A 72,089-nucleotide genomic window follows, 5' to 3' on the forward strand; every position below is an offset into this window, starting at 1 on the left:
CAAAGGATACATCCGACCTAGCGTATCGCCTTGGGGTGCACCAGTGCTTTTTGTGAGGAAGAAAGACGGTTCTGTGCGACTTTGCATCGACTACCGCCAGTTGAATCAAGCGACGGTCAAGAACAAGTATCCTCTACCAAGAATCGACGATCTTTTTGATCAACTGCAAGGTTCTTCGGTGTATTCGAAGATAGATCTGCGATCAGGGTATCATCAGCTGAGAGTTCGCGACGAGGATGTGCCGAAGACAGCTTTCAGAACCAGATATGGGCATTTTGAATTCATAGTCATTCCTTTTGGTTTGACCAATGCTCCAGCAGTTTTTATGGACCTGATGAATCGCATCTTTCAGCGGTATCTAGATGAGTTCGTCATCATCTTCATCGACGACATTCTGATCTAATCTAAGAACCGTTCTGATCATGCCGAGCATTTGAGGATTGTGTTGCAGACTTTGCGAGCCGAACAGTTGTATGCTAAGCTATCGAAGTGCGAGTTTTGGTTGAACCGAGTGGTTTTCCTAGGTCACATTGTATCAGAAGATGGAATATGTGTGGACCCCAGTAAGATCGAAGCAGTTATGAATTGGCAGAGACCAACATCAGTGCCAGAAATCCGAAGCTTCATGGGTTTAGCGGGGTATTATCGCCGATTTATCGAGGGATTCTCTTCCATTGCAAAGCCGATTACTCAGTTGACCCAGAAGAATGCACCATTTGTTTGGTCCGAACAGTGTGAGGCTAGTTTCATTGAGCTGAAGAAGAGATTGACCAGCGCTCCGATCTTGTCTATTCCATCAGGTACTGGAGGTTTCTCTGTGTACTGCGATGCTTCTCACCGTGGTCTTGGATGCATTCTCATGCAGAGGAAGCACGTCATAGCTTATGCTTCGAGGCAGCTGAAGCCTCACGAGACTCGTTATCCGATCCATGATCTCGAGCTAGCTGCAATCGTGTTTGCTTTGAAGACTTGGCGCCATTAATTGTATGGCGAGTCGTTTGAGATATTTTCTAACCACAAGAGCCTGAAATACTTGTTTTCCCAGTCCGAGCTGAATATGAGACAGAGGAGATGGATGGATTTGCTTAAGGACTTTGACTGCGAAATCAAGTATTATCCTGGAAAGTCGAATGCAGCTGCAGACGCTCTTAGTCGGAAGTTTTGTTCTTTGTCTCTTTCTACGATTGATGTCTCTCGATTGATTGAAGATTGTTGTACTTCTGGTTTGGAGTTTGAGACCGATAGGAGATCCATCAGAGTTTTTGCGATTCAAGCCGAGCCAGAGTTGTTTCAGTCGATTAGAGAGGCTCAGAGATCAGATCCAAGTATTCAGAGTTCGATAGAGAGAGTCCGATCAGGTCACCAGTCAGAATTTCAGGTCAGGGATGAAATTTTGTTTGTGAATAGCCCTATTGTTGTGCCCGATGTTTCTAAGTTGAGACAGCGCATTCTTCGAAAGGCGCATTGCAGTCGGTTCAGTGTTCATCCAGGAGGCCGAAAGATGTATAATGACTTGAAGACTTAGTTCTGGTGGAAACAGTTGAAAGGAGACGTCACGAGGTTTGTATCTCATTGCCTGAATTGTCAACAGGTGAAAGCTGAGAGGAAGAAGCCCGGAGGATTATTGCACAGTTTGCCTGTCCCGGAATGGAAATGGGATCATATCTCAATGGATTTTGTCACGAAGCTACCGCGTTCAGTCAGAGGTTGTGATGCGATTTGGTTGTGATTGACCGGTTGACGAAATATGCTTGCTTCATTCCTTACCGTATGACATACCGTCACGATCAGATGGCCGAGTTGTATGTCAGAGAGGTTGTGAGATTGCATGGCGTTCCGAAGTCGATAGTATCAGACAGAGATCGGAGATTCACTTCTCACTTTTGGCACAGTCTTCAGGAGGCTTTGGGTACTCGTTTGCACTTGAGCACAGCGTATCACCCTCAGACCGACGGTCAGTCCGAGCGTACGATCCAGACTTTGGAGGATATGCTTTGAGCTGTAGTGCTGGATTTTGGATCAGGTTGGCAGGAGTCCTTGCCTCTAGTGGAGTTTTCGTACAATAACAGCTTTCAGACGAGCATTGGAATGGCACCTTTTGAAGCTTTGTACGGAAAAAAGTGCAGATCTCCATTATTTTGGATGAGATTTCAGAATCACCTGAGTTAGGTCCAGATATGATTCGTGATATGGCAGAGCAGGTGAAGTTGATCCGAGTTAGAATGAAGACAGCCCAAGATCGACAGGCCAAGTATGCGAATGTCAGACGCAGACCACTGTGTTTCGAGCAGGGAGACCGTGTGTTTCTGAAGATTTCTCCTTTCCGAGGCACTGTCAGATTTGGGAAGAGAGGAAAATTGTCTCCGAGGTTCATTGGTCTGTATGAAATTCTGGAGAAGATAGGCGATCTTGCCTATAGGATTGCTCTTCCTCCGTCTCTTTCAGGCATCCACGATGTGTTTCACGTTTCGATGCTTCGTAAGTACCATCCGGATCCGTCTCACGTTCTTCAGCCGGATGAGGCCGAACTTGATGAGACTCTGAGTTACTTCAAGCGACCGATTCAGATTCTTGACAGAAAAGAGAAGCAGCTCAGAAACAAGTCGATTCCATTGGTGAAGATTCAGTGGAGTCGTCACGGAGTTGAAGAAGCGACTTGGGAGACCGAATCCGATATGAGGCAGCGATTTCCAAAGTTGTTTGATTGAGGTGAGTTCGTCTTCAGTTTGTTTCGTTCTTGTTGAGTCTGTGATCTGTCAGATTTCGAGGACGAAATCGAATCTTAGAGGAGGAGAATTGTAATGCCCCGATTTTATTATAATTGAGTTTAATCGAGATAATCAGGGTTTTCAGTGATTGAGGATTGTTTTGTTATTTAGCAGGGGGTTACTTTGCAAGATTTGAGAAATAAAGGACTGAAATTCAAAATTTGGATTTTTATATATATTAAGGAGCAATTTGACCAATCATTGGTCATCTCCTTCCTCCCCTACTCCCTCTCTCGATTTCTCTCTCCCCGGAAGCCATGAGAGGCGATTTCCAAGCCTTTCTTTCCGTTCGATTCGCTCGATCCGACCGTTAGATTTCATTTTCGAGTTGAGATTCACGATCACCACAACGAGGGCTTTGTTTAGACGTAATTTTTGCTTCGATCTCTTGAACTTCGATTTTGTTGAGTTGTCAGAATTTGATAATATTGGAGTATGTCGTTCTTGAGCTAGTATAGATCGTGTATTCGAAGTCGGTTTGGAAAAAGAACGAAGTTTGGATTTTATATGATTTTAGTGGCATATTTTCGAAAATAGTGATTTTGATTGAGGTTGGATTTGAGTTGTTTTGATGGATTGTGATGATGATTGACTTATTGTGATGTTGTTGGATGTTTTGTATTTTACGGATAGTTAGTTTATAGCCGTTATGCCGTCGAAATTGAGTTTGAGTTATCGGTTTTGGTTCGGTTTGATTTGTATATCGAACTTGATTGAGTTTGAACTCCGAGTTGATATCGAATCCGTGTCTCGATCTTTTGACAGTTGATTAGAGATTGGAATTGGAGGACTTGGAGATCGGTTACCAATCGAAGAGTTGGAAGACGGTATAGATTGTTTGATTTATCGACTTTGAGTTTCAAATTGTTTAGAGTTTGAATCGAGTTGTCTCTTGTTTGACAGGATTGATTGAAGCTTCGAGAAAAAGGTAAAAGTCGACATTGAAATGAATGGGAAAGAATACTCGAGATTGACTTATTCTCGAGTTTCCAAAAATCACATACCGCTTGTTTATTTGCTTGCGTGAACTTGATTTAGTTATTAATGCACTTGCATTCATATTGAGCCGACTTTCGATTCGTTTTGAAATGAGACGTTTTAGAGAGCTATATTGAAGCGGCTTTTTGGATTTCGAGTTTTTTCAATTGCCAGAATACTTATTATAGTTGCTTTGAAGTCTAGGGGATCGAGTTGATCGACTTCCACCCCGAAAGGGTGCGTCGGTGAGTTGTCGTGAAGACTTGACCCTGGGATCCCAACCGAGTACTGATCGATTTTATGATTATCTGACTTGATAATCTTGACTTTTAAATTCATGCATTCATTCAATATCATTTCGATGTTATGATTTATGTTGACACATTTCGATTGAGGTGTTTATTTGATATTGGGTGCATGTCTCTTTTACTTAGAAATTATATTTCTAACCGGATTATTCCGGCTGTTGTCTTTGTTTTGTATGTGTAACTTGGCAACAGGAGGATCAGGAGCTGGACCGAGTCATCCTGGTTAGCTTGGGGGTGAGATTGATAGAAGTGAGACTCTAGGTCGTAGGGTCGAGTCTATTTGGAATTGTATTAGTTTTGTTGAGTCGGTGGAACTCATTTATGAAACTCGAATGGTTATTGTATTTTGGGCAGAACCTAGATTTGGTATGTTCTAAATATTGATTTGTATTATGTTTGAACTTGGAATGTTTAGAATTGCCTTGTTGGTTGTTCGCAAGCTCCTCGACCCCTCTGCCCATTTTGCCTGCGCGCGGGCGAGGCAACACCTCGCGCGCGCGCAAGGAGTTTGAGAGGCTCGGGAGATTTTGCCCGCGCGCTCGCGAGCTCCCTTCTCGCACGGGCGCGAGTATCTCTGCGAGTCTCTGTTCGCGTAGCCTGCGCGCGCGCGAGGTGATTACCTCGCGCGGGCGCGAGGCTTCTTTAAAAAAAAAAAACTTTTTGATTCGTTTTCCGCGGCTTATTGTGTTCGATTATGATTAATTATTCGAGTTTAGAAGATTAGAAACGGGGTCTCACAAACATACCCTTGTATACTTCAAAAATAGCCTAAACATCATGCAAATTCGAAATTTAAATGGCATGAACTTCTGGATTTTTGAAAATTTACAATTGCAACCAAGACTCTTCATGCTTTCAATCATACATCATCATGCAACCCCCTTTAAATTTTAAAGAAACTCAAATTTTCGAAAATCACACATGAACCCTACTGAAATTCATGAAAAATTCGAACCCTAGATACACATAATAACAAGCATTTCAAAAATTAACAAGTCCATAACACAAGAACATAAATAAATTTCTTGAGAGCCCAAGGAAATGTCTTGTGGGGACCCGGGTTGCTAATCTTATCTTAGGGCAATATATTAAAATTAAGAATAAATCAAGTACACAAAGAAAATAAAGAACCAAGAGCTAAATTTTTTTTTTTTTTAAATTACATAGTCTCGCTCGATCGGCAAAAGTTGCCCGATCGAGCGAGCTCAAACTTGAAGCTCTCGGTCCAGGACAAATTTGGCCTCGCTAGATCGGTGAATTTCTACCGATCAAGCAGGCACAAAATTGATTTCTCTGCCGTGCAAAATAAGGGCCTCGCTCGATCGGTGAGTTTCTACCGATCGAGCGGGCTACATTTTCCAGAAAATGCAGGGAAGATTTTTGCTGTCCAAACTTGAAACATACAAACACATACTCTGATACAAGCTTCAAAATAATAAACATGCAATCTAATAACATCTAATAAGCTTTCCTACACAAGTTACACATGTAGTTAACAACTTATACAACATTCTTGTATTCTTTTCTAACATGTTTATCCACTCAAAGTACATGTCTTGCTGCTACAACCCGTATCCTCAGATGCTACAACTCTATCTCGAGCTATCCCTGTCTTTTCTGACCAGCTCCTGCCCCACCTATTGTCATGCACACATACAAAACAAAGAAATAGCCGGATACCTCCGGTGAGAATAAAATCCCAGTATAAACAACATAAAGTGCGAGATAATAAACGTGAATGCAATGCATATGGCAAAAGAGGCTATCAAGCTGATATCAATCGAATATATGTTCTTTGGGATCCCGAGGAAATAAAATCTTTAACGAACACCAACTCACCAATCGAGTTGAAGTTAAATACTTTATTTTCTCTGACTTTGGTGAAACTATAGTGAGTCTTCTGGCTCTGGAAATAAGTCTACAATCCGTGCCACTCAACTACAGCCCTCCAAACGTCATATGCACACTAGACCTTTCAACCATCTGTGCTTTTCAGGCTGGAGTTCAAGATGAATGCAACATGTTCTGTATGCATTAAATGCTATAAAACATCTTGAACAACTAATCACATAAGAATGTAAAGAAATCAAAGCATCTAATCACATAAAATACATAATCAACCACGTATGTGATTAACAAGGGAATACTCGAAACGATAGCTATTTCGAGTGTTCTATCCCATCTGGATTCGCTTTCATTTATACCTTTCGATGTAGATTCTGAAAGTACTTCAAATCTGAAAACATACATGACGAATATATATCAAAATCTTCTCGAATTCGTTGCAAGGAAATCAATCAAATGACTTCAAACCTTCTACAATTCCTTCTCGGTTCGAAATGGAGATCTCGAGTTCGGCAACTTCGATATAAGGCTGATAAATGACATATCGAATACTAACATGATCAGATGCAACTCAAACCATGCTTTGTTCAATCAACAATATCAAAATCTTGCCATTGTTCACACCGACGGCATAACGGCTAAAAATTGGCAACCGAATCAATATCACAAGCCATATATCAAGCTATTCTCATCCTCATATTCATCATATTAACATGTATATACACGTCCAACAAGCAATTAATAATTGGAAGTGTTCGAATTTTCTGCAATAAATCATATCAAATTCAAACGACAGTCTTTTTCCGAACCGTCTGCGAATACGTAATCGGTAACAGCTCAATCACATATATAACCAAAAAGAATATCAACCCATCTTCAACATAAAAATAAAGTATGAGAAAGATGAATGAAACTTGTACCAAAACGAAGGTCTCGGAGCGGTGATCGCAGATATGTATTTATCTGGAATTTCTGACAACCGGATCGCGAGTTATCGAAGCTTTTTAGGATAAAAAATGGAGTTTGGAGGGTTTCAGCCGTTCTTCCCTTTTTCTTCTGATGCTTCACGTGTAATTAAGAATACTTCAAGTGGAGAATTAGATATATATAGCATATTTGCACTTTAATCCCTGAACTTTTTGCTATTTGCAATTCAATCCCCGGAAAAGCGATTTAATTCAATTTCAACCCTTTTCAATTTAAGAATATTAGAATTTAATTCTAAACTCTAAATATTCCCAAATTAAATATTCTCGGATTAAAATTAAATAATCCCGGGCCTTACATTTCTCCCCCACTAAGACATGAGTTCGTCCTCGAAATCATAAGCAAGCTGTATAGACAATCTGTATACACATAAGATAAGGACATAACATAAAGCAGAATAAGAACTCACATCAATGAAACAACTCTGGAAATCTCTGTCTCATGTCTGACTCAGTCTCCCAAGTCGCTTCTTCAGTGCCATGTAGACTCCACTGAACTTTGACTAGTTGAATTGTCTTGTTTCTGAGCTGTTTGTCTTTGCGATCAAGAATCTGAATCGGTTGCTCAAAATAACTGAGAGTCTCGTCAAGTTCAGCTTCATCAGGCTGAAGAGTATGGGAAGGATCAGGCTGATACTTCCGCAGCATAGAGATATGGAATACGTCATGAATACCAGACAAATATGGAGGAAGAGCGAGTCGATAAGCAAGATCGCCTATCTTCTCAATAATCTCATACGGACCAATAAAACGCGGAGATAATTTTTCTCTCTTTCCAAATCTGACTGTACCTCTAAACGAAGAAATCTTCAAAAAAACTCTGTCTCCCTGATCAAAAGATAGAGTTCGTCGTCTGATATTTGCATACTTTGCTTGTCTATCTTGAGCTGTTTTCCTTCTTTTCTGTATAAGCTTCACTTTTTCTGTCATTTCTCGGATCATATCTGGCCCAACATCAGGAACTTCTGAGATATCATCCCAATACAACGGTGATCTGCATTTCTTTCCGTACAGTGCTTCAAAAGGAGTCATCTCAATGCTTGTCTGATAGCTATTATTATAAGAGAATTCTGCAAGTGGTAATGAATCTTGCCAACTAGTACCAAAATCTAGTACTATAGCTCTCAACATATCCTCAAGTGTCTGGATAGTCCCCTCTGACTGTCCATCTGTTTGAGGATGATAAGCTGTACTCAGATGCAATTGAGTACCAAGAGCTTGTTGCAAACTATGCCAAAAGTGTTATGTAAATCTAGGGTATCGGTCTGAAACAATAGATTTAGGCACACCATGTAATCTTACCACTTCTCTGACGTAGATTTCTGCCATCTGATCATGCATGTACGTCATTCTGCACAGAATAAAACATGCTAATTTTGTCAAACGATCAATAATCACCCAAATGGCATCGCACCCTCTGGATGAACGTGGTAGCTGTGTAACGAAATCCATGGAAATGTGATCCCATTTCCATTCTGGAACTGATAGACTCTACAATAGACCACCTGGTTTCTTTCTTTCTGCTTTTACCTGTTGGCAATTCAAGCATTTAGACACAAAATCTGTGACATTTGCTTTCATCTATTTCCACCAATACTGTGTCTTCAGATCATTATACATTTTTCTGCCACCAGGATGAATACTGAATCGACTGTGTGAGCCTCTTTCAATATCTGCTGTTTCAAGTCTGAAACATCTGGAACAACAATTCTGTTATTCACATATAAAACATCATCAGCACTGACCTGATATTCAGATTGATGACCAGATCTGACCATAGCAATAGAATTCTGAATATTCTGATCCTCTTTCTGTGCTTCTTTGATTTTTATTAACAGTTCTGGCTCAGCTCTTATAGCACAAACACAAATAGGTCGCATATCTGTTTCAAATATTAATCCAGAAATACAACAATCTTCCACCAATTGAGATACACCTATCGTAGACAAGGATAAAGAACATACCTTTATACTTAAGGCGTCTGCAGCTGCATTAGATTTTCCTGGATAATATTTAATCTCGCAATCGAAATCTTTCAATAAATCAAGCCATCTACGTTGTCTCATATTCAATTCTGATTGCGAAAACAGATATTTCAAACTTTTGTGATTCGAAAAGATGTCAAACTTCTCACCATAAAGATAATGTCGCCATATCTTCAATGCAAAGACAATAGCGGCAAGCTCCAAATCATGAATAGGATATCGAGTCTCGTGTGGCTTTAACTGTCTCGAAGCATAAGCGATAACATGACCTCTCTGCATAAGCACACAACCCAGACCCTTGTGAGAAACATCACAATATACTACAAAATCACCCGTACCTGATGGAATTGTCAAGACAGATGCACTGGTAAGCCTCTTCTTCAACTCCAAGAAACTAGTTTCACACGCTTCAGTCCAGACATACGGCTTATTTTTCTGAGTCAATTGCGTAATAGGTTTCGCAATGCTGGAAAAATCTCTGATAAAACGTCTATAATAACCTGCCAAGCCCATAAAACTCCGTATTTCTGGCACTGATGTAGGTCTAGGCCAATTCAATACAGCCTCGACCTTGCTTGGATCCACTGAAATCCCATCACCTGAAATAATATGCCCAAGAAACACAACTTTCTGCAACCAAAATTCACATTTCGATAACTTGGCATATAATTTCTCATTTCTCAAAGTCTGTAAAATGATTCTGAGATGTTCAGCATGCTCATGTACATTCTTGGAATAGATCAAGATATCATCGATAAAAATAATGACAAAGTCATCCAAGTATTTTTGAAATACCCTATTCATCAATCCCATAAATACTGCAGGAGCATTGGTTAAACCAAAAGGCATGACGATGAATTCATAATGTCCATACCTTGTTCTGAAAGCAGTTTTTGGAATATCTTCATCTTGTACTCTCAGCTGATGATATCCAGATCGCAAATCAATCTTAGAATAGATAAATGAACCTTGTAGCTGGTCAAACAAATCATTTATTCTAGGCAGTGGATATTTATTCTTGATTGTTACCTTGTTCAATTGACGATAATCGATGCATAATCGCATTGAACCATCTTTCTTTCGTACAAACAGTACCGGAGCACCTCAAGGTGAAACGCTTGGCCTAATGTACCCCTTAGCCAACAAATCTTCCAGTTGATCCTTCAACTCCTTCAATTCAATAGGTGACATTCTGTAAGGAGCTTTGGATATTGGTTGCATACCTGGCATTAAATCGATACTGAAATCTATCTCTCGGGCTGGAGGTAAACCAGGAATTTCATCAGGAAATACATCAGCAAATTCATGCACAACTGGAATATCTGTTACTGCTGGACTGGATTTCAATACATCGACTACATAAATAAGAAATCCTTCCGCCCCTCTCTATAATAAATGGGTCATAGATAACACAGATATCAAAGGGATCTTGGCTCGAGAACCATTACCGTAGAATTTCCATTCAGATGCCATTTCTGGTCTAAATCGAACCACTTTCTGGAAACAATCTACAGTCGCCCTGTACTTGATTAACATGTCTATACCAATAATACAATCGAAATCTGATAACCCAAGTACTATACAATCTATATCAATCACATTCCTGTCATATTGCAAAGAACAATTTCGAATCATTCAAACAGAGATAATACCTTCACCCAAAGGTGAAGAAATAGAAACAACAGCAGGCAATGGCTCAGACGATAAAGAATGCATCATAACAAATTGTTCAGAGATAAATGTATGTGATGCACCTGTATCTATCAAAACATAGGCAGGATAACCATAAATAGAGCAGTTACCTGCTGTGACATCATCAGGTGCTGCCTGAGCCTGTTCCTCAGTAAGTGCAAAGACTCGAGCCTGTTGTCTAGGAGGTTGAGTCACAGTCTGGCTTCCTCCTACTCTGGGCTGTTGCTGAGGTTGCTGAGGCTGGAATGAATGCACTGATTGCCTTTCTGCCTGAGGTGCTGGTCGAGAAGAACTTTCACCGATGGCTCGTTGGGGACATACTTTGGCATAGTGACCTGGTTGGCGACAAATATTGCAATTACCTGATACACCTTTGCACTGATCGATAGCATGTCGTCCACCACACTTACCACAAAACACTCCTGATTCACCAGTTCTCTGACCTGTACCAAAATGTCTCTGTCCACTAGAACTGGAAGAACTACTACCTGCCCGCTTAAACTGTTTCCCTTTAGGCTTGAAACGAGAATCCTTTCTACCACTGCTTCCTCCCTCAAATCTGGAAGATGGTTGCTGAAACTGTGGCGGATTCTGTGGCATTAGGGCTGATACAGGCTGGGGAGATGCTGTGGAATGAATGGTGTTCCTCGTTGTCGCAATAACCCCGCTTCTGCTCCCTTAGCTTTGTTCAAAGCATCCGCAAAAGTATTAGGTCGTCCACTGTTCACCAAGGTAAACACATCAGGATTAAGGCCATTGATAAACTGATCTGCCATTGCTTCATCAGTAGCTGCTATATGTGGTGCAAACTTCAAAAGACTTGAAAATTTGGCCACATATTCCTCAATATTCAAGTTGCCTTGCCTTAGATTGGCAAATTCAGCACCCTTATCCTTCCTGTAGGAGACTGGAAAGAAACATTGATAGAACTCAGTTTTAAAGACAGTCAAGGTGATAATCGTACCTCGTTGTTCTAATGCCCGTTTTGTTGTAATCCACCAACTTTTGGCAACTTCATGGAGTTGATGTATTACCAGTCGGATAAGACGATCATCTGTATAGTCGAGTTATTCAAATAGCTGTTCTATATCTTCAAGCCAATTCTCACAATCCACTGAGTTTTCTGTTCCTTTCAATTTTGGCGGTTTGAATGACTGAAATCGCTTCAACAAAGTCTCCATTGGAGTAGCAGTAGGATCCATAGGGTCAGCAGATGTACTACCCTGTGCATTCTGGGTTTCAACAGCTGGAGGTGGTACTGGTGTTGGTTCAGCTGGTGGAACCACTAATGGCTGTCTAATAGCCGGTGCTTTACGGGGAGGCATATCTGATTGTCAAACAGATTAGTACATAAACAATATCATATGTAGCAATTTATTCCATCCTTCTCTGATAAGCATTCTCATGCATTCTCATGAGAATTCAGGTTCTGACTGAGGATAATCTGGAATACAATTACATATATAGCATGCAGTAGCAATAAAAGAACATAATCATGCAATCACATAATTATTGCAATATAAAGCATGCTTGCAAATAATGCACATAATCAGATACAACATGTCATCTCATGTCATAAGATCAAACAATCAGACAGACTCAATCTACCCCGCTCATCAACTTCTAACTAAATCCAAAAACTTATGCTCTGATACCATCTGTTGTGGGGACCCGGGTTGCTAATCTTATCTTAGGGAAATATATTAAAATTAACAATAAATCAAGTACACAAAGAAAATAAAGAACCAAGAGCTAAATTTTTTTTTTTTTAAAATTACACAGCCTCGCTCGATCGGCAAAAGTTGCCCGATCGAGCGAGCTCAAACTTGAAGCTCTCGGTCCAGGACAAATTTGGCCTCGCTCGATCGGTGAATTTCTACCGATCGAGCGGGCACAAATTTGATTTTTCTGCCATGCAAAATAAGGGCCTCGCTCGATCGGTGAGTTTCTACCGATCGAGCGGGCTACATTTTCCAGAAAATGCAGGGAAGATTTTTGCTGTCCAAACTTGAAACATACAAACACATACTCTGATACAAGCTTCAAAATAATAAACATGCAATCTAATAACATCTGATAAGCTTTCCTACACAAGTTACACATGTAGTTAAAAACTTATACAACATTCTTGTATTCTTTTCTAACATGTTTATCCACTCAAAGTACATGTCTTACTGCTACAAACCGTATCCTCACATGCTACAACTCTATCTTGAGTTATCCCTGTCTTTTCTGACCAGCTCCTGCCCCACCTATTGTCATGCACACATACAAAACAAAGCAATAGCCGGATACCTCCGGTGAGAATAAAATCCCAGTATAAACAACATAAAGTGCGAGATAATAAACATGAATGCAATGCATATGGCAAAAGAGGCTATCAAGCTGATATCAATCGAATATAAGTTCTTTGGGATCTCGAGGAAATAAAATCTTTAACGAACACCAACTCACCAATCGAGGTGAAGTTAAATACTTTATTTCCTCTGACTTTGGTGCAACTATAGTGAGTCTTCTGGCTCTGGAAATAAGCCTACAATCCGTGCCACTCAACTACAGCCCTCCAAACGTCATATGCACTCTAGGCCTTTCAACCCTCTATGCTTTTCAGGCTGGAGTTCAAGATGAATGCAACATGTTCTGTATGCATTAAATGCTATAAAACATCTTGAACAACTAATCACATAAGCATGTAAAGAAATCAAATCATCTAATCACATAAAATAAATAATCAACCACGTATGTGATTAACAAGGGAATACTCGAAACGATAGCTATTTCGAGTGTTCTATCCCATCTGGATTCGCTGTCATTTATACCTTTCGATGTCGAGTCTGAAAGTACTTCAAATCTGAAAACATACATGACGAATATATATCAAAATCTGCTCGAATTCGTTGCAAGGAAATCAATCAAATGACTTCAAACCTTCTACAATTCCTTCTCGGTTCGAAATGGAGATCTCGAGTTCGGAAACTTCGATATAAGGCTGATAAATGACATATCGAATACTAACAAGATCAGATGCAACTCAAACCATGCTTTGTTCAATCAACAATATCAAAATCTTGCCATTGTTCACACCGACGGCATAACGGCTAAAAATCGGCAACCGAATCAATATCACAAGCCATATATCAAGCTATTCTCATCCTCATATTCATCATATTAACATGTATATACACGTCCAACAAGCAATTAAGAATTGGAAGTGTTCGAATTTTCTGCAATAAATCATATCAAATTCAAACGACAGTCTTTTTTCGAACTGTTTGCGAATACGTAATCGGTAACAGCTCAATCACATATATAACCAAAAAGAATATCAACCCATCTTCAACATAAAAATAAAGTATGAGAAAGATGAATGAAACTTGTACCAAAACGAAGGTCTCGGAGCGGTGATCGCAGATATATATTTATCTGGAATTTCTGACAACCGGATCGCGAGTTATCGAAGCTTTTTAGGATCAAAAATGGAGTTTGGAGGGTTTCAGCCATTCTTCCCTTTTTCTTCTGATGCTTCACGTGTAATTCAGAATACTTCAAGTGGAGAATTAGATATATATATCATATTTACACTTTAGTCCCTGAACTTTTTGCTATTTGCAATTCAGTCCTCGAAAAAGTGATTTAATTCAATTTCAACCCTTTTCAATTTAAGAATATTAGAATTTAATTCTAAACTCTAAATATTCCCAAATTAAATATTCTCGGATTAAAATTAAATAATCTCGGGCCTTACATGTTTAAACTTGCCTTCAACCTTTAATACCCAACAAAAACGAAAAGCAAGAGGGGAGAGGGCTGAACTTTGAACTAAGAGCAAGCTACACCTCCCTTTGAGGTCCTCCAGTGATGGCAGCAACGGTGGAGGGCGGTGGCGGCAGCTAGGGCTTGAAGGAAGGGGAATAGCCGATGGATTTTAGAAGAGGGAATGAGAGGGGATCGAATTGTGGGGTGTGGGAGTGGCTAGGGTTCCAATTAGAATGTTTTAAGTGTGTGTTTTTAAAAGTTGTGTGTACATGTGTGTATATGTATAGGTGTATGCAATTAAAAGTAGGTGTGTGTGTGCGCTTTTAAAAGTACAACTCTATAGTACAACTTTGTAGTACAACTTTTTCTACTACTTACACCAATAAAATTCCTAAGTTTTAAAAACCCCTAATCACAAATATTAAATTGAGTTTTACTAATCCGGGTTTATGAAAATTCTAATTTTTTGAAAAAGTCAAAGAATAAGCCCAATTTTGCAATACTAAGGAAAATGATTTCTGATACCCGGAAATTTCTAACTTTTGAATTCTCCCCTAAATTTTCCTCTTGCCTCCCTACTAAACTTTCAAAATAGAAATTCTTGAAATTTACCGCCAAAAATCCACCATCGCCATACGCCGGAACCGGAAACCACTGTCTCAAAAATTTCAATAATAAAGAACTTAAAATATTTGAGCACTTAAACTTTAAAGAAAAATTAAGAAATTAATTCCAAGCAATTAAAATCATAATTATTAAAAAGAATTTTAGGCATGAAATTTTAAATTATGAAATCTTAGGTGCTACAGAAAGTATATTCCATACTCAAACCATGTTCTTGAGGTCGAATCACTCTTGATTGATGGAATTTGATTGAAAAATTGAAGTACGAGGAAGTTCCTATCCGAATCCTAGATACTCAGGATCAAGTGCATAGGTGACGGAAGATTTCATACGTCAAAGTGTTATGGTCCAATCACACTAAAAGAGAAGCCACATGGGAACTCAAAGATAATATTTGCAAGCTTTATCCCTACCTCTTTGAGGATCAAGTTAACTCAAGTTTCAAGGACGAAACTTCTCATAAGGAGGTAGGGATGTGAGAACTCAAAACTTGGCTTCCAAGTTCTTCAAAATTAGGAAACAAGTCTCTCAACTTGGTATATGCATCCTTTCCTTTTTACTAGAAGAACTAATGGCTGAACTTTGGACACAAATCAATATATATTCAATGCAGTTTTTCCTCCCTTAATCCATGAAATCAAGTCATATTTCCATCCCAAAATAAGCTGCAAAACCGCCCCCCATCAGCATATATTCTTGTTCTACTTCTGCTAATACAAACACACAGAATTCTCTCAAAATTTTGAAAACCTTGGCTGCTGGTTCTGAAGTTCTCAAGGTGTCACTCTGCTGAATTTTGGTGCATGTTCAAGCCACCCTAATCTCGTTAGTTTCAAGAACAGTAACGGTAAGTGTGCTTTGTTTTAAAATATTATGTATGCTTTAAACTTCGATTGTCATATTATGTTCAAATCATTGATATTTTCTGGTTGTATGTATAAAACTAAATTGTTTTAAGACACTGCAAAGACTCGAATTAGGAGTGGAAAGGGAATTTCTAAACCATGTATGTTATTGCCCTGATGCGGCGGGTAACAATAATCATTCTATGACCTCACCCATTAGAGGGATTATATATCGAGGACTAATCAGTTAGCCATGAATAAAAAGATGATTTGCATTGTTTTGTCAAATTATACTACGATATATCAAGTCAAGATATGTTAAAATTCTGTTGTGAATTATGATATGTTATGTTATATCATTGTAAGATATGCAATTGATTAAAGTTTTATATTATGTCGTGATTAAATCCAAGTATGTGATTCTGTTTAAAGAATATATATATATACATACATATATATATATATATATATCTGTGTGTGTGTGTGTGATCGAGTGGCCCCCACTTGGTGAGCGACACCCAGGTCGCTCACCCTTACTTTCCTCCCAGATGTTGAAGAAGAGTTAGATGAAAAAGAACAGGATATGTTTTGGGGATGGTAAAGAGAAGACTCTGGATTTAGTTTTGTTTATTTATTCTAGATTTATCGGATTTAGTATTTTGATTAATTTGATGTAAAAGACGCTTTCGTCAGTTTTGCGAGTTTTTATTCGTCTATGAATTTTGAGTTGTAAAGATAATATATTTTGTGGAATTTATTTATGAAAAATACTGGTTTGGTTTAGACTGTACTATGAAGCTTGTTTTTTTATAATTTGTGTAAATTTGAAACAACGCCGGTGACATGTCTCGATCTAGAGGTGTGGCATGTCCTTTCATGGACTTTTGAGGATAGTAAACCAAATTGAACTATGCTAAATCTAGTGACCATTTACCAATTCTCTCTGACAACACAGGTCTATTAAGCATATACTTTATCAAATCTGTTTTTGATACAACAAATATTGTTGACTGAATTAAATAATGCCTTAATTTAGAGCATGCATAGAACAATGCTAAACATAGTTTTTCAATTGTAGAATATTTACATTCCCCATCATTCAATGAATGACTTAAGTAATATATAGCCTGCTCTTTGCCCTCATCATTATTTTGGGTTAACAAACACCCTATTGATTCTGGAGTGGCTGCAATATATAATTTCAAAGGAACGCCGTACATTGGGGGCATTAAGACTGGTGGCTTGGATAGATACTTTTTTATCTTTTCGAAGGATTCTTGATGATAAGATCCCCACACAAATGCTTCGATGTCCTTGAGTTTCAACAGCTGAGATAACTCTCGAGTTTTCCCTGCCAATTTGTAAATGAACCTCCTCATGTAGTTTATCTGGCCAAGGAACCAATTCCTTTTTGTTTCTCGGTGGTTTGGCATCCAAGATTTCTTTGGATTTGTTTTGATCCACTTCTACACCTCTTTGGTGCACCAAGAAACCCAAGAAGTTCCCTGCTTTAACCCTAAAGGCACACTTCAATGGATTCAATTTGAGATCATGTTTCCTCATTCGCTTAAAACTCTTCTTCAAATGATCTACATGATCCTATACCTTTTTAGACTTCATCCCAATATCATCAATGTAAACTTCAATAAAGTAGTTAATCATATCATGGAAAATGACATTCATTTCTCGCTGGTACGTTGCACCAGAAATATTTAGACCAAATGGTATCACAAGCCATTCAAAAGTGCCAATAGCTCCTGGACATCTGAAGGCAGTCTTCGTTGTGTCCCCTTTATCAATCTTTATTTGGATGTACCTTGAGTAGCCATCCATAAATGATAGTAGTTCATTGTTGGCCACTGAATCCACAAGCATGTTGGCTATGGGCATCACATAGACATCCTTTGGAGTGGCTCGATTGAGGTCCCTGAAATCAATGCAGACCCTCAATTCCCATTTTTCTTCACGACAAGAACCAAATTTCAGAGACACTTTTCATATCTGATTGGTCTTATGAACCCTGATTTCACCAATTTCTCTATCTCTTCCTTTACTTTTGCCTCAACTTCCTTGGACATTCTCCTTGCGGGTTGTTTGTATGACTTGAAATCATCTTTGATGGGAAGACAATGTTCCACAAATTTTTTTTATCTAACCCATGCATGTCTTCATAACTCCAGGAAAAGCAATATTTGAATTCTATCAGTAGTTCCTTCAACTTGATTTTGAATTCATCTTCTAGCAAGGCACTGATATACACAAGCTTTGGATTATCCAAGTCTCCCAAGTTTACTTCTTCTAGTTGATCTTGAACTTCATGTTGGTGATCCTCCATCTGTGATGGTGCTAGTGCAAGATCCTCCAGTTTCAATTCTTTGGAAGGATGAGGTTCCTCCTCTTAATGATCTGAGAAACATTCAATTCCCATAGATGCTTTCCTCTTACTAAGTCCACTACCTGCTGAACCTGTGCTTTTTTAATGGCGGTTGCAGCTGCCTCCAACTCTATGTCTTGGAACTCAATCATCAATACCTTCAATGAGTTGCTGGATCATCGGCCTAGGAGGCGCAATGAAAAAAGTCTTTAGGATTCTAACAAACATTTCATTGATTCCTAGTGTCTCCATATATACAGATTTGGGTTGCCCATATTTGTTCTATCCATGGAACTTGATTGAACCAAATTCACCATTGTAATACCTTCATTCAATCACACTTGAACTGTTTTGGAAGGGGTGAGAATCTGTAGTGACCCTTACCCGGATCACCTACTAAACAGAACTTATGCATGCAAATAACTTAATGAAACATATATCAGAATAAAACTGCGGAAACCATTAACATTATACAATCCCAAGTAAAGGAATCTGTAATTTATCCAATAATATACAACCAAATTGAATAGCTGTATAAACCCAAAACAACAGTAATAAAACCTAAGCGAAGCTCCAGCCGGCCAACCGCTGACTAGCCCCTCCTGGATCCACCCTCCTCGTCCAATCGCAAACCTGCCCCATGGAATAGGGTGTCCAGAAAATACAGAGTACGAGACGTGAGCATAAAACGCTCAGTGCGAGAGTATGAGTATACATGCATGCAAAGTGAACTCCCTATAGACTCGAGGTCAAGGATCAGATAACAGAGACAGACCGGGCCCTGGTATGTAGCACGCTGTGCCATCGCTTCAGGAGGTGGCTCCCATACCGAGATAACCGTGGATTCGCCGGACCCAAATCGATGGAAGTCCATCCACTAACAGGATAGGGTACGACCCTATTAACAGACATCTCGAAAGAGATACGGCAAGATGCAAATGAATGCAGCATAATATCATGACACATAAATCATGCAGCCACATAATACATGCATACTCAGTCAGGATATCTCGAACAGTACTTTCGTACCTCAATACAGTGCAAGATCTACCAACTCTAGGTCCACGCCTATAGTCTGCTCTACACTGCCAAATGATACTACTATCATTAAAGTGCTCTAAAAGCCTTAACTAAGCTATTGCATACTCCTAAATATTTATAGGAAGCAAAAGCTATACCTTCGTCCGTCGTTAGCCCTTTGATGTCGATGCCTCCAGAACTTGGGCACAACTCCGCTATGACTATCGAACGCCTCGCCGACCTCCGGACCAAGCCTAAGAAGTCTAGAACAGCTCCTAAAGGACTAGAAAGGAAAGGAGAACTCAGAATTGGCAAATGAAAGTGAAGTCTCGGCCTTCTATTTATAGACAACGATCGGAACTTCCGATCCTTGATCGGAACGTCCGAACCTCGATCGGAACGTCCGATCCTGCCATCGGAGCTTCCGAAGATCCTGATCTGCCACGTGTCAAAATACCACTTGCTGACTCCGGATATGGGTGATCGGAGCTTCCGGTCCTGATCGGAGCTTCCGATCTTGCCACACGTCATGCCTGACGTAATAACATCGGTGCCTCCGATCGCTCATCGGAGCTTTCGATCCTGTTCGGAGCTTCCGATTGTTCCTTCGGAGCTTCTGATCCATCCGATACCCAATTCAATTAATTAGCATTAATCCTTTAATTACTCAATTAGGGTACGGGCTATTACATTCTCCCCCACTTAAGATGTTTCGTCCTCGAAATCAGATCTTAAGTACCGAATGCAAATACAGAAATCAGAAACATTCTTTATTCAAATCAAACGTTTACAGAGTTTGCAACTGAATACAACTTAAAGAATGAAATCAAAACAACTCAGGATGGTCTTTACGCATCCTATCTTCAAGCTCCCACGTAGCTTCCTCAGTGCCTCGGCGCTGCCACTGAACTAAAACCAAAGGAATGACTTTGTTCCGTAAAACCTTATCCTTATAATCCAGGATACGAAGAGGTTTCTCAACATAAGTCAAATCCTTGTCTACCTGAACCTCGGACCGCTGCAGAATATGAGATTCATCCGCCACATACCGTCGCAACAGAGATACGTGGAACACATCGTGAATACTGGATAGATGCGGTGGCAAAGCTAGTCGATAAGCCAAATCGCCAATGCTCTCCAAGATCTCAAACGGACCGATAAATCTGGGAGACAACTTGCCCTTAAGGCCAAATCTGAAAATCTTGCGGAAAGGTGATACTCTCAGAAACACTTTCTCCACGACCTCGAACTGCAAAGGCCTATACTTTATATTAGCATAGCTGGCCTGACGATCCTGTGCAGTCTTAATCCGTTTCTTGATCTGATCAACAATGTCTATCGCCTGCTGGATAAACTCCGGTCCCTCAGCCTGTCTCTCCCCCACTTCTTCCCAGAAGAGTGGAGTACGACAACGTCGCCCATACAACGCCTCAAAAGGTGCCATCCCAATACTAGTGTGATAGCTGTTGTTGTAAGCGAACTCGATCAACGGCAAATGATCCTGCCAGGCTGAACCAAAATCCAAGACGTACGCTCTAAGCATATCCTCTAAAGTACGGATAGTGCGCTCTGACTGACCATCAGTCTCCGGATGATAGGCTGTACTCAAACTGAGAGTAGTACCCATCGCACGCTGAACACTCCCCCAGAATCTAGAAGTAAACCTGGGGTCCCGATCGCTGACAATGCTCACAGGCACTCCATAAAGTCGAACGATCTCCTGAATGTACATCCGTGCCATGCGATCCACAGAGTACTCTCGGCTATAGGCAATGAAATGCGCTGACTTGGTGAGTCGGTCCACCACAACCCAGATAGCATCACAGTTCTTCGGGGATACCGGCAAATGGGTCACAAATCCATTGTGATAAACTCCCATTTCCATTCAGGAATAGGCAGACTGTGAAGCAATCCTCCAGGTCGTCGGTGCTCTGCCTTGACCTGTTGACACACCAAACATCTCGAAACAAACTGATAAACACTGCGTTTCATTCCCTTCCACCAGAAACGAGTACGTAGATCCTTGTACATTTTGTTGCTCCCAGGATGAATACTCAACTTAGTGCGATGTGCCTGAGACAAAATCTCCTCTCGCAACTCTTCGTCCTGCGGAATCACAAGCCTACCAGACAAACACAGAAAGCCATCTGACTGATAATGAAATCCAGACGAGCTACCCTCGCTAGCTAGACGAGCTAAACGCTGGGTCTTCGAATCAGACATCTGAGCATCTCGGATCCGCGAGTACAAGGCTGGCTCAGATAATATCGCAAACATCTGGATACTCTGCATACCTTTCTTATGCTTGAAGGTATAACCTGAAGTACAACAGTCACTAATCGCACTAGATATCGAACAAGTATGAAGTACGGATAGTCGCACCTTGCGACTCAAAGCATCAGAGGTGAGATTAGCAGCTCCCGGATGGTACTTAATCTCGCAATCATAGTCCTTAAGCAAGTCCATCCAACGTCTCTGCCTCATGTTCAACTCTGCCTGAGTGAACAAATACTTGAGACTCTTATGGTCGGTGAAGATCTCAAATTTCTCGCCATACAGATAATGACGCCAGATCTTCAAAGCGAACACAATGGCTGCCAATTCCAAATCATGGACTGGGTAATTGTCCTCGTGAAGCTTCAGCTGTCTAGAAGCGTATGCAATCACATGCCCATTCTGAGTCAGGACACAACCTAACCCCTGAAGAGAAGCATCCGTGTAAACTACATACCCTCCAGATCCTGACGGTAAAGCCAACACCGGCGCAGAAGTCAACCGCCGTCGAAGCTCACGGAAATTCTCCTCACACTCGGAGGACCACTCAAAATCCACACCCTTGCGGGTAAGCTGCGTCAACGGTCGAGCTAACTGAGAGAAGTTCAGAATGAAGCGACGATAATACCCTGCTAGACCCAGAAAACTACGGATCTCAGCAACTGTCATCGGACGCGACCAATTAAGTACTGCTTCAATCTTTCTTGGATCAAAAGAAATCCCTTCCCTGGATATGATATGGCCAAGAAAGACCACTCTATTCATCCAGAACTCACACTTGCTCAGCTTGGCGTACAACTGCCCATCTCTAAGAGTCTGCAGTATTAACCGCAAGTGAGAAACATGCTCTTCCGTATTATGCGAATATACCAAGATGTCGTCAATGAAGACCACGAAAAACTTGTCCAAGTACTCCCTGAAGACACGGTTCATCAAATCCATGAATATAGCCGGCGCATTAGTCAAACCAAATGGCATCACTAGGAACTCGTAATGCCCATAGCGAGTACGAAATGCAGTCTTGGCTACGTCCTGATCACGGACTCTCAACTGATGATACCCAGATCTCAAGTCAATCTTGGAGTAAACTGATGTGCCCTGCAGCTGGTCAAACAAGTCATCAATACGAGGCAACGGATACTTGTTCTTCACAGTGACTCGATTCAGCTACCGATAGTCAATGCACAGCCGCATCGACCCATCCTTCTTCTTCACGAAGAGAACAGGAGCTCCCCAAGGAGATACACTAGGACGAATGTACCCCTTGTCCAAAAGATCCTGTAGCTGATTCTTTAACTCACGCATCTCTGACGGAGCCAGACGATACGGTGCTCTAGAAATAGGCGAAGTACCCGGCATCAACTCTATGACAAACTCGACTTCCCTAGCAGGAGGAAAACCCGGAATCTCATCAGGAAATACATCTGGGAATTCATCCACAACAGGAATGCTCTCTATCCCAATACTCTCAGCGGACAAATCAACTGCATAGATAAGGTAGCCTTCCCCGCCAGACTCTAGAGCTCGACAGGCTCTCAAAGCTGATACCAAAGGCATCGGGGGTCGCGCTCCCTCACCATAGAAAAACCAGCTCTCACTCTCCTCCGGATGAAAGCGTACTAATCTTGATAGCAGTCCACTGAAGCTCGATAGGTAGTCAACACATATATTCCCAGAATGCAATCAAAGTCGTCCATCGCCAGGACCATGAGATTCGCTAACAGAATGTTCTCTTCGAACTCTAAAGGGCAACCCATCACTAGACGCTTAGCCAAAGCAGATTGGCCCGTCGGAGTAGAAACAGACATCACTACGTCTAGTGCAATGCATGGTAACTTATGCCTCTTAACAAAACGTGCAGAAATGAAGGAATGAGATGCACCAGTGTCAATAAGTACAAGAGCAGGTATACCATAAAGCAGAAATGTACCTGCGATGACTTTTTCATTCTCCTCCACAGCCTGATCATGTCTCAGGGCAAACACCTGGCCAGAAGCTCGTGGCCTCAAATGAGAACTCCCAGCAGACTGTCCCTGCGACCTCTGCTGAACGGTGGCCTGAGAACCAGATCCTGAACCAGAACCAGAACCGCCTCCCCCAGACAGTGGACAATCCCTCCAGATATGACCAGTCTCTCCACAACGGAAACAAGCTCCAAAAGCTCTGCGGCACTTGTCGGATGGATGGTTCTTCCCACAGTGATCACACTTGTCCTTCTTACCGTAACGAACAACACCTCCAGAACCATAGGAAGAAGAAGATCCAGACTTCTTGAAAGTTTGGGCACGGGGACCCAAAGAACTAGTAGGCCTCGACTGAGGGAAAGACCTGTTCCGCCGAATGTTGTCCTCTGCCTGGTGACAACAGCTCACCAAACCCTCGTAGGACATGTCGTCGCCAACCGCCACACGGTCATGGATCTCAGGGTTAAGGCCCTGAAGGAACAGATTATACTTCATCTCTGAGCTATCAGCAATCTCGGGGCAATAGGATAGCAGATCAAAGAACCTCTGCTGATACTCATCGATAGACATGGCTCCCTGTCGCAGACTCAGTAGCTCGCCTGCCTTCGACTGATGGAGTGCCGGAGGAAAATACCGCTTTTGGAAAGCTGTGCGGAACTGGGCCCAGGTGGCCACTCCTCTCGCCGTAACAAAAGGTGCAGAAGTAAACCTCCACCACCTGCGCGCACGCCCATCTAGAAGATAGCCAAGGGTCTCCACCTTATGCTCATCGGTGCATTGGAAAGTCTGAAAAGTCGTCTCCATGCGGTCTAACCAGTTCTCCGCATCCTCCGGAGACTCACCTCCAACTAAGGGCTTAGGACCTATAGCTAAGAATCGACGCACAGTGAAACGCTCGTCGTCATGGTGACGATGACGCCGTTCTCGACGAGGCTCCCGGTCGGCATCACCCCAACGCCCACCAACACTGCCATGAGAACTCTGGTCGTCACGATTTGACATCTACAAAAATACCTCAAGATGAGACTAAATCCCAAGAAATCTTTTGCATGCTCTGATACCATAAATGTAGTGACCCTTACCCGGATCACCTACTAAACAGAACTTATGCATGAAAATAACTTAATGAAACAGATATCAGAATAAAACTGCGGAAACCATTAACATTATACAATCCCAAGTAAAGGAATCTGTAATTTATCCAATAATATACAACCAAATCGAATAGCTGTATAAACCCAAAACAACAGTAATAAAACCTAAGCGAAGCTCCAGCCGGCCAACCGCTGACTAGCCCCTCCTGGATCCACCCTCCTCATCCAATCGCAAACCTGCCCCATGGAATAGGGTGTCCAAAAAATACAGAGTACGAGACGTGAGCATAAAACGCTCAGTGCGAGAGTATGAGTATACATGCATGCAAAGTGAACTCCCTATAGACTCGAGGTCAAGGATCAGATAACAGAGACAGACCGGACCCTGGTATGTAGCACGCTGTGCCGTCGCTTCAGGAGGTGGCTCCCATACCGAGATAATCGTGGATTCGCCGGACCCAAATCGATGGAAGTCCATCCACTAACAGGATAGGGTACGACCCTACTAACAGACATCTCGAAAGAGATACGGCAAGATGCAAATGAATGCAGCATAATATCATGACACATAAATCATGCAGTCACATAATACATGCATACTCAGTCAGGATATCTCGAACAGTACTTTCGTACCTCAATACAGTGCAAGCTCTACCAACTCTAGGTCCACGCCTATAGTCTGCTCTACACTGCCAAATGATACTACTATCATTAAAGTGCTCTAAAAGCCTTAACTATGCTATTGCATACTCCTAAATATTTATACGAAGCAAAAGCTATACCTTCGTCCGTCGTTAGCCCTTTGATGTCGATGCCTCCAGAACTTGGGCACAACTCCTCTACGACTATCGAACGCCTCGCCGACCTCCGGACCAAGCCTAAGAAGACTAGAACAGCTCCTAAAGGACTAGAAAGGAAAGGAGAACTCGGAATTGGCAAATGAAAGTGAAGTCTCGGCCTTCTATTTATAGACAACGATCGGAACGTCCGAACCTCGATCGGAACGTCCGATCCTGCCATCGGAGCTTCTGAAGATCCTGATCTGCCACGTGTCAAAATACCACTTGCTGACTCCGGATAGGGGTGATCGGAGCTTCCGGTCCTGATTGGAGCTTCCGATCTTGCCACACGTCATGCCTGACGTAATAACATCGGTGCCTCCGATCTCTCATCAGAGCTTCCGATACTGTTCGGAGCTTCCGATCGTTCCTTCGGAGCTTCCGATCCATCCGATACCCAATTCAATTAATTAGCATTAATCCTTTAATTACTCAATTAGGGTACGGGCTATTACAGAATCTACCTGTACAATCTTCACATAATCTCCTTTCCAGAACATCGAAACTAGTGCATCGATGATGGTATGCAATGATTTGCATGTATCCAGTACCGGCCTAATAAGGCCTGGAAATTGACAGAAAATTTCACCACAAAAAATGCTGAAATAGAAGTTTTACTCCCCACTAATACCTCTGCATGGAACACTCCAATAGTCTTTGTGGCTTCACCGGTGAACGCTGTTACAGAAAATTCTGTAGGAATCAGATCTGTTTCTTCTTTCCCCAATTTCCTGAATACCCTCAGTGCAAGAATGTTCACTGCAGAACCATTATCAATCAATATCCTCGAGATTGGTTTACCATTCACATGTGCCTTCATGTATAATGGTCTAATATTTTTGGTCATTTCAATGCAGGATTTTATGTAGCCAAATGTGGTTCCTCCTCTTGTATATTAACACCACTGCATGATTCCCTGAGGACATATTCCTTATCATATTCCTGCATTGGTTATAATGTACTGACAGTTCTTCCTTAGACTTGAACATATCAAGAAATATCACAAATCAAGTGGCACAAGGTGAACTCGCCTACTTGGAAACTAAACTGTTTATTGGTATTTGGTTCTTCCTCGGACAACAAGTCATCATCCTCAAACTCTCTGTCCTCAGTTGCCTTTCTGCCAAACTTGTTCTTTCTTGGCCCTGAAGTTTCACTATTAGATTTTCAGGCCATCCTTTTTCTCTCAAAATTCTCCTCTTTTGAGTTCTTGTGAGTGGTAAAGGGAATTTCTTCTGCCGCACCAAATGCCACTTTCCATTGGGTTGCACATTTGGAGGAACAAAAAATATGGGTTTATTGCTTCTTGCTGTCTGGATCTTCTGACAGTGGTTCACCCGAGTGGATGATGATACATACGCTTGAGCTACCATTTTAGTTTTTTGAGGTACTACTTGGTTGCCCCCCAAGTGTACCTTCCTTGGACCACCGAAATATTTATTTTCCCCTTGGGCCATGGTTCTTTCTGAATATTCATGGGTCCTATCTCCCTTTCTTCGGGCATACTGGATGATCCTGTCACTTTATAACTCTTCTTTGATCTCAAACATCATATTCTTGGGGACCCAACATCTTTTTATCATCCTCCTGGGACCTATTTCTTTATATCGCTGGTGTTCACTCCTTTTGAATAATGATACTCCTCAGATCCGGGGTATTGACATTCACTTGTGCAACAGGAGAAAAAGGATCCTCGTCAATCAGCATGGTTTCTTTTTTCTCGGGGAACTTCAATACCTCCTTGTTGATTCTATCCTAGGTGATGTTTTTAAATGCCCAACAAGAGTTGGTAGTATGATTGAAAGAATTATGATACTTACACACTCTTTCCCTTTCAACTCTTCCTCCTTCGGCACTTGATGATCGGAAGGAAATGTGACTAACTTCTCCTTGACCAGGAAATCAAAGATATCCTCTATATTTGACACATTAAAAGTGAATTGAATGTTGCTCTGACCTTGCATCACTGATGAACTTAGTTTCATAGGTTCACCAGTTTTGCGCTTCAAAAATGGGCATATAAAGGAACCAGACTTTCCAACTTCTGCTAATGTTGTCTCCTCCACATCCTAATAATAAGAACCATCAATGGTTTTATTTCTCTGTGATTACTCCTGTAAAAGTTCCTCATACTCGGCCACTTTCGCGGCCATTTCATAGAAATCACGGAATTTGATTCCTTGGAACTTCTTCCTTAACTCAAAGTCCAATCCTCTTTGAGCTAACTTGACAAACTCAGGCTCTGAGAGGAACACCTTACAATGGCTCTTCGACTTCTTGAAACGTTCAATGAACAACCATGCCGTTTCCCCGGACTTCTTATTTAACCTAGATAGATCAACAATGCTTGTTTCTGGCTCAGTTCGATAGAGTCCTACAAAATAAGGAAATAAGAGTTTATTAGGAACATGACTCTTTTAAGCATAACAAATCATATCTTGGTAATATTTGATAATCATCAATACTCGAAAATATTATATCAAGATATTATTTAATTGTGTTTGTTCATGTTTTATCTTAGTTTTATCTTTTGCATGCATTTACATTCATAACATACTCCCGGGTTTAATTTTTAGGAGATTTCAAGATGAAGAAAATGAAGGCAGAATGTTGGCCATTTTTCGCGCGCTCAAGCGGACGAACTCGAGGCAATCGAGCGCGGGCCGAGGAATTTCAAGGCAGTGAATTGCATATTATTGCGCGCTCGATCGGACGTACTCAATGCGATCGAGCGCGCTAGCCTGTTTGGGAATAATTTTATAATTTTGGAAATTTTGTTATTTTTGACTCTAGGCTTTATTAGACTCTTAATTCCGTTTTTTGAGGATTATTATCAGATTTTGGAGAATCTCTCTTAGAAGCTAGGTTTTGTTCTTCAATTTTCTATCCAGTTTTCTTCTTTTCTTTGAATTTTTATTGATTTGGTGATGAATCGTTGTAGCTAAACCTTTTATATTTGGTTGAGGGAGACGAAACCTTGATATATTCTATTCATGAGATTCGATTCGTAGTGTTTAATTCTTGTTAAGTATCAATAACTGATTTGGTTTATTTCATGTTTGTATGCGAGATTTTATGATTGGTCATCTTAAGATTTTTTTTTGCAAGCTATAGCTAAATTAGAATTCAAATCCGTAATTGTTTGAATGAACTAATTTGCGAAGCAACTACGTTTGTTATTTTCTGCTGTTGAATTTATTAAATTGTAGGATCAATTATTGACTAGGCTAAATACAACCGCCGGTGTTTGTGTTGTCTAGGTTCGTCAGTTTTACTAGTTTGAATACTACCGTGAATTTAAATTTAGATTGTTGTTATCTGGGTTAATTTACTGGTAAGGGTTAATTTAGAATGTTGTTTTCTAATTAATTAAAATTAAGGTAAAATAGAAATTTAATTTTCAATGACGAATATTTAATAGGATTAATTATTTTTAGTGAATCGATGATTGAATGAATGAATATCAAGGGTGTAGTCGACTGATATCAAGTCTTGTCTCTTATTGATTTCTCCAGTTCAATTTTCAATCTTGCATGATAGTGATAATTTAAATATTTAATTGTTTAAATTTTTAGTAGTTAATCTCAAATCTCAAAATCCCCTTTTGTTTACTTAGGACACATTAAATTTCTCTTTCCTCGTGGGAACGATCCCTACTCACACTACTACATTTTTAGTGATTATCTGATTGAGTTGGGTAATTTGGGTGTGACACGATTAAGCGCTACCATTTTTATACGATTGTGTAATTTTAAAGAAAACGTCGGTGTCAATTTGCCTCAGTCTCGGGGCATGACATTCCAAAATATCTGAGACTATTGATCTTGGTCCACAAACATCAGTCCTAAGAACTCTCAAAGTGAAGTAGTGCATCGTCATCTGTATCGCGAACAGAGTGTTAGAGGTGCGGGGGTTTGTCTGGGGAAAACCCTATGATGCTGAAGTCATCACTACCCAAAGATCGGAGCAAATGAAGGATACTTAAAAATCTAAAAATTTGAACCCTCTGACTAGTAAAGAGTTGCCCTATTTATGGTCCATGTACTAGGCTTCAGCTTTTATGGGCATGGACTTTATTTAAAAAGATGTTTGGTTGAGCTTCTAAATTCTTCCAATTCCTTTGACAATAATTTGGTCAAAGTTATAAGTGGTCAAAATAAGATTATAAGCTAGGGCTGATTTTAAAATAAGATTTTGACCGCTTATAAGTTGTATTTTAAAAAGCTAAGGTGATCCTACTTTTTTAAAATGTCTTATTTTAAAATTTTACTTCTCCAAAATAGTCTTGTATCATAAATTCTCACCATGTCCTTCACCCATTAAATATTAATATTTTTAAAAAAATACATTTTAAAGAATATCAGTTTTTCTAAATTAAAATATGAAATAGTTTTATTTTTTGTAATATAGGTCTAACATTCATGATACAATTTTTAAAAAAAATAAATAACCTTAATAGTATTATATAATTTTTGACAATTTTGACAATAAAAATATCTTATAATATCATACACATCAATATCTTTAGTTTTCTTAAAATAAATTTATCCAAAAAATTTAACATCTTGTTTTTAAAATATGTTAACAGCTTATAAATACCTAAACCAGCTTATAAGTCCCTATAGCTTATAAGTTGTTTTTAATAATCAACATCTTCTAAATGAAATAAATATAAATTAATATTTAGATATACAAATTGGGTTTATCCATCAATACACATATTATATGCATGGTTTAGTAATGTCCAACCAAATAATAGAAATTGAAATATTAATTTCGGTTATAAATAAATAATGATAAAACTAATAAATAGAAGACTCTTGCTACGGGTGATCAGATATTTTTATTAACCGTCGTAACCGCTCGAAATGAATTACACCGTATTGTTTTTTTAAAAAAATTAAAAATCATGATTAAAATAATAATCATAAACCGACCGCATACATAGTTCGATTACTTTTTTGTCAATAACCGCACCGCCTAATCCGCTTGCCATAAATTTTGGCCTAAGGTTATAATAATAATTTGTAAACAACATACTCAATCAAGAAATCATTATTCAATATATTTCAACTCTCTTGAAAATTATCTCATAGATACAGTGAAAATTCATCGTCTTCTTAAATAATCTTCAAATATTGATAGAGTATTTATTTCTTTACAAATATTTGTTTGAGGTTTGAAAGTAAAATAAAATGTGCAAATTGCTCAAAAATCCCCAATGCAAACATGTTTTGCTCTACACTTCCTAGCCACTTTTTTGTACCACAAATTTTGTTAATTTGTACCACATTTTGTAAGATTTTGTACCACATCTTATATGGTTTTGTACCACATTTTATGACTAGGGATCCTAAAGCAAAACATGTTTGCATTTAGAGATTTTTGAACAAATTGCCCAAATAAAATTAACAACATAATGGAAATATCATTTTGTTGTAAGTATCGTATTTTGTTGTAAGTATCGTATTGTGCTCAATTATTAACTTAGTTTTGAAACATGATTATTGTTTTATTTAGGTATTTTTGTATTATTTGAGTTATTTTATTTGAAAAACATTGTATTGTTACTGTTTTCCAATCAATTTTAATATATGTTATAATATATTTCATTTTTAAAAAAAATCGCAAATCGACCGCAACCGTCTGAAATCGATCAAAATCGTAAAATTAATTTCACATGTAAAATCGGGATTAGTTTTTAACATTACTAACCAACCGCATATGGCAGTTCGATTTCAATTTTTTTTAAAAAAATATATCACAAAATCGCAATGTGATACCTCTAACTCTTGGGTAACAATAATAAATAAATAAATAAATAGGTTGGTAAGGCAAGACGTGAATTGAGAAGAAATTCCCCATTATTGCTCCCTCATGTCCTCACCGCTCGTGCACATCTCTCGATTTAATCTCGCATGAGCCAATTAGCCAACTCATGTGGGATGGGTCCGGCAATCCTTTTTTTTTTTAATTAATAAATAAATAGGTTGACGAATCGGGTGAGTGATGCTGACCCGCAAACATTCCTCCACAAAAATATAACGGTCTCCTTTTCAAAGTACCAAAAGAAAGAAACACTCCGCTGCTTCAGCGCAAATCTACCAGTATTCTTTCGATGGTGAAGATATTCGGAAAAACCCCCAAAAATAATCAAACTTCAAGTTTTCCAATGCGACTCTCGTGTGACCAAAGGTTGATTTCAAGGAGCTTTCCGTACCGAATGCTACCGGAGCAGCCGCTCAAAATTTCTGTTCTCAAATTGGATGGCTCTTGTTTTAGTAATTAATCTGACCCCTTATTGATTTTGTGAATCTATTATTTCATTTTTGATACAATAAGTCTAAGAATGCTAAAAGATTGATGTTCTTTGAGTAGGCTTTCATGTAGGCAGAAATGCTACGGTCTCGAAGCTTAAAATGGCTATGGAGGAGGAATTTGAGCTTTCTCTGGGTGATGAAGGCAATAGTTTATGGTATGAAAATTTTTGTTTGTTAACATTCATTAATGTATTATCTAGCAAAAATAGTTACACGCGTTTCATCTTACGTACCCCAACTAATTTTCTTGCTGAGCTAAGTTTTTGTTTGGGTTATTTCCTATATTTATATTTTATTTATTATTTAATTAATATATATGTTGGATTGGATGCATACTTTTAAACTTGATTGGGTTGAGAACTGGAGAAGACAGTAATCTCCCTCCATCGTGCATTTGCATTCACTCATGTTTGGTCTTTTAAACCCAAATCTTTCTGAACTTGAATTATGATGCACCCCAGAATGTTTTGGATTTCCTTAGCTCTTGCTACAAAGCAACTTTTCGTATGTATAACTCATTATACTCTGTCTATCTTACATACATGGTTGTGAAGCCGGAGCACAAACCATACATGCTCCATTTTCCGGTGTAATAAAAGTACACACATGTAGACCATAATTGAGTTAAGCCATATTTAGATTCAGCCCAACATTAGGTATCTATTGAAATTATTGGCTGTGAGCAAGGTAATTATGCACATGTGACTACCTCTACTATTCTGTCTTTCCCAAGTAGGCCACTTGTATGGAGCCATTTCTGTTTGTGCTATCAAAATCAAAAGCTAATTAATGATAGAGCTTGCATTCAAAGTTATGGGATCCGTGATGGCGATCAGGTTAGTAGTTTTCATGATTTTAATGTCATTTCCTTGTTAATTTTGCCTCAAGATTAGCAAATTTGTTTAACATCTCAAGCAAGGAATCCTGCAAGTCTCAAGTCATGGGTTCTTGAAGTGTTTTTTTAGCAACAAGTGTGTTGTATTGATCAGAATTCATCAGAAAAGAATAAAACTGCAATTTATCTTATTTTATCCCAATTGTTACTGTGAGTTGATTTTTTCTTGGAGCCTTTTGGGATTAACATTTCGTGAATAATCCAGCTCCATTTTATCCAGCATATGAGGATTGATGATGCACCAATCCAAAAACTGTTCAAGTGTCAGATGGTTGGATCCAAACAAAGATCAATGTAAGAATTTTTTCACATAATATATATAGAAATATATTTTTGCCCAACGTATTTATATTCTTTTTAGGCTTTTATCTTCCACCCTCCTTGATTCGAGTCTCCTATAGAGCAAGAGAAAAGAAAAGAAAAGAAGATAGTAGAGAGAATCAAGATTAGGAGATGAACTTCTTTTCATATTCACCTAAAAATGGGTTACATTTCCTTGGGGTTATTTAAGTAGTCTTTTAGAGAATCCTGAAATGCTCGAGACTTGCTACAGCACGTACAATCACATCACATATACTTTATTTATCCAGCAATATCAGAATTTAAGCTTGTGTCAAATAATGAGTGAAAAAATGATCAGGTCATTTTTTAACAGGGTGTTTGCTAGTGAGGCAAAAGGTGATGATCATGCTAGCATTGAAAACCAGAGCAGTGAGTTAAAGCACTTCCACCGTGGAGCGAAAATTACGCTGGCTCGTCGTTTGATCGAGCTACTCCCAGGTTGGAAAAGAAAAGCATGGGGAGGAAAAATTCTTTCATGAAGATCACTTTACATTTGACTGTGTTGTAAATGGATTTGGTAGGAATTATCATGCAAGTAGGATCTGTGCAGGTAGCATTTGACACATTGTGATTTTATCAGTTCACAATGAGCTATGAATTGCAGTTTTCTGTGGTTTGAATGCTTGGTCGCAATTCAATGAGGCCAAAATTTATTTCTAAGGGAAAATCCTATAACTTTTTTCACAAAAAATGGACTCCTCATCTGAGTGTCAAGCAGTAAATGAAATAAGTTAGTTGGAATTTGATCATTTTGAAGTCTAAAAAGCACCAAACATAATAAAGTGGCAACCATCGTGGTCAAATTTCAAATCAAGTTCTACAAATATCAGAATTGGGACAGCTTTGCTAGAAAGTATTTCTCAAATTTTTAAACGTAAAAATTTAGTTCTAATTAAATTTATTATAGTTTAATTATTTCGAATGAAACAACGGGTAAAATGATAGTAGCACCATAGATTAATTAAAGGTAGATATTCAAGTACCGAAAAACATAAAATTTTAATTCTTGTAATAATTAATAGTTTCATACAAATCTACAAAATTATAAAATAGTAAAAATGAACGTATCATATCATAAAATAAATATTCATGATTTTTTTATTTAGTTTTTATGTCTCTATACTATATAATAATACACCAAACCCCTTATAGCTACTTTGATAATTTCATGGATTGACAAAAGTATCTTTTATTTCAACCCAATAAAATGTTTACAATAAATATATTTTAGTAAATTTGAAAAATAACTAAATGATTTGTGAATCATAATCAATATCTTAATTCTTTTTAAAAAAACTGAGTTTTTTTTTTTAAAAATTAATTAAGTGAAAAATTTGTGTACGCGATTATAGTTTGCTAGTTTTAATTTTAAAAGAAAAGATAAAAACATTGTCATTCAAACCCACCCATAAGTAGAGCTCTTAGATATATGGGTCAACCCAAGGCAGGATGAGCCAACTCGTCATTTGGTGGGGCGGCTCACCATTTCGACAGCTGGAAATTCTCAACCCAACCAAGGTGGGTTGCGGGTAAGGTGAGCTCAACCGCGGGTCGGGTTACCGAAAATAAAAATAAAAATCATTATAATTTATTAAAAACATTTCATAAGTATATATTTATTAAAAAAATCAATAAAATTTTTAATTATTTATTTCACACGTGTATATTTTATACAAAAATAAGTAGGAAAAAAAATCACAACTTTCATTAAAAAAAAATACATACATCAGTATAAATCTATAATGGTAAAGAAATATATATTTCTTCCAGGCCCGAGGGCAAACCCAAACGTGCCTCATGCTTGCCCGCCTAGACCTGCGACAAGCTCCAGTTGGCCTGCATTTAAATGTGTTGAAAAATTTTTAATTCAACTCACTTAAATTGTGTGGCAAGATGGACCGATCAGACAAACTCAACCCAAATTAATGGATCTACCCGGCCATAAAGTCATTTAGAATAGGCGAGAATGATGCACGAGGATTTCTCCTCGTGCAATGTTGTAGGCGGGCCCTGTGCGGATTCTTTCTCTGCGGCGAAGTCCGCCTATCACATTTATTTTTTAAAATTTTTTATAAAAGCTGGTCACATATCCGATGGCTAGATAAAATCTTGGTCATTTAAATTATTAAAAAATTAAAAATAAAATTAATAATAAAACCTTTTTTTTAAAAAAAATAATAGAGTGAATGAGATTATTTGGTGACTGTCAATGACCAAGATTATTCTATTCTTCAAATTTTTTTAAAAAAATCATTTAAGGATTTTGTTAAAAAAAAATCATACGACTAGTAACGACTATATTTTATCTTCAATAAATACTTTTAATGATATCTTCAAAAATTCACAATTTTTCTACTTTCAGTGGGAAAATTATCGGTTTAATCCCATATTTTTTGGGTGTTTTCCGATTAGTCCCAAATCAATTTAGTGACCCGATTTAGTTCCCAAATCTTCGCTCTATTTTACCCCGTTAGTATTTCTGTTATTTTTGACCAATAGAGTTGTAAGGTCCAAAAAATCCACTAGCTTAATCACGATTAATTAAGTAAATTATATGATTTAATACATGTTAATTGGAATATTTAATTGTTATGTTTAATTATGTGAATCATTTTAATGCCTGAAATTTTATGTGTTGTGATGTGATCTTTAAAGTTTTAGGTTGGTATCTAATTTTGGATCGTAGGGACGAGTCTAGCCTTGGAACGAGTTAAGAAAAATATTTTTATTTAAATAAGTTTACAGTAGATGCAGAGTAATTATTATTGGGAGAGAGAAAATATTTCAAAGGCTTTTAATTAACTAATGGGCCGCAATGGGAATCCATTAGTCACAAATCAAATTAAGCGTTTCATTCTTTTATTCTTCTCATTTTTTGAACGCTCACTTTCTCTTCTCTCAATCTCTCACTCTCGTTCAAACGCTGCATCAAGGTTAGGGTTCTTCGTTTTCCCAAGGCTAGATCATCTCTTCATCCAGGTTAATCCCAACCAAATCAATCAGGCAAGTTTTTACTGTTTTGAAACTCATTCAAGAATATAGATATTTTCAAGGTAAAATCCTATGTGGTTTGATTGATGATCTATGCATGTTTTCTTGAAAAATTTATGAGTATGTTGCTTGATTGTGATACGTGAAGCATTCCTGATGTATTCGGTTCAAGTTTATTGAGTTTTGAACGATTTGAAGGCAAGAAATCAGATTTTTGGGAAAAAGTTTGAAGGAAGGTTTTAATTCAAAATCTTTGAAGTTGTTAAGTGTTTTGACATGAATTATTTTGAAGTTTTTATGGTGTTAAATGGTATTTTGATGGAAAAGTATTCCAAAATATTGTGGGATTTGAAATAGTACAGAAAATAAGAAAAGTTCGGAGAAAGAGTCGTGTCGGCGCGGCCGCGCATGGGCTACGCAGCCACAGTCCTGCGTGCGGGCTGCGCGCTCGCGCTGCTTTAGCAACGCGGCCGTGCAGGGCTGGCACGGCCGCACTGTCTGTTCACATTTCCCACCGCTATTTACGTGTTTTTGGGTCTTAAAAATCACGTTTTTAATATTTTAACGTATTTTAATTATTTTAAGAATGTTTCTGAAAACGTTTCAAGTTTTCGATGTCCGGGACGAACAGAATGCCTCACGTGGATCGGTCAAGTTTTGTAATGCATGTTTATGTGACTTTCTCTTGAAAACTAATTCCTCATGAAATGTTTTGAAGCATGTAAGCATGTTAGCATCACGAGAAGTTTTATGAGCATGATTTTACGATGATACGAAATGATATGATAAGGTGAATACTATGTTACATGAAAAATATTTTGAAGATTTATGCGTCTTGTGGTGCTTATATGGGGTATGCACTTTGGGATGAGATCCAGAGCGGCTATCCAAACATAGATCATGGGATGGTTATACGGGGTATGCACTTCGGGATGAGCTTCGAAGCGGCTATCCAAAGAATGAAAGTTTACGGGCGTAATGCCATATGTTTGTCGTACAACAAGAACCTATGAATGGCTCATTATGACTGTTACCACAATTCTCATACTTCATCACCCCAAATTGTTTATGTTATGGCTTCATTAAGATGCATTTATGTTACGTTTAGAATGAAAGTTTATGATAATGTTTTCTCTTTTAAAGTTTAAAAAAATCCTTTTTATGCATTTTTCTTGCTGAGTCTTTAGTCTCAATATACTTGAATGGTGCAGGTAGCGATGATGTTGATGCATTCATTGATGATTATGTGGGCGGACATGAAGAAGAGGCAGGGGTCGATCCAGTGGGTGATGCATGTGTGCGAAAGATTTATAAATGAAAGTTGTTCAAACCATTTTATGTTGATGAGGGGAAACAAGCTTTATTATTTATTTTGATGGCCATGATTGGAGAAGTCTTTTAAAACTGTATTTCCTTATTTTGTGCATTTTTTTAACATTCTTGTTTAATAAAAAAGATTATGCTTCCGCAAAGTTTTTATTTTCCCCAAATTCTAAATTCTAAGTATGTATGTTTGAGTAATGCTACAATTGATAAAAATTGGGACGTTACAACTTGTTATCAGAGCAGTTGCTTTGGGATTCATCGCACGCTTGCATACTCGCCACGACCCTATGATTCGTCTTCATGTCTGTAAGTTTTTATGTTATGGATTGTTTAAGATGCATGATAGTATTTACAAACTAAGAGTTATGCATGTTTCAAGTATGATGATTATGTTTAAAGAGCGTAATTAATTATGTGGACTGTGTGGACATCAGGAAAATGGCTAACAGTACGAACCCGAATAATGAGGGTGATCAGAACAACCAGAATAACCAGTTTATGGCTGGGTTGGCAAATCTGTTACAAGAGCAGAGTAGGGCCCAAGTAGAACAGATCCAGCAGTTGATCCAAGCATAGTCAGGCGGCCGAAAAAACAATCAGCCGCTTATAACCAACCCAATGTTTAAGCAGTTTAATGATTTAGGGACACCGAAGTTCAAAGGAGGGGATGATCCCATTGTAGCCGAGGAATGGGTGCAGTTAGTGGAGACCATTTTCGACTACATGCAGCTCACCTATGCAGATCGTGTGAGGTGTGCTATCTTTATGTTCCATGATGATGCACGGGTTTGGTGGCAGGGGGCCTGTTCTGCTGTGGATATGGCTACACTGACATGGAATGAATTCAAAGATGTGTTCTATGGGAAGTATTTTACTGTCAGCACCAGAACCAGACTTTCCAGGGAGTTTCTGGAGCTCCTCCAGGGGAGTATGTCCATTTCGGAGTACGTGAAAAAGTTTGAAAAAAGGCGATACTTTGTGCCCATGATCTCTGGGAATGCCGCCGAGGATTTGAAGCATTTTATGGAGGGATTGAATGCCTCCATTCGCCGTGATGTCAGATTAAGTGGGGCAACCACTTACCGAGAAGCAGTCGACGAGGCTATGTTATCTGAGAAGGACAGGAATGATATTATCAAAGAATAACAGGCTAAGAGGGTTAGCTATCATGGGAGAGATCAACAAGGGCCTAGTCAGAAGAGGTCATACCAAGCTCCAGCTCAGAGGAAACCGCAGCAACAACAACGCCAAAACACTAATCAGGTGCTACCTAAGGGAAAGAATTAGCTGAACGCCAATGCTCCAAGGCCGACGAATGTACCTATCTATCAAAAATGTGGGAAACCACATTCAGGTCAGTGCATGATGGGGACTAATACTGGCTTTAAATGCAAAAAGCCGGGACATTTTGCCAAGGATTGCCCGCAAGCAAAGGAGCCTAATAAGGGAAGAGTTTTTGCTATGAATCATGATCAAGTTGACCCGGATTCTGGGATTGTCACAGGTATGATTTGTATTTCTGATTTACCTGATAATGTGTTGATAGATACGGGAGCTACACATTTTTTTATGTCTGTTAAATTTGTGATAAAATCAGGAATTGCGCCGGATGAGTCCGTTTTGGGTTTTAGTGTGTCGTTGCCCTCAGGAGAAGAATTTAAGAGCAGCAGCGTGGTAAGAGATTGTAAAATTCAGATGCAGGGTTTAGATTTGTATGCAGATTTCATTGTATTGGAGATGTTAGTTTTTGACGTGATATTTGGAATGGATTGGTTGTCTCAGCATGAGGCTACCATAGACTGTAAGGAGAGAACGGTGTCTCTGAAGGTTCAGAATGGGGAATCGTTTGTGTTCTATGTTGCGTCTAAGAAGAGAACGACATGGGTGATTTCAGCGTGTAAGGCCTGACAACTGTTGAATAAAGGTTGTACAGGTTTTCTAGCAAGCCTATCGTGCAATCAGGAAATGCAGCGACCAAAACTCGAAGAGGTGGAAGTGGTGAAGGATTTTCCATAGGTTTTTCCTGATGATGTAACGGGATTTCATCCATTCAGAGAAGTTGAATTTGGGATCAAGTTGTTTCCTGGAACTAAGCCTGCTTCTAAGGTACCGTACAGGTTAGCACCGACTGAGATGAAAGAACTGAAGGATCAGTTGCAAGAGTTGTTGGATAAGAGGTTCATCAAACCGAGTGTATCGCCATGGGGTGCACTGGTGTTGTTTGTTAAGAAGAAGGATGGGTCAATGAGGTTGTGCATTGACTACAGAGAGTTGAATTGAGTTACAGTGAAGAACAGATACCCCTTGCCTAGGATAGATGATCTATTTGACCAATTGCAGGGAGCTATGGTGTTCTTTAAAATTGATCTACGATCAGGCTACCACCAATTAAAGGTGAAGGATGAAGACGTGCATAAGACAACATTCAGGACTTGCTATGGCCACTACGAATTCTTGGTAATGCCATTTGGGTTGACCAATGCACCAGAAGTGTTTATGGATTTGATGAACAGGGTGTTTCAACCTTTCTTGGATCAGTTTGTCATAGTCTTCATAGATGACATATTGATCTACTCTCGCAGTCTAGAGGAGCATCGTCAGCACTTGTCTACAGTGTTGCAGATTTTGAAATAGAAACAATTGTATGCTAAGTTCAGTAAGTGTGAATTTTGTCTTGAGAAGATTGCATTTTTGGGACATATAGTTTCAGCTAAGGGAACTGAGGTGGATCCGTCTAAGGTAGAAGCGGTCCGGAATTGGGTTACTCCGAAGAATGCAACAGAAATACGAAGTTTCTTGATTTTAGCAAGCTACTATAGGAGGTTTATTCAAGATTTTTCCAAGATAGCTCTACCATTAATATCTTTGACCCGAAAAGGTGTGAAGTTCGTTTGGTCAGAGCAGTGTGAGAAAATCTTTGCAGAGTTGAAGGAAAGACAGATGACAACGCTAGTTCTAGCAATTCCAGAAGGCACGGGTTGTTTTGTGGTTTACACCGATGCTTCTAAGAGTGGATTGGGGGCTGTTTTGATGCAGGATGATAAAGTAATAGCTTATGCATCTCGTCAGCTGAAGATTTATGAGAAGAACTACCCGACTCATGACCTTGAGTTGGCTGCAGTTGTATTTTCTTTGAAGCTATGGAGACACTATTTGTATGGTGAAAAGTGCCAGATTTTCATTGATCACAAAAGCCTAAAGTACTTCTTCACTCAGAAGGAGTTGAATATGAGGCAGAGACGATGGCTGGAATTGGTGAAGGACTACGATTGTAATATTAGATACCATCCAGGTAAGGCTAATGTAGTAGCAGATGCATTGAGTCGCAAGTCTGCGAAATTGAACCAATTGACAGTCCAACAAGAGTTAATTGATGATTTTGAGCGGATGAGCTTGGAGGTATTCGAACCAATGGAGGTATGCACTCTATCAGCCTTAACAGTAGTACTTAGTTTGCTTGATAGAATTTGAGCAGGACAAGCTTCTAATGAATAGTTGATGACGTGGAGGAATAGAGATGAGGCTAAGGGTGGTACACTGTATACAATCAAAGATGACATTATTCATCACAGAGGTAGAATGTGGGTGCCAGCAGTAGACTCACTGAGAATAGAAGTGATGACTGAAGCCCATACTGTCCCGTATTCCCTTCATCCAGGGAGTACGAAGATGTATAAGGACCTGCAATCCTTATATTGGTGGTCAGGTATGAAGAAGGACATTGTAAGATTTGTGAGTGAATGCTTGACTTGTCAGCAAGTGAAGATTGAGCACCAGAGGCCGGCAGGACTTCTGAAACCATTGACAATACCGACATGAAAGTAGGAAGATGTTACGATGGATTTCGTGGTAGGATTACCAGTTACACCGCGAATGATGAACTCGATTTGAGTGATAGTTGACAGGCTAACAAAGTCAGCTCATTTTCTTCCACTCAGGAATAATTTCTCAATGAATCAGCATGCGAAGCTGTACATTTGAGAAATAGTCAGACTGCATGGAGTTCCAGTGAGAATAGTATCTGAAAGAGATCCCAAGTTCACCTCGAACTTTTGGGAAAGTTTACATAGAGGATTGGGAATGAAGTCGGCTTTCAGTATAACATTCCACCCACAGACAGATGGTCAGTCAGAATGAGCAATTCAGATACTCAAAGTCATGTTGAGGGGTTGTATGATCTACTTTGGAGGTAATTAGGAATCGAAATTACCTTTAGTGGAGTTCACCTACAACAATAGTTATCAAGCAACTATTGGCATGGCTCCGTATGAGGCCTTGTAGTGACCCTTACCCGGATCACCTACTAAACAGAGCTTATGCATGCAATTAACTTAATTAAACAGATATCAGAATAAAACTGCGGAATCCAATAACATTATACAATCCCAAGTAAAAGAATCTGTAATTATCCAATAATATACAACCAAATCGAATAGCTGTATAAACCCAAACAACAGTAATAAAACCTAGACGAAGCTCCAGCTGGCCAACCACTGACTAGCCCCTCCTGGATCCACCCTCCTCGTCCAATCGCAAACCTGCCCCATGGAATAGGGTGTCCAGGAAATACAGAGTACGAGACGTGAGCATAAAACGCTCAGTGCGAGAGTATGAGTATACATGCATGCAAAGTGAACTCCCTATAGACTCGAGGTCAAGGATCAGATAACAGAGACAGACCGGGCCCTGGTATGTAGCACGCTGTGCCGTCGCTTCAGGAGGTGGCTCCCATACCGAGATAATTGTGGATACGCCGGACCCAAATCGATGGAAGTCCATCCACTAACAGGATAGGGTACAACCCTACTACAGACATCTCGAAGGAGATACAGCAAGATGCAAATGAATGCAGCATAATATCATGGCATATAAATCATGCAGTCATATAATACATGCATACTCAGTCACGATATCTCGAACAGTACTTTCGTACCTCAAAACAGTGAAAGCTCTACCAACTCTAGGTCCATGCCTATAGTCTGCTCTACACTGCGAAATGATACTACTATTATTAAAGTGCTCTAAAATCCTTAACTAAGCTATTGCATACTCCTAAATATTTATAGGGAGCAAAAGCTATACCTTCGTCCGTCGTTAGCCCTTTGATATCGATGCCTCCAGAACTTGGGCACGACTCCGCTACGACTACCGAACGCCTCTCCGACCTCCGGACCAAGCCTAAGAAGACTAGAACAGCTCCAAAAGGACTTGAAAGGAAAAGAGAACTCGGAATTGGCAAATGAAAGTGAAGTCTCGGCCTTCTATTTATAGACAACGATCGGAACTTCCGATCCTTGATCGGAACGTCCGAACCTCGATCGGAACGTCCGATCCTGTCATCGGAGCTTCCGAAGATCCTGATCTGCCACGTGTCAAAATATCACTTGATGACTCCGGATAGGGGTGATCGGAGCTTCCGGTCCTGATCGGAGCTTCCGATCCAACCACACGTCATGCCTGACGTAATAACATCGGTGCCTCCGATCGCTCATCGGAGCTTTCGATCCTGTTCGGAGCTTCCGATCGTGCCTTCGGAGCTTCCGATCCGTCCGATACCTAATTCAATTAATTAGCATTAATCCTTTAATTACTCAATTAGGGCACGGGCTACTACATTCTCCCCCACTTAAGATATTTCGTCCTCGAAATCAGATCTTAAGTACCGAATGCAAATACAAAAATCAGAAACATTCTTTATTCAAATCAAACGTTTACAGAGTTTGCAACTGAATACAACTTAAAGAATGAAATCAAAACAACTCAGGATGGTCTTTACGCATCCTGTCCTCAAGCTCCCAAGTAGCTTCCTCAGTGCCTCGGCGCTGCCACTGAACTAAAACCAAAGGAATGACTTTGTTCCGTAAAACCTTGTCCTTATAATCAAGAATGCGAAGAGGTTTCTCAACATAAGTCAAATCCTTGTCTACCTGAACCTCAGATCGCTGCAGAATATGAGATTCATCCGCCACATATCGTCGCAACAGAGATACGTGGAACACGTCGTGAATGCTGGATAGATGCGGTGGCAATGCTAGTCGATAAGCCAAATCGCCAATACTCTCCAAGATCTCAAACGGACCGATAAATCTGGGAGATAACTTGCCCTTAAGGCCAAATCTGAGAATCTTACGGAAAGGTGACACTCTCAGAAACACTTTCTCCCCGACCTCGAACTACAAAGGCCTACGCTTGATATTAGCATAACTGGCCTGACGATCCTGGGCAGTCTTAATCCGTTTTTTGATGTGATCAACAATGTATATCGCCTGCTGGATAAACTCCGGTCCTTCAGCCTGTCTCTCCCCCACTTCTTCCCAGAAGAGTGGAGTACGATAACGTCGCCCATACAACGCTTCAAAAGGTGCCATCCCAATACTAGTGTGATAGCTATTGTTGTAAGCGAACTCGATCAACGGCAAATGATCCTGCCAGGCTGAACCAAAATCCATGACGCACGCTCTAAGCATATCTTCTAACGTACGGATAGTGCGCTCTGACTGACCATCAGTCTCCGGATGATAGGCTGTACTCAAACTGAGAGTAGTACCCATCGCACGCTGAACACTCCCCCAGAATCTAGAAGTAAACCTGGGGTCCCGATCGCTGACAATGCTCACAGGCAATCCATGAAGTCGGACGATCTCCTGAATGTACATCCGTGCCATGCGATCCACAGAGTGCTCTCGGCTATAGGCAATGAAATGCGCTGACTTGGTGAGTCGGTCCACCACCACCCAGATAGCATCACAGTTTCTCGGGGATACCGGCAAATGGGTCACAAAGTCCATAGTGATAAACTCCCATTTCCATTCAGGAATAGGCAGACTGTGAAGCAATCCTCCAGGTCGTCGGTGCTCTGCCTTGACCTGTTGACACACCAAACATCTCGAAACAAACTGATAAACACTGCGTTTCATTCCCTTCCACCAGAAACGAGTACGTAAATCCTTGTACATCTTGTTGCTCCCAGGATGAATACTCAACTTAGTGCGATGTGCCTGAGATAAAATCTCCTCTCGCAACTCTTCATCCTGTGGAATCACAAGCCTACCAGACAAACACAGAAAGCCATCTGACTGATAATGATATCCAGACGAGCTACCCTCGTTAGCTAGACGAGCTAAACGCTGGGTCTTCGAATCAGACATCTGAGCATCTCGGATCCGCGAGTACAAGGCTGGCTCAGATAATATCGCAAACATCTGGATACTCTGCATACCTTTCTTATGCTTGAAGGTAAAACCTGAAGTACAACAGTCACTGATCGCACTAGACATCGAATAAGTCTGAAGTGCGGATAGTCGCACCTTGCGACTCAAAGCATCAGCGGTGAGATTAGCAGCTCCCGGATGGTACTTAATCTCGCAATCATAGTCCTTAAGCAAGTCCATCCAACGTCTCTGTCTCATGTTCAATTCTGCCTGAGTGAACAAATACTTGAGACTCTTATGGTCGGTGAAGATCTCAAATTTCTCGCCATAAAGATAATGACGCCAGATCTTCAAAGCGAACACAATGGCTGCCAATTCCAAATCATGGACTGGGTAGTTGTCCTCGTGAAGCTTCAGCTGTCTAGAAGCGTATGCGATCACATGCCCATTTTGAGTCAGGACACAACCTAACCCCTGAAGAGAAGCATCCGTGTAAACTACATACCCTCCAGATCCTGACGGTAATGCTAACACCGGCGCAGAAGTCAACCGCCGTCGAAGCTCACGGAAATTCTCCTCACACTCGGAGGACCACTCAAAATCCACACCCTTGCGGGTAAGCTGCGTCAACGGTCGAGCTAACTGAGAGAAGTTCAGAATGAAGCGACGATAATACCCTGCTAGACCCAGAAAACTACGGATCTCAGCAACTGTCGTCGGACGCGACCAATTAAGTACCGCTTCAATCTTGCTTGGATCAACAGAAATCCCCTCCCTGGATATGATATGGTCAAGAAAGACCACTCTATCCATCCAGAACTCACACTTGCTCAGCTTGGCGTACAATTGCTCATCTCGAAGAGTCTGCAGTACCAACCGCAAGTGAGAAACATGCTCTTCCGTATTACGCGAATAAACCAGGATGTCGTCAATGAAGACCACGACAAACTTGTCCAAATACTCCCTGAAGACACGGTTCATCAGATCAATGAATATAGCCGGCGCATTATTCAAACCAAATGGCATCACTAGGAACTCGTAATGCCCATAGCGAGTACGGAATGCAGTCTTGGCTACGTCCTGATCACGGACTCTCAACTGATGATACCCAGATCTCAAGTCAATCTTGGAGTAAATTGATGTGCCCTGCAGCTGGTCAAACAAGTCATCAACACGAGGCAACGGATACTTGTTCTTCACAGTCACTCGATTCAGCTGCCGATAGTCAATGCACAGCCGCATCGACCCATCCTTCTTCTTCACGAAGAGAACAGGAGCTCCCCAAGGAGATACACTAGGACGAATGTACCCTTGTCTAAAAGATCATGTAGCTGATTCTTTAACTCATGCATCTCTGACGGAGCCAGACGATACGGTGCTCTAGAAATAGGCGAAGTACCCGGCATCAACTCTATGCCAAACTCGACTTCCCTAGCAGGAGGAAAACCCAGAATCTCATCAGGAAACACATCTGGAAATTCATCCACAACAGAAATTCTCTCTATCCCAATACTCTTAGCGGAAAAATCAACTGCATAGATAAGGAAGCCTTCCCCGCCAGACTCTAGAGCTCGACAGGCTCTCAAAGCGGATACCAAAGGCATCGGGGGTCGCGCTCCCTCACCATAGAAAAACCAACTCTCACTCCCTTCCGGATGAAAGCGTACTAATCTCTGATAGCAGTCCACTGAAGCTCGATAGGTAGTCAGCACATCTATTCCCAGAATGAAATCAAAGTCGTCCATCGCCAGGACCATGAGATTCGCCAACAGAACGTTCCCTTCGAACTCTAAAGGGCAACCCATCACTAGACGCTTAGCCAAAGAAGATTGGCCCGTCGGAGTAGAAACAGACATCACTACGTCTAGTGCAATGCATGGTAACTTATGCCTCTTAACAAAACGTGCAGAAATGAAGGAATGAGATGCACCAGTGTCAATAAGTACAAGAGCAGGTATACCATAAAGCAGAAATGTACCTGCGATGACTTTCTCATTCTCCTCCACAGCCTGATCATGTCTCAGGGCAAACACCTGGCCAGAAGCTCGTGGCCTCAAATGAGAACTCCCAGCAGACTGTCCCTGCGACCTCTGCTGTACGGTAGCCTGAGAACCCGATCCTGAACCAGAACCAGAACCACCTCCCCCAGACATTGGACAATCTCTCCGGATATGACCATTCTCTCCACAACGGAAACAAGCTCCAGAAGCTCTACGGCACTTGTCGGATGGATGGTTCTTCCCACAGTGATCACACTTGTCCTTCTTACCATAACGGACAATACCTCCAGAACCAGAGGAAGAAGAAGATCCAGACTTCTTGAAAGTTTGGGCACAGGGACCCAAAGAACTAGCAGGCCTCGACTGAGGGAAAGACCTGTTCCGCCGAATGCTGTCCTCTGCCTGATGACAACGGCTCACCAAACCCTCGTAGGAAATGTCGTCGCCAACCGCCACACGGTCATGGATCTCAGGGTTAAGGCACTGAAGAAACAGATTATACTTCATCTCTGAGCTATCAGCAATCTCGGGGCAATAGGATAGCAGATCAAAGAACCTCTGCTGATACTCATCGATAGACATGGTTCCCTGTCGCAGACTCAGTAGCTCGCCTGCCTTCGACTGACGGAGTGCAGGAGGAAAATACCGCTTTTGGAAAGCTGTGCGGAACTCGGCCCAGGTGGCCACTCCTCTCGCCGCAACAAAAGGTGCAGAAGTAAACCTCCACCACCTGCGCGCCCGCCCATCCAGAAGATAGCCAAGGGTCTCCACCTTCTGTTCCTCGGTGCATTGGAAAGTCTGAAAAGTCGTCTCCATGCGGTCTAACCAGTTCTCCGCATCCTCCGGAGACTCACCTCCAACTAAGGGCTTAGGACCCATAGCTAAGAATCGACGCACAGTGAAACGCTCGTCGTCATGATGACGATGACGCCGTTCTCGACGATGCTCTCGGTCGGCATCACCCCAACGCCCACCAACACTGCCATGAGAACTCTGGTCGTCACGATTTGACATCTACAAAAATACCTCAAGATGAGACTAAATCCCAAGAATTCTTTTGCATGCTCTGATACCATAAATGTAGTGACCCTTACCCGGATCACCTACTAAACAGAACTTATGCATGCAATTAACTTAATTAAACAGATATCAGAATAAAACTGCGGAATCCAATAACATTATACAATCCCAAGTAAAGGAATCTGTAATTATCCAATAATATACAACCAAATCGAATAGCTGTATAAACCCAAACAACAGTAATAAAACCTAGACAAAGCTCTAGCTGGCCAACCACTGACTAGCCCCTCCTGGATCCACCCTCCTCGTCCAATCGCAAACCTGCCCCATGGAATAGGGTGTCCAGAAAATACAGAGTACGAGACGTGAGCATAAAACGCTCAGTGCGAGAGTATGAGTATACATGCATGCAAAGTGAACTCCCTATAGACTCGAGGTCAAGGATCAGATAACAGAGACAGACCGGGCCCTGGTATGTAGCACGCTGTGCCGTCGCTTCAGGAGGTGGCTCCCATACCAAGATAATCGTGGATACGCCGGACCCAAATCGATGGAAGTCCATCCACTAACAGGATAGGGTACAACCCTACTACAGACATCTCGAAGGAGATACAGCAAGATGCAAATGAATGCAGCATAATATCATGGCATATAAATCATGCAGTCATATAATACATGCATACTCAGTCAGGATATCTCGAACAGTACTTTCGTACCTCAAAACAGTGAAAGCTCTACCAACTCTAGGTCCACGCCTATAGTCTGCTCTACACTGCCAAATGATACTACTATCATTAAAGTGCTCTAAAAGCCTTACCTAAGCTATTGCATACTCCTAAATATTTATAGGGAGCAAAAGCTATACCTTCGTCCGTCGTTAGCCCTTTGATGTCGATGCCTCCAGAACTTGGGCACGACTCCGCTACGACTACCGAACGCCTCTCCGACCTCCGGACCAAGCCTAAGAAGACTAGAACAGCTCCAAAAGGACTAGAAAGGAAAGGAGAACTCGGAATTGGTAAATGAAAGTGAAGTCTCGGCCTTCTATTTATAGACAACGATCGGAACTTCCGATCCTTGATCGGAACGTCCGAACCTCGATCGGAACGTCCGATCCTGTCATCGGAGCTTCCGAAGATCCTGATCTGCCACGTGTCAAAATATCACTTGATGAATCCGGATAGGGGTGATCGGAGCTTCCGGTCCTGATCGGAGCTTCCGATCCAACCACACGTCATGCCTGACGTAATAACATCGGTGCCTCCGATCGCTCATCGGAGCTTCCGATCCTGTTCGGAGCTTCTGATCGTGCCTTCGGAGCTTTCGATCCGTCCGATACCTAATTCAATTAATTAGCATTAATCCTTTAATTACTCAATTAGGGCACGGGCTACTACAGGCCTTGTATGGGAGAAGATGTAGAACTCCCTTATACTGGGATGAAGTTGGAGAGAGAGCTATTTTGGGGCCAGAGATAGTGACTCAGACAGTAGATGTGATACCCAAGATCAAAGACAGAATGTTGACAGCTCAAAATCGACAAAAAAGTTATGCCGATCAGCGACGTAGATATTTGGAGTTCGAAGTAGGTGACCATGTGTTTTTGAAGGTGTTACCATGGAAGGGTGTTATGAGGTTTGGAAAGAGAGATAAATTGAGTCCAAGATATATAGGACTTTTCGAGATCCTAGAGAAAATTGGGGCTCGAGCTTACCGAGTAGCTCTACCTCCAAACTTGGAGGGTGTGCACAACATCTTCCATATCTCCACGCTAAGGAAGTATGTGGCAAAGCCTTCTCATGTTATTCGTCATGAACCAGTGGAATGGATGCCAGACCTGTCCTACGAGGAGATTCCTGTTCAAATCTTGGACAGACAAGTTCGTAGGTTGAGGAACATAAAGATCCCGATGGTGAAAGTTCTATGGCGCAACCAATTGTTTGAGGAAGCTAGATGGGGAAAACCATACAGGATATGCGAGAACGCTATCCTGAACTGTTTTGTATGTCGAATTTCAAGGACAAAATTCTTTTAAGGAGGGTAGAGTTGTAAGGTCCAAAAAGTTCACTAGCTTAATCACGATTAATTAATTAAACTATATGATTCCATACATGTTAATTTGAATATTTAATTGTTATGTTTAGTTATGTGAATCATTTTAATGCCTGAAATTTTATATGTTGTGATGCGATCTTTAATGTTTTTAGGATGGTATCTAATTTTGGATCGTAGGGACGAGTCTAGCCTTGGAACGAGTTAAGAAAAATATTTTTATCTAAATAAGTTTACAGTAGATATAGTGTAATTATTATTGGGAGAGATAAAATATTTCAGAGGCTTTTAATTAACTAATGGGCAGCGTTGGGAACCCATTAGTCACAAATCAAATTAAGCGTTTCATTCTTTTATTCCTCTCATTTTTGGAACACTCACTTTCTCTTCCTCAATCTCTCACTCTCGTTCAAACGCTGCATCAAGGCTAGGTTTCTTTGTTTTTCCAAGGCTAGATCATCTCTTCATCCAGGTTAATCCCAACCAAATCAATCAGACAAATTTTTACTGTTTTAAAACCCATTCAAGAATATAAATATTTTCAAGGTAAAACCCTAGGTGTTTGATTGATGATCTATGCATGTTTTCTTGAAATATTTATTAGTATGTTGCTTGATTGTGATACGTGAAGCATTCCTGATGTGTTCGGTTCAAGTTTATTGAGTTTTGAATAATTTGAAGGCAAGAAATCAGATTTTTGGGAAAAAAAAAGTTTGAAGGAAGGTTTTAATTCAAAATCTTCGAAGTTGTTAAGTGTTTTGGCATGAATTATTTTGAAGTCTTTATGGTGTTAAATGGTATTTTGATGGAAAAGTTTTTCAAAAAATTGTGGCATTTGAAATACTTCAGAAAAAAAAAGAGAAAAGTTTGGAGAAAGAGTTGCGTCGGTATTTTAATTATTTTAACAATGTTTCTGAAAAAATTTCAAGTTTTCGATGTCCGGGACGGACGGAATGCCTCACGTGGATCGGTCAAGTTATGTAATGCATGTTTATGTTACTTTCTCTTGAAAACTAATTCCTCATGAAATGTTTTGATGCTTGTAAGACTGTTAGCATCATGAGAAGTTTTATGAGCATGATTTTACGATGATATGAAATGATATGATAAGGTGAATGTTATGTTACATGGAAAAATATTTTGATGATTTATGCATCTTGTGGTGATTATACAGGGTATGCACTTCGGGATGAGCTCTGGAGCGGCTATCCAAACATGGCTCACAGGATGATTATACAGGGTATGCACTTCGGGATGAGCTCCGGAGCAGCTATCCAAAGAATGAAAGTTTACGGGCGTAATGCCATATGCTTGTTGTACAACAGGAACCTATGAATGGCTCATTATGATGGTTACCACAATTCACATACTTCATCACCCCAAATTGTTTATGTTATGGATTCATTAAGATGCATTTATGTTATGTTTAGAATGAAAGTTTATGATAATGTTTTCTTTTTTAAAGTTTAGAAAAATCCTATTTATGCATTTTCTTGCTGAGTCTTTAGACTCACTATACTTGAATGGTGCAGGTAGCGATGATGTTGATGCATTCATTGATGATTATGTGGGCGAACATGAGAAAGAGGCAAGGGTCGGTCCAGTGGGTGATGCATGAGTGCGAAAGATTTATGAATGAAAGTTGTTCAAAACATTTTATGTTGATGAGGGGAAACAAGTTTTATTATTTCTTTTTATGGCCATGATTGGCGAAGTCTTTTCAAACTGTATTTCCTTATTTTGTGCATTTTTTTTAACATTCTTATTTAATAAAAAAATGATGATTCCGCAAAGTTTTTATTTTTCCCAAGTTCTAAATTCTAAGTATGTATGTTTAAGTAACGCTCCGATTGATAAAAATTGGGACGTTACAGGTGTCACATCCAAAAATCGGGCCTAGCTGACATCGGCATTGTTAACAATTTAACATTGAAAAAACAAGCCTCGTAGTACAAATCTTGTCAAAAACCAATCTATTTCATATACCATAACTATTTTTACAGGGAAAAACACAACTGCGGAAGCGATAACGTAGTAAGAAATAAAACTAAAATAAATTCTTGAATCTTCGTGTATCAAGTTAATCACCAATCCCAACATAGTTGTTGTTCATGATCCCCTTCTAGCTGATCTTCTTCATTATCTGAGGATGAAAGTAAGGGGTGAGGGTTTTGGGAAACACTCAGCAAGTAGGGGCCGATCGGACATGATAAACACCAAAATATACATATGTACATATCATAATCTCGAAACAAATTAAACATGTTGAAACTGACACAAATATGAACCAAACTTTGCACTGATAATTATCTCATTTTCCATGGTTACTGATCAGCAGTCTCATATATGTTACTCTTCTAAGGGGCGAGTCTAAAGGAACAGTTATTATAACCCACCGCATCAGGGCCATATCAAATCAAATCAAATCATCGGAAATTCATTAACCATTTCTAAATCGATTCTTAACCGTGCATCTCAAATACTTCCAAATAACTCTAACATGATTCAAATGATGTAACGAATAGCCAACAAATGGTATATCAAAGTGAAACGAATATACTTATCATGCCGATTGAATTTTCAAAAGCATATGTAATTTATTTTATAAAGTTTAACTCACTCAAGAATGAATATAAGTGTAGAGACTTATATTACGCAAAAGAAAAAGCCCACTTGCTTGTTTTTCTTGAATCAAATATGCATGTAACTTTCTGGAATGATCAAACGTAAAGACTTTAAAATTCTCGATCTTGTGCAGAATTCGATGCTCAAAAGCTGTAATATCTACACGGCCTTGGCCAACGGATCTTCGATCGATTCTTGGACATAGATTCATCTACTGATGTGCTTCGAAATTGATCAGAAAATGGAAGAAATCTGATGGGCTTCTTGCTCGAGAATAGGATAGCAAAAAATGATTTTTTTTCGGATTTGCATATGCTTGAAAATCAGTCACCTTGCAGAAGCATTTTTGACACGTTGAACCGTTGGATCATGCTTTGGACACCACATTTATATAGTGGCGAAACAAGTTCTGAATGGTGCAGATTGAATTTGGTTGTGATATAGATTGGTTTCTGGACAAAAACCAGAATCTGCTCCTCTCGCATAAATCTGTGCAGTATTCTTGAGAAGGAGTTTTACACAAATCTAACCGTTGGATTGGGTTGAAAATTTGACAGCATATGGATAACATAAAAATGTATATTTTGAACGGTGGAGATTGGATTCAGGATTCTTTTGTTGTGGAAAAAAAATCTGAACAATGGACTTAAAATTATTTCTTGGATGTGATTTCCTTCACAATTGAGAGGGCTACTTATAGGCTTCAAGGTGAGCTGAAAGGCCTCACTTCAATGGCCATAATCAGCATTTTTATGGCCATAAAACCCATTAAAATGGTTGTTACATGTGACCCTTTGCATATCCAAATTATTGTGCATTTGATTCTTGATTTAATCGGTCATTTAAGGCTGTTGAAGATTGGGGTCTTCACATCCCACCCACCTTATTGGAAGTTTCGTCCTCGAAACTTGAGTCGAATTGCCCTTAAAAAAGGTAAGGATATTGTTTCCATATCTTCTCTTCGAGTTTCCATGTGGCTTCCCTTTTAGAATGATTAAACAACTGCACTTTGATGTAGGGAATGGTTCGTCGCCTCAGTACTTGGTCCTTTATATCCACAATTCAAATTGGAATTTCTTCATACTTCAACTTCGTTCAAGTTTTCTTTAATCACGAGTGGTCCAATTTCAAGAATTTGAATCAGATCTCTATAAGATAGTATGCTTGTCATGATTCCTCGTAATCGCACCATATTGTCCATGTATAGGGTTACCAACTTGTCTAGAATAAATTCATGCGATGATGCATGAATTTTATGAGTCTATCAATGATCACCCATGATTTAGTCTTTACTTTGGAAAAAGAACTAAAAGTTCACGGAAATATGTTCTCATTTCAATCTCATGAGTTCTAGTTGTTGAAGAAGTTCTCCCGAGTCTTTGAATTCTAATTTGCTTTGTCCACACATTTGACATCTAGCAGCAATTAGTGAAGTATTTCTTCATGTCACTCAATTGCGTCGAAATTTAAGGCTCGTGATAGTAGTATAATCTCGGCGGTCTAAATGTATCCCAATATTTTCATTGAATTGTGGTTGATATAAAACACTAAGATTCACCATAAAAACCATCTTTTATTGGAAACTCTTCGAAATTTGTAATATATAAAATCTTGATTTTAAGTTGATGCGAGGTTGGCACTTAACATCTGTTGGATCATAATTTCGATCAAGCTCTTTGTTTAATTGAACTTACATTCGTCCTTATAGGTACTCCTTCTATTGGGAAACTATGGTCTTAACTTAAACTAAATAAGACCATGATTTACCTATTTTGTAAATTTTGAATTGACATACAACTTATAATTTCTAATATGGAGCCTAATTTCATAATATCCCCCTAAAATATTAATGGATTCTAGTCTACACTTTCGAATCTTAGTTTTCAGATGTGACAATGATGGAAAGGAATTGAATATATTTTCCATCATGGAATAATAAGAATAGAATATTGATTGCAGTTATGATTATTTCATCATAAACCAAGGATTTTGATATCTGAAACAAATTAACGATAGAAAATAAATAAAAATTAATTTAACATAGTATAACCAATATGATTATGGAAACTAAGTAAAATGACTTGGATAATAGAAGTGCGTTATGGATTTTATCATGTAGACTTGCAGTGACTCAGAAAAGCTCGGACAAGTGAATTATAAAAAAAATTAACCATATTGGTTAAACAACTAAATCAGCTGCATAAAAAACGTAGTCAATTGTGATGAGATAAATCTAGTTGAATAACGATCTACAAAACTTTGTAACTCAAAATATTCCAGAATAACCCAATCAAACAAATAAATTAGGATGGTAAATATATTTAATAAAAAATATTGGGTTATCTATATTATGAGTGAAAATATATATTAGCAAATAGGTGAGGCTGACAATCATATAAAATTCATCATATGACTGGATAACATGGTTGGGTAAATAGTTACAATAAAAAGGGATATATTCTAAAAGAAATGCAAGTAAGAAAGTAGCATTTGGACATCGTGGCATACAACTGCTCTGTTCTAAAAATCTGCAAAATAATCCTCAAATGCTCTGCATGCTCATTCTCATTCTTAGAATATATCAAAATATCATCAATGAATATCACAACGAACTCATCAATATACCTCTAAAAAATTCTGTTCATTAATCTCATGAACATCGCTGGAGTTTTCATCACTCCGCATGTAATAACCAGGGACTCAAAATAGTCATACCTAGTTCGAAATATAGTCTTAGGCACACCTGCCTCTCTGACTCTCAATTAATGATATCACAACTCAAATCAATCTCCGAATAGAAAGATAAACTCTGCAACTGGCAAAATAATCTCATCGACTCATCTTTCTTTCTCGCAAACCGCACCAAAGAGCCCCAAGGCAAAACACCCGGTCTAACGTATCCTTTGGCTATCAATCTTCCAGCTGCTCCTTGAGTTATTTCAACTCAAGTGATGCCATCCTATAAGGATCTTTCGAAATAGGCAACGAACATGGCACCAATTTAATACTGAATTCCAGTTCAGGGGCTAGGAAAAAACCCGAAATATCACCTGGAACACATATGTAACTCTTTCACCACTGGAGTGTCTGCCAACTCTGTACTAGACCTCATCACGTCCATTGCATAGATTAGAAATCCTTCAGAACCTTTCTGCAATAAATAAGTCATAGACAGTACCGAAATCAAAGGGATCTTAGCTCTAGAACAGTTACCATATCATTTCTAGTCACTTGTCATCTCTGGCCTAAACTTGACCACTCTGTGAAAACAACCCACTGTCGCCCTGTACTTGGTTAGCATATAAATGCCAATAATTCAGTAAAAATAAATTACGAAGTACCATGCAATCAAGCTTAATCTCATTTCCTCAAAACATCAAATTCATCCTCTCGTTCTAGAGGAATCAAGGTTCTCCTCAAACATTTTCTCAAATCATACCATCTCAATGATTCAGTTCATAATATCTCATTGAGTCAATTCAATAATATAACCCAATACATCTCACATGTAAGACTCGATCGCAACATCATTCTCGCAAAATAGTATGAGATAAAAAAATAAATTCTCGATACAATCAATTGGGCTCTAATAGAATTCTCAATACATTCTATTAATCAACTCATCCCAATACTTAGCTTATGAGTGTTGACATTTTTGAATTTATAAGCAACTTTCAATTATATCGCATGCTTAGATCAGTTCTCAATAATTCAGTATATCGCCAAAATCTCATCGTGATAAATCTAAGCAGTCTGATATAATTCATTCATTCATTATACTCATAACGCGATAAGAATACACATCAACCCAAAAGACATAATAAGTTCAATGACCTTACTGGGTATATTGGGATAATCAAATCATCTCTATTTGATCCCTTAATATCAAGCACAACCAAGCTTTAGCATCACTGATAAATCGATTCATCTACTCAGGATGGGTATTTGAAATTCTAGCTTTGATCTTAGAGTGTTTACAACACTATCACAAAGCCTACAACTAATTCTTGAAATCAACATGTCAGCAAACCTCAAGAATTCTTACCATATCATTTCAATCGCTGATCAAATATGATCAATTTCTAGAATATCCTGAAATCCTCAGTCTCGAGGGTCTATCTTTGTTCTGCTCAAGGTCATCTGACAAAATCAATTTAATCATCGATAGGCATCAAAACATCAGATCTTACCTCGCTCAATCCCGGCCACATCAGGTCTTAAGGGATTATAAATCAATCTCCTCGAGAACTGATTTCATCTCTGTCATTTCAATCTCATGACATCAATAGCCAAAATCGTCAAATCTTGATATGGCTCTTCCGTATCTATCTCATACAGAACCCTGCATTAAAATCTCATGCAGACACTAAATGGTCATGATAATTCATAAGAAATCACAGTACACAGTAGCCATCATATAATCATGATTAAATTCATCGCTGCTCTTTACACTCAAGAGCATATAATTTCTCGCTCAACAGGGAGGCATACCTGCTACACTGAGATCATTTAACAAATCAAAATATCATTATCATAATCTCAGTCTAATCATTCTCAATTCATTTAAACTCGTGAGCATTCAATATTTCAATTGTGTTCGAAATCATCTCATTTTCAATAATTTTCTGCTCCTCAAACTCATGAGCATATAAATTATCATCAAGAATCAATTTTGATTCGCTCGCTTTTCAAATCACACCTACTTTACATGTTATGTCAAATAATCACATAGGCACATAGGGGTAAGTACATTCTCATGAAATCATTTCATCCAAGCAAAGCAATTAATCTCATGCAAAGCAAATCATGCGACTCAATCTACCCCGCTCGCCATCTTCTAATGTCGACTCAAGGTATCTTATCGCTCTGATACCACCTAATGTGGGACCTCGGATGCAACATACTACAACGCACAACCGTGTTCGGGACAAATTTTTTTAGTGAACAGTAACCGCGCTAGGGCCGTCAAAATTTATGGCCCGGGCACAGGGGTCTGCTGTTCTACTATTCATTAAAATGAATAGTATTGCGCTCGGGCCGTCAAAAGTTGCACCCGGGCGGTGCACCACCTTGCTGGAGTATTATTCATTCTTGCACAAAAAAATTCCGGAATGAACCACGCAACATATTTTCTATTCTTACAAATTTTCGGGGTCGAAATTCATGAAATACCAAAAATATACAACAATTTGACAATGCAAATGTTTGACAAAGTACTCCAAGTACAAAAATCAAAATGCACGCTCGATACAATACCGCTAAACCCAGAGTTCCACTACTACTCTCAATCCCAAATCCTCAATGGCCTATCGTACTCGGTCCTGGATTACCTGTTGCAATGCACACATACAAGACAAAGCAACAACCAAAAAACCGATAAGTATAAAACTTAGTATGAACAACAGAAGCATATAATTATCAAATGTCCCAATTCAAATACATTTCAAAATCGATAAAACTCAATCGATGTTATTTTAAAATAAATAATGCTTTTTCGTGAAATTCATGCTCAAAGATATGTTGGCTTCCAAACGACCGACATCATTCATCAAAGTTCGTATCCGACCTTGACATCCAGATTCAAATCCAATCTCGGTATCGATGTTGTAACTCGTCATCTCTAGGAATGGCAGCAGGGCGGGTTCAGGGCGGGTTTTGGCAAACCTGAGACCCGCCCTGCCTCCTCTTGGACCCGCCCCGCCACGCCACGTGAACCTAGCGGGTCCAATCCGGGTTAGACCCGTTGGACCCGCCAAATTTTATATAATTAAATTTTATTAAATAAAAAATTTAAATAAGTTAAAAAATTAACAAAAAATCATTAAATTGATTTTTCAAATTTATATTAACAATATTTAGGACACAAAATATTCTCACAAGTTAAAATATATCATTTTTTATTTAATTAATAATTAAGAACTAAAGAAATTTTATAATAATATATTTTCATAATAAAAATATCATGATATATTAAAATCATTTCAACCCAAAAATATTATAAACTAAATTATGGATAAAGTATTTATTATTTAATATAAAAATATAATTATATATTATTAATATATATATACATATATTTTATATTCATATATTAATATATATATTTTTGGCAGGGCGGGTCCAACCAAACTCAGGACCTGCCCTGGACCCACATGTGGACCCACTTGATCGGGTCTAGAACCACTCTGCGGGTCCGGGTTTGATGCGGGGCCGGGTTTAGACCCGACTTATTGTCATCCCTAGTCATCTTATCGATGTTGTAACTCGCCATCGATTTTATTCAATTCATCATCAATGTTTTACTCGCCATTGATGGTATTTCAGTCAATCACCAATGTTGTAACTCGTCAATGATGGTATTTCAACACTGAAAGGAATCAAGCTCAATATGAATTAGATGATGCAATATACATATATCGATGTTGTAACTCAGACATCTTACTTATTCTCATTTCAAATCATCTCAAACTCATATGCATATTCAAATCATTTGATTCATATAAATGGCATAAAATAACACCGATAATCATCGAGAAATCATCAAAACAACTCATGCCATTTAAATCATGTGAATCAAATAAAACAAGCAATAACACATAAACAAGTAAAGTGTGATTTTTCTCGGGATTCGAGAAATCAACTCATCTCGAAACTCAATCTCATTCTTTCCTCGTCAATTCATACCTCAATTCTCGGTTTGAAATAGCTCAATCTGCAAGATACAATATACAAAGCTCATATCAAACTCATATGATCAAACATCGATATATCATGGTAATAATCGAATCAAACCTTGATCGAACATCCATCAACTTGAATTCTTGCAACTCGAATTTGATAAAATCCAATTCAAATTTGAAATGTATAGTATAAATTCTCAATATCATCTCAATATTTAGCTTAATCCAAATACCCAAAAACATAATCAAATCTCAATCGACGACATAACATTTAAAAGTCGGATATTTCAAAAATTTCTCAACTTCATTTATTCATCAATATCAACTCAAAACATCATCAAATCATCATCATCATTTCGAAACCCATCAGACCTTAAACATGGGATTTTTGAAAAATGCTTAAAAAAATGAAAACATGCTCAAACGATGGTATTTTCTCAAACCGTCTTAAATATACCATCTCTATCAACTCAAGAACATGTTTATACAATTAAATCTCGAATCCAACAACACCAAAATTTTTTAAATTGATAGAATTTCACAAAACTTACGTCAAAACATAGCTCTCGGCACGAGGATTCCAAAATCGTGATTATTTTGAAAATCCAACAGTCGGATGAAGATGGATCGGAGCATGAAGTATAAAAAATGGTGTCGGTTCCTTCTCTCTCTGTGGATGAATGAAAAAGATGATGCACACATATACATACAAATACCATTTAATAATTGATTGACTAGTCAAAGTCAAAATTGCATTTTAGTCCTTGGAAAATCTTTCAAACTTCAATTCAGTCCCTTAATTTCTGAAACTCGGAATTTAAATCCAAAATTACGTAAATTTTCAAACTAAATATTTTTTGGGGCATTACATGGAGGGACCGAATTAGATCGGAGCCAACGTAGGAGTTCGAAAGCTATGGGACGATCGGAGCATCCGATCGTAGTGCATTCACGTGTCAACAGGAATTGAACACGTAACCACATGCATGGGATCGGAGCCTCTGAAGAGGAATTGGAGCGTCCGATCTTGACCGATCAGAACGTGGCACTCATGCACAGATCGGAGTGTCCGATCGATGCCTATAAATAGGGGGTCTGAGGTTCTCATTTGATTGCCAATTCTAAATCCTCTCCTATTCCGTAAAGGCTCTATTTTAAGGGCTTCGGGACTCTTTCTTTAAGAGTTGGAGTAGGAAGTTGTATTTTTATTGCAAACAGTGTCCGTAGTAACGGCCAAGCAGCGCAGCATTGGCGAGGTGTCCAGGGGTCATAACAAGGCTATTCCCAAGCTCTAGGGCATTCGACATCAGCGGGCTGAAGAAGGACGAAGTTATAGCTCTGGCTCGTTATAGAAAATAGGGATTATGCTATAGTTTAATTAAGGCTTTTAGATCATGATAGGTGATGTTTGGCATGCTAGTTAATGCATGGTTATTATGTATTTTAGTGCTGCATGGTAGGCTTGAGGCCTAGATGGGAGCTTTTAGGATCTTCCTTAGTAAGGTACGAAAGTATTGTTCGAGATATCCAAACTGAGTATGCATGTATTATGTGTTTGCATTGTTTATTTCGTTATATGACATGATTTTATCTACATATACCTGTCATGACTGTATGCTGCATACATGAGCCTATTGATCCTGTATCTTTGAGATATCATGTAGTATTAGGGCTCTCACCCTACGAGTAGTGGATGGTTGGATACGTAAGTCTTGTGTCTGGTCACCATTATCCATTGGGTATAGGAGTCACCTCATGAGGTGACAGCACAGCGTGCTATATACCATGGGCCCGATCTATGAGCTTGTTTCTTGACCTGAGTGTCCTGGTACCCAGTTCACTTGCATACATGCACATATAATATAGTATACTCATACTCTCGTACTTAGCGTTTTATGCTCACGTCCGATTATTTTCTGTTGTGTGTACACCCCATTCGATGGGGCTGCAGATTTCAGGTAGTTCTCCTGAGGATGAGGAGTTTAGGTGGTGACCAAGGCAGGATTTCAGGGTTGAGCACTAGGTTATACTTTTTTGGTATTATTTTATTTAAGTTCTGCATTTTACTCAGATTTAGTTTATTATTGATTAATTTCTTGCTTAAGCTTCTGATTATTAGGTGATCACGGTGCGGGTCACTACACTTTTTGTCTTAAGAAAAACTTCCCTTACTGGGCCTGGGTTGTCCGTTTTCCCTACCCAGATAGGGTTTGGCCCTTGGGCTAAGTCGCATGGGCTCAACCTTTAATGACCCGCAATATGATCACCTACTAATCAGGAGCTTACACATGCATTTAACTTAATTAAACAATAATCAGAATATAACAGCGAAAACCATAAAATAAGTTACAATCCCAAGGAAAGGAATCTGTAAATACTTAGTTACACAACCATATAAAAGATAATGTATAAACCCAAATAACATAAATACTGAAAGCTTAGACAGAACACAAACATCTTTAACTGCTGACAGTCTGCAGCCTAAGCTCTTCCGGAACCACCCGCCTCATCCAGTCGCAAACCTGCCCCATGGAATAGGTTGTCTAAAAAACAGTACAAGGACGTGAGCTTAAAACGCTCAGCACGAGAGTATGAGTATACAATATTATACGTGCATGTATGCAAGTGATCTAGGTACCAAGACACAAGGTCGAGAAATCAAGCACACAGACCGAGCCCAAGGTATATAGCACGTTGCGCTGTCATATTAGGAGGTGGCCCCTATACCCAGCGGATAACGGTGACCTGATACTAGTACAAGTGTCCAACCATAACGGTGAAGATAAGTGCATTTCGTGCACTTAATTTGTTTATGATAGTACTTGAATTTTGTGAATTATTTGGGAGATATTTCATTATTTGTTGTTGTTTTTGTGTTGCAGGAAATAATGGAGTTGATGAGTTCAAGTGAAAATAAGCCAAAAGATTGAAGAAAAGAGTGGAAATCAAGACTTGAACAAGTGGAAAAGATGATGGAATTTGAATCAGAGGCGCGCCCACGCCTGTCGATAAGCGCCCGCACTGCGAGGAATATTTGGAAGATTGTTGTTTGAACTTGAGGCACGCCCGCGCTGGTTGAATAGCGCACCCGCGCGACGGGAAATTCAGACGCAAGAACTTTATTAATCAAAGAAACTCGGTTTTTTCGTGGGCTTTTTCTTGGACGATTTGGAGGCCATATAAAAGGAAATTTCTGACCCTAGAAGGGGATCAGCAGCCGCCACACACATCAGAACATAAACTTGAGAGCTTGAACGTGATTTTGGAGAGAAGAACATCAATCAACAAAGACGGACATCGATCAACTGGACACAGAAGAACGACTATGGGTTTGTTTTCTTACTTTAAATTATATATTTATTGAATTGATGTTGGGATTTATAAACATGTCTTGTGTTTATTTAAATTCGATTATGAACTAAATTTTTAGAGTTTAGAGGTCAGATGAAACCAAGTGTAGACACTTTCATGAATTTGTGATTTTATTGAATTGAGTTCCTCTAGTTTAATTTTGTTTCTAGAATTGAATGTCTTTTCAATTACATGATCAACAGTTGAATTGTAATATTTATTTGTAATCAGGCATTCGAAAGATGGTATTTTGAATAGGACCAATAGAAATTACACTGTCAATTATTTATATATCTTGAGAGAGTATATAATTTTAATGGAACATAGAAAAGAACATTGTTTTACATAGATCATTGCAAGAAGATTCTTAATAGGGATATTGAAATTGAACTGTGGTTGATATATTTTATTCGGCACTCGAGAGAGGGAATAATACACTTAAGTGTTCTTGGTTATTAATTGAAAGGAATTCATGAAAATAAATTATTTAGAAATTATTGTTGTTGAAACCAGGTGAAATCTATACCTTTAGACCATTTTTCCTCTGATTGATAAATCTCTGAATTTTGTGTGCGTTCTATAAAATCCTTTGTTTATTTAAATTTTCTACAAACCTCTTGATCATTGATTTTCTAAATAAAATTAATACTATTTTAATTACAAGTACTGAATATTTTTATTTTACTCTATGTGGGAACGATACTTGATTCATCAATTTATTATAACTTGACACTCGTATACTTGCGAGCATTTTTCACAACAAGTTTTTGGCGCCGTTGCCGGGGAGTAATTTTTTATTTTGTTTAGTCTTGTTACCAATTAGTCTATGTTTTAATTTAGAGTTTTTATTTATTTTATTTTAAAGTACTAATTGATTTTTTCTTATTTTTAAGTGTAGTTTATGAGAAGATCTTAAAGTGCAAATTCACTAATTTTTGATCCGGAGATCGAGCGAACTGCACGTGCTTTGAGGAAAGCAAGAAGAGAAGAAGTTGAAAGAATGGCTGAAGAGAATGTGAATCAAGCTCCCCCGGTGCCAATCAGAGATCACTTCCGGCCGATTAGGGATGTTCAAATTTCGGATAAAACCGGAAATCCAAAATGAAAAAACCAAACACCGAACCGAACCAAAAACCGTATTTTGTAATTTGGATATAATTTTAAAACCGAAATTTATTTGGTTTGGTTTTGGATTATATATGTCAAAAGCGAACCGACCAAAAAAACCGAAATTCATTAAATTAATAATTTTATTTATATTTTTATTTATATTATATATATGTTATGAGATAATATTTAGTGAATGTATAATCATTTTAAATAATTCTTAGTTGATTGTCGTTTATGTAATTTATTGTTATTTTTTTGATTCATAGTTAATTGATTGTTGGTTGTTTAATGTAATTTTTAGTTGATTTTTGTTTATGTAATTCATTTAAAATTTATTTTTAAATTTTTAATAAGAAATCATGTAAAAAATGACAACATATTATATTTACAATATATTTATATTACTTATCAAAATCAAAATAACCGACTGTAATAATCGAATAATTTTGGCAGAAAACAAAATCAAATAGAATAAAAATGGTTAGGATCTCGGATTATATATCTCTAAAACGAAAACCGAAAGAAACGAAATAAACCGAAAATGGAATAGAACCGGTCGATGTACCTTTACATTTTATTGTGTTATGTATTATGATCAAACCGACTAAACCGAACCGTATAAACCGGTCCATTATAGTACAAAACCGAACCAAACCGAATCAAACCGAACCGAACTAAAACGGTTTGAATTCGGATTACATTATTCATTAATTGAAAACCGGAAAACCGAACCGAATTTGGACAAATTAAATCTGAACTGACCGATGAACACCCCTACGGCCGACAATCCAGGCTCACTATTCTGGAATTGCTCAAGGGACCATTAACCCCAATAATTTTGAATTGAAGCCGGCCTTGATCAACATGGTTTAACATAACCAGTTTAATGGGAGTGCAATTGCCGTTCCTCATCTACACCTGCGTACTTTCTTGGAGATAACTGATACGGTAAAGATGAATGGTGTGTCTGAGGATATTATACGTTTACGCTTGTTTCCTTTTTCTCTCAGGGATCAGACACGGAGCTGGTTGCAATCATTGCCGCTAGGAAGCATCACAACTTGGAAGGATATGGCTATTAAATTTTTAACGAAATATTTTCCACTTGCCAAGTCCACCCAGCTGATGATAGAGATCAGCACCTTTCATCAGCATGACAATGAACAGCTCTACGAGGCGTGGAAAAGGTATAAGGATTTACTTAGACATTCTCTTAACCATAAATTTGCAGATTGGGAGCAAATCGAGTTGTTCTATAATGGGCTGAATGAACCTACTCGATTGTCGGTGGACTCTGCTGCTGGAGGCACCATTTTTGCTAAGGACCCTGTACAGGCCTATGATATGCTGGAGAAAATGACGATCAATAGCTTTCAATGGTCATCTGAGCGTATGGGTGTCAAGAAGCCTGTGGGAGTGTATAGCGTTTATCCTCTTACGTCTATCACTGCCCAATTATCTACATTGACAGCGCAAGTAGATGCTTTGAATAAGGTAAACGTTGCAGATTCAGCTGGAGTTTCAGTTGCCATTGAAGGATCCCATCCCCCCAGAGAAAGTGAATTATCTCAATCCTAATGGCTACCGTGGATATGGAGGTTGTAGAGGTAATCCTGCTCACAACACTTATCACCCAGGTTTGAGAAATCATGAAAATTTTTCTTACGCTAACAATAAAAATGTGTTGAATCCTCCTCCAGGTTACAATGCAAATAAGGGTGAGGGTAAGCCATATTTGGAGGATGTTGTTAGTAATTTTGTGCAGGAATCGAGCAAGAGAATGGCAAGGACTGAGACTCACCTGGACAGCTTAGAGACGCACGTGGCCAACATGGGTGCTATGCTTCAATCCATGGAGACTAGCATTGGGCAGCTGGTGAATGCCTTGAAAGATAATAATAGAGGCTAGTTCCCTAGAAACACAGAGGTAAATCCCAAGGAGCAGTGTAATGCTATCACATTGAGGAATGGGAAGAAAGTGGATAATGAAGAGTGACAACCTGAGATCAAGATGCCTGAAAAAGTTGTAGTTGAGGAAAAAGTCGAGGTGAAGGAGATTGAACCTGAGCAGAAACCGATGTACAAGCCTCCACTTCCATATCCTCAAAGGTTCAAGAAAAAGGCTTTGGATGAGCAGTTCTCCAAGTTCTTGGAGATTTTCAAGAAGATTCATATCAACATCCCCTTTGTTGATTCTTTGGAAAAAATTCCGAATTATGCAAAGTTCATCAAGGAAGTGATGTCCAAGAAAAGGAGGCTTCATGAGAATGAAGTGGTCAATCTAATTGAAGAATGCAGTGTCGTGCTACAAAAGAAGATGCCACAAAAGCTTAAGGATCCAGGGAGTTTTACTATTCCTTGTTCAATTGGTGGATCTCATATTACTACTGCGTTATGTGATTTAGGGGCCAGTATTAATTTAATGCCATTTTCTGTTTACAGGGCATTGGATCTTGGGGAGATGAAGCCAACATCTATCACTCTGCAGTTGGCAGATAGAAGCATCAAGTATTCACGAGGTGTCGTAGAATATGTACTCATCAAGGTGGATAAATTCATATTTTCGGCGGATTTTGTGATTCTGGATATCAAAGAAGAGCACGCCACGCCTTTGATTTTTGGGAGACCATTTTTGGCTACGGCGGATGCAAAAATTGAAGTGAAGAAGGGTGAATTGTCGATGGGTGTGGAAGGAGAACATGTGATTTTTAACATATTTATGAAGGCACCTAATCAACCCATTGAAGAACTATGTAGGATTGAGCCTGTTGTGATATTGTGGTTGAATCATCAAAGGAGAAAGCGCCAAGTTCACCAAAGAAGAAGACCACGAAAAAGAAATCAAAATTTAAAAGGTGATTCGTAGAATATATTTGGCGAGTGAAAGAGAAGGGGAATACATAAGATCGGTGGCAGTCGGGCTGACGACTATAATCCAAGTATTGGATAACGCGGCGATCAGATCAATCAAGATTGATACCCGGTGCAGCGGAAGTTTAAAATTTTATATGGAACGATTCCATATTGGGTATCAAAACTTTTACGATTAAATTGTGTGTGTAAAAATTAAATAACAATTATAAATTTTTACCTTCAATCTCGAATCGAGATTTTGGACACCAACAGATTGCTCTGCTCTTGTTGTATATCCCTAGAACTGATGGACGAACTGTTCTTCAATCAGGTCCACGAACGGATAATTAATCCCTCTGATAGATTGCACTAGAAAATCTATCAGAAGTTTCTACGAAGAGATTAACGAATTTGATCCGTTAAACCAGACTGTAATTCAAAATTCACAGACTGGATTTTACCGAGCAGAGGGGGAAGGGGGGCGGCCACTACTGAGAGAAAATCACTAGGTTTTCGAAAATTTGTGACCTGTTGTGTGTAATTTCTGTACTGCAATAACTTATTTATAATGTAGGCCGCTAACAGCTTAGGGCCCATTAGTCATAAGTTCAAGCCCGACAAGCAAAGCCCGCATGTTCAGAAATTAATATAAAATTCATCATGACTCCGATTGATAAACCGATTTCACCAATGTGTACAAAAACCATTTCTGCACCTTTTAAAGTCAAGATAAATTTTTCTGAATCCGAATTCAGTGGTTTCCAAAAATGTCCATCCCTATGTCATTTTAGGAAATCTTACTCCTCTACTCTTAAATAAGAAGTCCAACTTCTTTGTTCATTAAATTTAACTCTTTAAATTTAACTATCTCAACGGGGATTAAAAATCCATTACTCTGTGTGACCCTCAATGGTTCAGGGATACAGCTAGCCGTGGGCTCACAACTCCTTGTGACTCGGAACAACAATTTCCGACTTGCCCATCGAATCATGGTAAGAGCGCCTAGCAACATCGTCCATGATTCCCTAGGTATCACTGATAGTGCCTGCAAGAACCAATAGATTTTGGTTAGCGTACAGTACGGTCCCTTCATCCATATATCCCGATCGAATCAACAACCATTGGTATATCGAGAGTCGTTCGAGATTCGATAACTATGCAATACATCTTGAAGATCAAATAGTGACATCGCATGTGTTACTAAGAAACCATTTCTTAAAACACATCATGTACTCTGGTCAGAGATTCGTCACACTAATATCTCCTCAGATCGCATAGGATATCCACACTCGCAAGTATGTGGTGAATCCTTGACAACAAAGCATCAACTCCTATATGTGTTGTAACTGTACCCAATCCCGACACCTGATGACCCCAATAGAGTCGGTAAACGAGTCAAAGCACAGTACTAGCATATAGAGTCTCAATGATGTTTCAAGTAGTAAGGACTAATGGTGTACAACCAAAACTGCGGACTTTATCCACTCGATAAGTGATAACGACTTGAAAAGTCCGGATAGGGTAGTTCGATCATTCATCGTATGAATATCCATTTGCATGCTTCGAACATCTCTATGTTCCTTACCAATGAAACGTGGTACTCTGCATCGCAAATGCTAGTCTCAAACTCGAGCGATCCTTATCCTTATTATCGGACGGCTCAATCGACTAGGAACAGTTTAGAATATACAGTGACTATAAGATGTGTTTCATGATAGACATCCCCATGTTCTACCACATCTTACATACACTATAGTATATTTAAGGTCTTTATCAAAACAACAATAGTATATCACAATATAACAATATGAAGAAAGATAAAGTCATTGCCATTAATAAAAGTGTAAATTATATTAAACAAAAGATTGTTTATACAAAGAGTCATCAAAGCCCTTAGCCACAAGTTGGCTCACCGGGCACCCACTCTTTCAATCTCCCACTTGCCCTAAAGCCAACTAGTCATACTACGTAGACCCATTGCTTCGCGATGTTTGTCAAATAATGGTCCTGGCAAGGGCTTAGTAAGTGGATCAGCGATATTGTCTGCAGAGGCCACTCTTTCGGCAGTGATGTCTCCTCTTTCCACAATCTCCCGGATGATGTGGTATTTCCTCAGTACGTGTTTGGATCTTTGATGAGACCTTGGTTCCTTTGCCTGAGCAATGGCACCCGTGTTGTCACAGTACACCGGGACTGGACCAACAACTTTAGGAATGACGCCCAACTCTTGGACGAAATTCCTCATCCAAACGGCCTCTTTAGCAGCAGCTGATGCTGCAATGTATTCTGCCTCAGTGGTGGAATCCGCTGTGGTGTCCTGCTTGGAACTCTTCCAAGAGACAGCACCGCCATTGAGCATGAACACAAATCCAGAGGTTGACTTCGAGCCATCCACGTCACTTTGGAAGCTAGAGTCGGTATAGCCTTCCAATTTTAGTTCTCTTCCTCCATATACCATGAACATATTCTTAGTCCTTCGTAAGTACTTAAGAATGTCCTTCACGGCTTTCCAATGCATTTGACCGGGATTAACTTGATATCTGCTCGTGACACTCAGAGCAAATGCTACATCCGGTCTGGTAGATATCATCCCATACATGATACTACCTATGGCTGACGCATATGGTACATGTGTCATTTTCTCTATCTCTTCATCAGTCTTGGGACACATAGAATTGGATAGAGAAACTCCATGACACATGGGTAGATGTCCTCTCTTGGACCCATCCATTGAAAACCGTTTCAATATGGTGTCGATGTAGGTTGATTGAGTGAGTCCTATCATTCTCTTAGATCTATCTCTATAGATCTGTATCCCTAGAATATAGGATGCCTCACCCAAATCCTTCATCGAGAATCTACCTGATAACCATATCTTTGTTGATTGCAACATCCCTACGTCATTCCCAATGAGTAGGATGTCATCAACATAAAGTACTAAGAATGTCACAGCATCCTTAACTACTTTCTTGTACACGCATGGTTCCTCCGGGTTCTTGATAAAACCAAAATCCTTTATTGTTTCATCAAATTTCTGGTTCCAACTTCTTGATGCTTGTTTTAGACCATAAATTGATCTCTGAAGCTTGCATACCTTATGCTCGCTTCCCATGGATGTGTACCCCTCAGGCTGCTTCATATAGATTTCTTCCTTAATGTCTCCATTAAGAAAAGCAGTCTTCACATCCATTTGCCATGTCTCATAGTCATACCAAGCAGCTATGGCAATAAGGATTCTTATGGACTTGAACATTGCAACTGGTGAAAAGGTTTCATCATAGTCAACTCCTTGTCTTTGAGTATAACCTTTCGCCACCAATCGCGCCTTGTAGGTCAATACCTTACCATCAGGCCCAAGCTTTCTCTTGTAGATCCATTTATACCCTATTGGAACAATTCCATCGGGAGGATCTACTAAAGACCAAACTTGGTTTGTATGCATCGAATCTATTTCCGACTGCATAGCTTCAAGCCATAAATTTGAATCCGCATCAGAAATTGCTTCCTTGAAGTTTCTTGGATCATATCCAACATCGGGTTCATCTTGATCCCCTTCAAGAAGAAGACCATATCGAATAGGAGGTCTAGAAGTCCTCTCGGATCTTCTAGGTACAGGCGTGTCTATCAATGGTTCCTGAGGTGTAGGATCGTTATTTTGTATTTCGGGTTCTTCTCGAATTTCTTCGAGTTCCATCATCTCGCCTTTCTTATTCAATAAGAACTCCTTCTCCAAGAAGGTGGCATTCCTTGAAACAAACACCTTTGTTTCAGCAGGATAATAGAAATAATATCCGATTGAATTCTTCGGATACCCTACAAAATAACATAAGGTGGATCGACTATCCAACTTATCTCCCACTGTCCGCTTCACGTAAGCAGGACATCCCCAAATCCTCAAGTACGAATACTTAGGAGCTTTGCCATTCCATAACTCGTATGGTGTTTTGTCCACTGCTTTAGTGTAGACGTTGTTCAACAACAGTACCGCCGTTTCAAGCGCATAGCCCCAAAATGAAGGTGAAAGCTCAGTGAAGCTCATCATGGATCGAACCATGTCCAACAAAGTTCGATTACGACGCTCCGATACACCATTCAGCTGTGGTGTCATAGGAGGAGTCCACTGAGAGAGAATCCCATTCTCTTTTAGATAGTCCAAAAACTCGGTACTTAAGTATTCTCCACCTCGATCCGATCGAAGTGCTTTAATACTTTTACCTAGCTTGTTTTCTACTTCAGCCTTGAATTCTTTGAACTTTTCAAATGCTTCAGACTTATATTTCATTAAATATAAATACCCATACCTCGAATAATCATCAGTAAAGGTAATGAAGTAGGTGTGGCCATATTGAGTACCAACTCTAAATGGACCACAAACATCTGTATGGATCAACTCCAACAGATTTTGACTACGCTCAGGTTTCCCCTTAAAAGGAGATTTAGTCATTTTTCCTTTCAGGCAGGATTCACAAGTAGGTAGAGAGTTAATATCAGACATATCAAACATGCCCTCTCCCACTAGCTTGTTCATCCTCCTTGAGGAAATATGACCTAGCCTAGCGTGCCAAAGGTTTGCCGGGTTTTGACTATCGATTTTCCTTTTGTTTGTTGTTGCCGGTTTATCAACATAATTTATTGGAACGTCTTTTAGTTTTAAGTTATATAGATCATTTTCAAGTTGTCCATTTCCAATCAAACATTCATTCTTGTAAATATTGCAAATCCCATTCACAAAATTGCAAGAATAACCATCTCTATCAAGCATAGAAACAGAAATAATGTTTTTAATCAAATCCGGAACAAATAAAACATCTCTCAAAAGTAACTTAAAACCGTTCTGCAAAATTAAATAAATATCTCCCACAGCTTTAGCTTCAACTCTGGAACCATTTCCGAGCCTCAGCTGGGTCTCACCCATTCTAAGCCTGCGACTTCTTGTCATCACCTACAAATCATTGCAAATGTGAGATCCACATCCGGTATCCAATACCCAAGAAGTAGTATTAAGTGAAACATTTATTTCAATATAGAACATACCCTTCGCAGTTCGCAACTGCTCTAGATATTCCTTGCAGTTACGCTTCCAATGACCGGGCTTCTTGCAGTAATGGCAAACATCCTTGGATTTTTCCATGTTTGAAGCCTTTGTCTTGTACTTCTTCTCGGGTTCGATTTTCTTGGGTGGGGCAGAACGTTTCTTACCCTTTGTACTTGGCCCCTTCTTAGCAGAAGAAGAGGAGCCCACCAAGAAAGCCGGTTTATCCTTCTTTAATGTGGATTCATATGTCACAATCATTGACCATCTCTTCAAGGGAGGCCTCTATCTTGTTCATATTGAAATTCACCACAAATCCGTCAAACGAAGAAGGAAGAGATAGAAGTAGTAAGTCCACGTTGAGTTCATGCTCCAACACCAAATCAAGGGTTACCAACTTCTGTATGAGCCAAATCACTCGTACCCCATGATCACGGACCGAAGTCCCTTCACGCATGCGACACGTCATTAGCTCCTTTACAGTAGCGAACCTTTCAGCCCTCGATTGAGCCCCAAAAAGTTCCTTGAGTTGTACGTGAATGTCAGCAGCATTCACGGTGTCCTCAAATCGCCTCTGGAGTTCATCAGACATCGAGGCTTGCATATAGCATTTGGCCTTGATATCATGGTCCCACCATGTATCAAGTTTGGCTAACTCTTCCAGACTTATGTCAGCTGGTGCTTCCTTCGGAGGAGATTTTTCTAACACGTAGAGCATCTTCTCCGAAGTCAAGACAATCTTCAACTTACGGAACCATTCCGTATAGTTTGCGCCAGTCAATTTATTTTGTTCGAGGATCGAGAAAAGTGGATCACGCGAATTCATCTTTATGAAATACTGAAAAGAAACAGACATATATCAGTGATTGTTTAAGCAATTTACTAAGACATAAAATAGGCAAAATTTATTTTATGAATCTCACTCCCACTATTTTAACGATTTCACTACCCTCTAGTGAAAACGGGAAACTGTTTTTCTTAGTGAGAAC

General features: G+C 39.3%; 1 protein-coding gene across 1 annotated transcript; it reads left to right on the forward strand.

Moving 5' to 3' along the window:
* The first annotated feature begins 38,591 nt into the window (after positions 1-38,591).
* LOC140877484 (uncharacterized) lies at positions 38,592-51,067 on the forward strand. The gene is made up of 7 exons (XM_073281019.1): positions 38,592-38,730; positions 38,824-39,070; positions 39,281-39,440; positions 39,567-39,683; positions 39,909-40,518; positions 48,780-49,394; positions 50,982-51,067. The coding sequence occupies exons 1-7, from the start codon at positions 38,592-38,594 to the stop codon at positions 51,065-51,067; spliced, it is 1,974 nt and encodes a 657-aa protein (XP_073137120.1).
* The last annotated feature ends 21,022 nt before the right edge of the window (positions 51,068-72,089 follow it).

The sequence above is a fragment of the Henckelia pumila genome, chromosome 2, assembly GCF_033568475.1.
Source record: "Henckelia pumila isolate YLH828 chromosome 2, ASM3356847v2, whole genome shotgun sequence".
Lineage (NCBI taxonomy): Eukaryota > Viridiplantae > Streptophyta > Magnoliopsida > Lamiales > Gesneriaceae > Henckelia > Henckelia pumila.

Bases quoted from the DNA above. Each gene is read 5' to 3' on its own strand.
- LOC140877484 (XM_073281019.1), top strand. From the start codon at position 38,592: ATGGGGACTAATACTGGCTTTAAATGCAAAAAGCCGGGACATTTTGCC. The intron at 38,731-38,823 runs GTATGATTTGTA...TGATAAAATCAG, and splicing joins GGATTCTGGGATTGTCACAG to GAATTGCGCCGGATGAGTCC. The intron at 49,395-50,981 runs GTTTTGTATGTC...TGAATGGTGCAG, and splicing joins CGAGAACGCTATCCTGAACT to GTAGCGATGATGTTGATGCA.